Source organism: Anolis sagrei, chromosome 4, assembly GCF_037176765.1.
Source record: "Anolis sagrei isolate rAnoSag1 chromosome 4, rAnoSag1.mat, whole genome shotgun sequence".
NCBI lineage: Eukaryota > Metazoa > Chordata > Lepidosauria > Squamata > Dactyloidae > Anolis > Anolis sagrei.
In genome coordinates, this window is record NC_090024.1 from 11,836,145 (window position 1) to 11,908,233 (window position 72,089).

Here is a 72,089-nt window from a genome sequence, read left to right on the forward strand (position 1 = left end):
TCATGCTAACGTTTTTGGTTGTGTATCAGAACAAGTGTTTTTTGCAGCATGATTAAAATAATACCATTTGTTTACATAATCTCCACCCTTAGCCCACTTTGAACATATTAGATAATTATCAATCTATCAATCTAGTTAGTGTGATTTTATGGCTTTGAGTCACATTTCTGTTTCTTGCTAAATGGGAAGAAACAAAAGAATAAGATAAATCAATATACAGGTAAACATCTGACTTACAAAGGAGTCATAGTTGGAGGGGGGGGGGTTAGACAGTAGACCACCTCTTGACCCTTGGAGATACACCTACAGGCTTGGTGTGGATATTCAAAACAATGCCAAACTCTATTGAGTTAAAGGAAATCTGACCTACACAGAGCTTAAAGTCATATTGGAGAACCTGTAAAATGTCTAGAGTGAACATTTTTTGTCAGATATGGCAAGGCAAATTAAATAGCAGTATCATGGATAGTGGGGACATGCTGCATTTTATTAATTATCATTTGATACATTTACTTTATACTGGTGCTGCCCTTATGCATTACGGCCACTCATCTACTTTAGCAACTTTCTAGTGTTGCATGACCACAACCAAGAAGGAGTCATAGTAGTGCTAAAAGGAGACCTGTCAGAGATTATGGTAGATCACTCATCTTTCAATTACACAACTGATGATTACCAAACTCTCCAGAGACTCTGTGTTTTTGCAGACACACAGAGTCCTCTTTCAATGTAGGAGTAGATGTTTTAGTTTCTCTAAGGGTGGTGCCTCCTCTTCTCCTGGATCTGCCTCAGGTGTGTGTATTAGACTCAGCTAAAGCTCAAATTGAGCATTGAACTCGTTGCTTCTTAATATTTCAAACAGTTAAAACCAATGCAGCACTTAAAAACCTGGAAAGGTTTGATTTTAAGGGATGTCAATTTTGAAATGAATACAATACATTTTGTTTGGGAGAAGGATGAAAGCAAGTGGCTGTTGCATAGGGGTGTGAAGACAATAGGACACACACAGAATGTGAGAGTTTATGGAGAAGAAAAACTAGTTGGGGAAAATATGGATAGACTGACCTACCTTGTTTTTAGTTCAAATCCTCAAAATTACATTACAGCAGGCATCACAAAAATCCATTCAGATGCTTCATATCTTATTTCCATTTTTCCTTCCTGTTTTCCAAAGAATGGGTTCATCCAGCAGAGACACCTTGTTGTAGATGGAAAACAACACAGAGAAAGTCTTTCTTGGTTCAGGAATATCACAGCAAAATCATCATGGCCAGGCTCCTTTTACGCATGCCAAAAACCAATTACAAAAATAACAATAATGAAAAGTATATCAAAAACAGTGTGATTTTTGGGACACATTCTAGAACACCTTTTGTGCCTTTGTGTGCTCTCTATTGGATAGTATTATGCCATGGCACACTGGCAGTATATCCTCTTAAGGTACAGTTGAGTGGAAGTGTCTTCACTTTGTTCTGGGGCTCTTCTATGCAAGCTGCAAAATCCCTGACTAGTCTAAAGCACTGCTCCTTCAACTAGTCCTGGTTTCCAAGGAGGTATGCCCTGCCCCTGACCTGTGTACAATCAGGACAAACTGATTTTGCAACTGTTGAACAGTCACACCTTCCTGGCATCAGTAAAAGCACCCTTACCTGAAACCAGGAAAGGTGCTCATGTGACCCGTAGAAAGGATTGAAGCAATATCTCTCCTTATCACAGGTTGCACAGATGCCTTTACTGATGTCAGTATGACCCATGAGGGCAGCCACACACAACAAGTTGAATCCTGTGCAATTCCATGTTATTCACCATATAGGCCAGCCAGGTCAGCCCTGAATCGACCCCACTGTCTCGTCCTCTGTTTATAAAGCCACTGATACCACTTCCACACTAGCCTAAGAGCTCTGTGAGAAGCATGTGAGGTGTGACACCACTTCTGCTGATGTCAGAATAGGCCATGTGAACATGTTATCAACAAGGAGGGATTTCTGTCCTATTCTATGTTGATTGCATGGGAATAGGAAATGGTGCATCTTTTGCCATATGGATAACTGATTGGGAAAAATTGGATCCAATCCAGTTGTCACCATGACAGAAGAACCAAATTCTTACTGTCCTTTCCGTGACTTTTATTGGTGAGGCCTGCACAACTCACAACTTATTTTGTATATGCCCTGGAGCAACTTCTGCTCTACGTCTGGATTTTTGGACAGGGTAGGCATACCTCTGGTTTTTAGAGAGCATAGACATCAACATAAGTTGGATAATAGCCCAATATGATATAGAGCAGCCACCAAAATGGCCCCCTCCCTACTTCCCACCAAAAGAAGTTGAGAAGGTGGTAGGAGAGAGAGGAAACTCTCTCTCTTAGAATTCTAAAGAGAGATACGTATTTTCCTTTAAATAGCCTGGGCCCAACCTATATAGAGCTATATAGGTAATCACCCGAACTTTGATTTTTTAACCATATGTCTGGTTGGGATTTAGAAAACCAAGGAGGTCAAATTCAAAAGCTGATGCTCAATACTTCAATTTACCACTGTTGCCATTGAGTCTTGGTGTCCACAGAGTACTATTCACTCCCAATGCAAGGACAATGACACTTGGAGAAACATCATGTTAGAAACATCAGCTTTATTGAACAAGCATATCGACAACATTTTAAATTATATTGTTAGCTTAATAAAAAAAATATTTCTGGGTGCTTTTTTAGAACAATCCTTTAAGTAGTCTGTGGAAAGTTCAAAATGTTTTTGTTTACTAATATGAAGCTTATTTGATCTGGTTGTTTTATTGTACACGTTCACATTGTATATTTTGAATAAACAGGTAACATATAGATAAATATACAGATGAAATATTACTGGGTGTGTTTTGTATTTTATACCAATACAAAAGCAGAAATGCATATGATTATGTAACATATATAATTATATGGTAATTATATGGTATAATTACAATATTTTAATTACCAAGGTATCAAGTATTTAGACATACATGACACTGACAAAACAACCCAAAAGAAAATTATACATAAGTGTGTTACAACATGAAAAATTGTATTCCAAAATGAGCACAAAATTGCATTTTCTATCATTCTGTTATGAATCTGGTCCATTTTTAACTTGTACATAGTATTTGTTGCACTATTTTAATATCCACACATGCTATTTTAAAAATGCAGTTTGAATTTTTCAAAACACAAGCAATCATTTATTTTGTAGCAAAATAATAATAAACCGTCCAAAACAGCCAAAGCTAAAACCTTGAAATGGAATCCAGTGCCCTGCATTTTAACAGAAGAACAGTAGCTATCGCTTTGATAAAGCCGACAAGTTCTTTGAGAAATTGAAAGTACAAAATGAAAAAAACTGACATTTCAGAAAGATGATACTGGAAATGATAAACACCAGTTTAAATCCCAATTCAACACAGAAATAGTTTGTTTTTCTGATTCTGTGAATAAAAATTCAGCTTCCTGTGAAGAGGGTTGCATTAGCATTGCTCAATGACTACTTCTGTCATTAGAAATTATTAGGATTCCCAAGGGAATAGGAACCAAGTGTGGAAAAGTTCATATGGTATTGAGTCTAAAACAGAGTTGTTGATGGGTTCTGTGAGTTTTTCAGGCTTTATGTTCATGTTATGTTATGTTCATGTTCATGTTATGTTTATGTTCCATCTTCTACTAGAACATGACCATACAGCCCGAAAAACTCACAGTGACCCAGTGATTCTGGCCATGGAAGCATTTGACAACACAGAGATATTGATACTGTAATTGTTATTTGGAACTCAAGGATGATAGCACTGATTTGTGATTTATTACTGGCTGTGTTTTGTATTTTATGCCAAAAGTTTCATTCTTCATGTTATCCCTTATAGTCACATCTTTACATCTCTACTGTTGGACTGGTTTGTTTATCTTTCTCTACAAGCGGTAAGTTTGGGCCCTTCCACACAGCCATATAACCCAGAATATCAAGGCAGGAAATCCCACAATATCTGCTGCGAACTGGGTTATCTGAGTCCACACTACCAAAGATTCCAGTGGGATTTTATTCATCTGTATGGAAGGGTCCTTAGATAAAACACACAATCCCTTAAAAATGACTTTTAAGATCATGCCAATCTATATATTTTACTGCAATCATTAGCCTGCTCTCATTCCTTCTCTCTTTTTTATGGTCTAGGACAGGGGTCCTCAAACTAAGGCCTGGGGGCCGGATGCGGCCCTCCAAGGTCATTTACCCGGCCCTCGCTCAGGGTCAACTTAAGTCTGAAATGACTTGAAAGCACACAACAACAACAACAATCCTATCTCATCAACCAAAAGCAGGCCCATGCTTCCCATTGAAATATTTGTTAAAATTGTCCTTCATTTTAATTATTGTATTGTTTTTAAGTGTTTTTGCACTATAAGTAAGATATATGCAGTGTGCATAGGAATTCATTCATGTTTTTTCAAATTATAATCTGGCCCTCCAACAGTTTGAGGGACTGTGACCTGGCCCTCTGTTTAAAAGGTTTGTGGACCCCTGGTCTAGGATTTCAATTGTATTCTGGGAGTTTAATGAGGCAATGATGATAACAAAAATACTAAATATAGACACAGTATTAGCGTATATAGTGCCAATAAATACACCATATAATATGTTTGATGTCATACAATTATATTGTTTAAGTATTACATTTATGCTATTTATTTTAATTATTTCAATCATTTAGACATATATGGCACAAAGAACAGAATCCAACAGAAAGTCAGTTCTTTGAATTCCTATGGTTGCACTGCCCTCTCTCCTCCCCCTGTTTTTTATATTCCAGGATTTTGATGAGATCAATTACTCAAAATTGCATATAAAACTAGAATTTGCTTTGTCCAAAATAGTCTTCCCAAAGCTGTTGACACCATTGCCTTCTTTTCACTATTTTCTGTTTTTACATCCTAATATAATAATAATAATAATAATAATAATAATAATAATAATAATACACTTTTATTTGTATACTGCTCCATCTCCCTGAGGGGACTCAGGGTGGTTTCCACATAGGCAAAGCATTCAATTACTAACACAGAACATACAGAGTAGACATTTAAAACATTGACATAAAACTATTAGCACAATCGTATATACGTATTTAAAAAGCAGTACCAAAACTATTCCATCTTGCAAAATTAAACTACCAATGGTTCCAACAAGACTCACTATCCTAATAATTGATTTTTTTGATAATATGAATTCAAATTTCAGTTTCCTTGCTTCATTATTAGGTCATTAATATTCAACCTATCCGTTAAGCTCTGTTTCATCTTTAAAAACCCTTTGGAATACAACTTTCATTGATTCCCAGGATTGACAGGTGCACTGATTCCCAACAAAAAAGTAAATAACTGGGTTGAGGCTGCTATTCAGAACACCTAAAAGTATATAAGTTGGAACGGCAATAGAATTAAAATTATAATCAATGATGGAGAAGAAGAAAAAAATGCTAATTGGAACTGCAGTGATAATGAAGAAAAGGAGAATTATCAGCAGAATGTTGTGCAGCTTTCCTGGCTGGTATCTAAAGCACATCTTGATAAATAGGATTAGAGTTGAGATCACCATGACTGGTGTGAAGAGAAAGAGGTTTATACCAGTCACAATCCTGACAGATGTAAGCCAAAAGTCTAGTAAACAAAAATATTCAAGCAAGAATTCAGCTCCAGTAATCAGGGCAGACACTATCCAGAACAGCAGTGATACAATGGTGGAAAGGTGCTTTGGCCGGTGACAACGGACCCAGATGGGAAAGAGAATGGAAAGGCACCTTTCCACACTAATGGCTGTTAGAAGATATAAACCCACATTATATGTGAAGCTACTGAATTGCCCCAAAAGCAACGCTATTTTAATGACATCACATTTTTTTGATGTATGAGTGATCATTAATATACCTGAAGTATTTACACTCATAATCATAGCAAAATCAGTGATAGCTAAGTTCAAGACATAGATGGTGAAATTATTTTTCTTAACATGGAAGCCAAGCAGCCAAATCACACTTCCATTTCCTACCATCCCCACAATGCTAATAAGGATGGTTAGGGCAAAAATCACGAGCCAAGTTAAGTTGCCTGCGGATAAGAATGCTATACTGGAAAAATGGTCGTAAAACAATTCAGCTTTATTGAGAACATTTGTAAAGTTGCCACTGCAAGTTGAATAATTCCCATGACAGTTTTGTTGTTTGTCTGTACTGTTCAGAGAAAGAGTGCTTCCCATGGTCAAAACGAAGATGCTTTTCAGAGAAAGTGCAGATAGAAAGAAAGAGAGAGAGAGAAAGGTAGAGGTAGGGAGAGATTGTCCTGTTTGGAGAAAAAATACATGAGGAAATTATATTTTCTAGTATAGCCATATGACAGATTTGTTTAGCCTCATTATCATAGATATGTCTTCATTGGTCAATTAATCCAGAGCCTTTCCAGATCATTATGTTCCTGACAGATCCTGGATGACCTACTGGGGCATCCACATGCAAGATGTTGAATCCTATACAATACCATAACTTTTAGGGAAGCTGTTGGCTACTATTCAATGGAGTAGGGAATTCAAGTTTCAGTCCAAACCTTAAAGGAGGTAGCAATGGGCTGCACTCCATCCACAAAAAAATTCACTAGGTAGTTCCCTGGTTATCTTGGAATAGCTAGAGCAGATTCACTAACGTGCTGAAATCAAATCTACCCTTCCTCCTGGTGATCAATAAAGCTGAGTCATACCTTGCATATGTGGAGTAGAATATAAGACAGAACCACTGGTGGTCACACACAAGATCATTTATGACATTTCTATGTTTTTAGTCTACAAATTGCATAGTATTCATGCTAGCTTTCTTGTTTGTATACCAGAACAAGTGTGCTTTGCAGCATGATTATAATGATAGCATTTGTTAAGATAATCTCCACACTTAGCCCACTCTGAACATATTGGAAAACTATCAATCTATCAATCTAGTTAGTGTGATATTATGGTTTTGAGCACAACCAAGAATGAGTCATAGTAGTCCTAAAAGGAGACCTGTCAGAGGTTATGGCAGGTCGCTCATCTTTCAGTTACACAGCTGATGGTTATCTAACTCTCCAGAGAGTTAGTCCTCCTTCAATGTAGGAGTAGATGTTTTAGTTTCTCTAAGGGTGGTGCTCTCTCCATTTCTAGATCTGCTTTAGGTGTGTGCATTAGACTCAGTTAAAGCTCAAATTGAGCATTGAACTCTATTGATTCTTAATATTTCAAACAGTTAAAACCAAAGCAGGACTTTAAAACATGGATAAGTTCAATTTTAAGGGATGTCAAACTTGAAATGAATACAATACATTTTGTTTAGGAGAAGGATGATGCCAAGTGGCTGTTGCGTAGAAGTGTGAAGACAATAAGACACACAGAATGTGAGAGTCTATGGATAAGAAACATAACCAAAGAAAATATTGACAGACTGTCCTACCTTGTTTTCAGTTCAAATCCTCAAAATACATTAGAGCAGGCCTCACAAAAATCCATTCAGATGCTTCATATATTATTTCCATTTTTCCTCCCTGTTTTCCAAAGAATGGGTTCATTCAGCAGAGACACCTTGTTGTAAATGGAAAACAACACAGAAAAAAGTCTTTCTTGGTTCAGCAAGATTACAGCAAAATTATCATGACCAGGCTCCTTTTATGCATGCCAAAAATCAAACACAAAAATAACAAAAATGAAAGATATATCAACAGCAGTGTGATTTTTGGGACACATTCTAGAACACCTTTTCTGTCTTTGTGTGCTCTCTGTTTGATAGTATCATGCCTGTAGCATAAGATAGTATCATGCCTGTTGCATAAGATAGTATCATGCCTGTTGCATAAGATTATGTAACAGATATAATGATATGGTAATTATATGGTATAATTACAAAATTTTAAATTACCAAGATATCAAGTATTTAGACATACATGACACTGACAAAACAACCCAAAAGAAAATTCAGTTCTTGTGGGTTTTTTCGGGCTATATGGCCATGTTCTAGAGGCATTTCTCCTGACGTTTCGCCTGCATCTATGGCAAGCATCCTCAGAGGTGAGGTGAGGATGCTTGCCATAGATGCAGGCGAAATGTCAGGAGAAATGCCTCTAGAACATGGCCATATAGCCCGAAAAAACCCACAAGAACTGAGTGATTCCAGCCATGAAAGCCTTCGACAACACAAAAGAAAATTATACATAAGTATGTTACAACATGAAAAATTGTATTCCAAAATGAGCACACTGGCAGTATATCTTCTTAAGGTACAGTTGAGTGGAGGTGTCTATCAGTTTGTTCTGAGGCTCTTCTATACAAGCTGCAAAATCCCTGACTAGTCTAAAGCACTACTCCTTCAACTGGTCCTGGTTTCCAAGGAGGTATGCCCTGCCCCTGACCTGTGTACAATAGGGCCAAACTGATTTTGGAACTGTTGAAAGGTCACACCTTTCTGGCATCAGGAAAGGTGCTCATTTGACCTATGGAAAGGATTAAAGCAATATCTCTCCTTATCCCAGGTTGCACAGATGCCTTTGCTGATGTCAGTATGGCCCGTGATGGCAGCCACATGCAACAAGTTGAATCCTGTGCAATTCCATGTTATTCTCCATATAGGCCAGCCAGGTCAGCCCTGAATCGACCTCACTGTCTTGTCCTCTGTTTACAGTGCCACTGATGCCACTTCCTCACTAGCCTAGGAGCTCTGTGAGAAGCAGGTGAGGTGTGACACCACTTCTGCTGATGTCAGAATTGGCCATTTGGACATGTGATCAACAAGGAGGGATTCCTGTCCTCTTCTATGTTGATCACATGGGGATAAGAAATGGTTGTCATATGGATAACTGACTGGGAAAAAACTGGATCCAATACAACTGTCACCATGGCAGAAGAACCAGAATTCTTACTGTCCTTTTCCCTGACTTTTCTTTGTTTAAAGCAGGCCTGCACAACTCATAACTCATTGTGCGTATGTCCAGGAGAAACTTCTGCTCTACTTCTGGATTTTTAGACAGGGTAGGCACACGTTGGGTTTGTAGAGAGCATAGAGGTTTTCTAACAAGAGCAATATTTATTATTTATTATTATTTATTTACAGTATTTATATACCGACTTTCTGAACCCTGGGGGGAATCAAAGCGATTTAGACATCAACATAACTTGGATAGTGGATACTAGTCTAATACAATCTAGAGCAGCCACCAAGATGGCCCCCTCACTATTTCCCACCAAACGAAGTTGAGAAGATGATGGGAGAGAGAGGAAAGTCCCTCTCTTAGAATTCTAAAGGGGTTATAAGTGGAGATAGATACTTTCCTTTAAATAGCCTGGGCCCAACCTATATAGAGCTATATAGGTAATCACCTGAACTTTGATTTTTTTAACCATTTGTCTGGTTGGGATTTAGAAGCTCAAGGAAGACAAATTCAAAAGCTGATGCTCAGTACTTCCATTTATCACTGTTCCCATTGAGTCCTGGTGTCTCCAGAGTACTCTTCACTCCCAATGCAATGACAATGACACTTGGAGAAACATCATATTAGAAAATCAGCTTTATTGAACAAGAATATTGGCAACATTTTAAATTATATTGTTTGACTTAATGAAAAACAAATTATCTCTGGGTGCCTGTTTAGAACAATCCTCTACGTAGTCTGTGGAAAATTCAAAATATTTTTGTTACTAATGTCAAGCTTATCTGACCTGGTTGTTTTGTTGCACACATTCACGTTGTATATTTTGAATAAACAGGTAACATATAGATAAATACACAGATGAAATATTACTGGGTGTGTTTTGTATTTTATACCAATACAAAAGCAGAAATGCATATGATTATGTAACAGATATAATTATATGGTAATTATATGGTATAATTACAATATTTTAATTACCAAGGTATCAAGTATTTAGACATACATGACACTGACAAAACAACCCAAAAGAAAATTATACATAAGTGTGTTACAACATGAAAAATTGTATTCCAAAATGAGCACAAAATTGCATTTTCTATCATTCTGTTATGAATCTGGTCCATTTTTAACTTGTACGTAGTATTTGTTGCACTATTTTAATATCCACACATGCTATTTTAAAAAATGCAGTTTGATTTTTTCAAAACATAAGCAATCATTTATTTTGTAGCAAATTAATAAAGATATTGCTAATGCTAAACCGTCCAACACAGCCAAAGCTAAAACCTTGAAATGGAATCCAGTGCCCTGCATATTAACAGAAGAACAGTAGCTATGGCTTTGATAAGCCGACAAGTTCTTTGAGAAATGGAAAGTACAAAATGAAAAAACTGACATTTCAGAAAGATGATACTGGAAATGATAAACACCAGTTTAAATCCCAATTCAACACAGAAATAGTTTGTTTTCCTGATTCTGTGAATAAAAATTCAGCTTCCTGTGAAGAGGGTTGCATTAGCATTGCTCAATGACTACTTCTGAATGCTAGCCTTTAGGAATGATAAGGATTCCCATGGGAATAGGAATCAAGTGTGGAAAAGTGCATAAGGTACTGAATATAAAACAGAGATACTGATGGGTTGTTGTGAGTTTTTCGGACTGTATGGTCATGTTCTATGTTCCATCTTCTACTGGACCATGGCCATACAGGCCCAAAAACTCAGAGCAACCCAGTGATTCTGGCCATGAAAGCCTTCGACAACACAGAGATATTGATACTGTAATTGTTATTTGGAACTCAGGGATGATAGCACTGATTTGTGATTTATTACTGGGTGTGTTTTGTATTTTTTGCCAAAAGTTTCATTCTTCATGTTATCCCTTATAGTCACATCTTTACATCTCTATTGTTGGGTTGTTCTCTTTCTCTACAATTGGGAACTTTGATAAAACACATCATCCTTCAAATATGATTTTTAAGATCATGACAATCTATATATTTTACTGCAATATTTACCCTGTCCTCATTCCTTCTCTCATTTCAGGTTCTAGGATTTCAATTGTATTTTGGGAGTTTAATAAGATAATGATGAAATCAAAAATACTAATGATATATATCAACATATGTAGCAACAGTAAATACAGCCATTTAACACATTAAATGTCATGCAATTATATTTTTCAAGTATTACATTTTATACTATTTATTATAATTATTTCAATCATTTAGACCAGGCATGGGCAAACTTTTTTGCCTTGGGACTGCATTGTGGGTCCGATCGAGAGGGGCAGGCAGAGAGGCAGGGAAGTCAGGAACATTATGGGTGGGAAAGGTCCAAGTGGGAGAGGGCCCGTGAGAGGGTGGGCCTGGGAGGAAGTGGGGCAGGGCCCAGGACATCCTCAGGTTGTCCTCCTAGCATAAGAATGGGGTTGCTCACCCCATCCTTATGCCAAGAGGAAAACGAGAAATGGGGCGACTGCCCCGATCCTCTCTCTGGGCTGTCCTCTTAGCATTTTGCCAGAAGGGCGAGACAGGTGAAGTCTGAGAGTGCTCCAGAAGGCTCTCAGCCACTCTGTGCCTTTCTCGGTCTGTCCTCTTGGCATAAGGACAGGGCCACTCATCCCGTCCTTATCCCAGGAGAATGAAACATGAGGTGGCTGAAAGTATTATCTCATCCTCTCCACATAAGGATGTAGTGGGCCACCATGTCTTTATGCTCAGAGAACAGGGACAATGCGGAGGGCATGAGGTAAGTAACCAGGGGGCCACATCTGGCCCCCAGGCCTTAGTTTGCCCATGCCTGATTTAGACAAATATGGCACAAAGAACATAATCCAAAAGAAAGTCAGTTCTTTGAATTTATATGGTTGGGCTCTTCCCCCTGTTTTTTATATTCCAGGGTTTTGATGAGATCAATTAGTCAAATACTACATATCCTTATATCAGGAGAATGAGAGATGAGGTGGCAAAGAGTGCTTCACCTGTCCTTTCCACATAAGGATGAGGCGGGCCACCATGTCTTTATGCTCAGAGAACAGGGACACTGTGGAGAGCATGAGGTAAGTAACCAGGGGGGCCACATCTGGCCCCCAGGCCTTAGTTTGCCCATGCCTGATTTAGACAAATATGGCACAAAGAACATAACCAAAATTTCTATGGTTGGGCTCTTCCCCCTGTTTTTTTTTATTTCCAGAATTTTAATGAGATCAATTACTCAAACACTGCATATAATTGCATCTCAAACTAGAATTTGTTTTGTCCAAAATTGACTTCCCAAAGCTATTAACACCATTGGGTTGTTTTTGCTATTGTCTGTTTTTACATTCTATGATTTCAACAAGACTCACGGTCCTAATAATTAATTTTAAGATAATCTGAATTTAAATTTGAGTTCCCTTGTTTCATTATTAGGTCATTAATATTCAATCTACTTCTGTAAGCTCTGCTTCATCTTTAAAAACCCGTTGGAAGACAACTTTACTGGAGCCCCAGGTTGTACAGTTGCACTGATTCCCAACAAAAAAGTAAATAATTGGGTTGATGCTGCTGTTCAAAACAACTAAAATGTGAAAAATTGGAAGGGCAATAGCATGAAAATTATAATCAATGATGGAGATGAAGAAAAAAGTGCTAATTGGAACAGCAGTGATAATGAAGAAAAGGAGAACTATCAGCAGCATGTTGTGCAGCTTTCCTAGCTGATGTCTAAAGCACATCTTGATAAATAGGATCAGAGTTGAGACCACCATGACTGGTGTGAAGACACAGAGGTTTATACCAGACACAATTCTGACACATGTAAGCCAAAAGTCTAGTAAGCATAAATAATGAAGCAAGAATTGAGTTACAGTAATCAGGGCAGACACTATCCAGAACAGCAGTGATACAATGGTGGAAAGGTGCTTTGGCCGGTGACAACGGACCCAGATGGGAAAGAGAATGGAAAGGCACCTTTCCACACTAATGGCTGTTAGAAGATATAAACCCACATTATATGTGAAGCTACCGAATTGCCCCAAAACCCACACTATTGGAATGACTTCACATTCTTTTGGTGGATGAGTGATCATTACAACAGCTAAAGCATTTACACCCATAAGCATACAGAAATCAGTGATAGCTAAGTTTAAGACATAGATCGTGAAATTATTTCTCTTAACATGGAAGCCAAGCAGCCAAATCACACTTCCATTTCCCACCATCCCCACAATGCTAATAAGGATGGTTAGGACAAAAATCATGTGCCAAGTTGAGTTGCCTGTGGATAAGAATGTTATACTGAACAATTGCTCATAAAACATTTCAGATTTATTGAGAACATTCCTATAGCTGCCAAGGCAATATGAATAATTTCCATGATAGTTTTGTTGTTTGTCTGTATTGTTCAGAGAAAGAGTGCATCCCATGGTCAAAATGAAGGTGCTTCTCAGATGAAGTGCAGATAAAAAGAGAGATAGGGAGGGGTTGGGAGAGATGGTCCTGTTTGGAGAAAGAATACATTAGGTAATTATCTATTCTAGTATAGCCAAATGACAGGTTTGATCGACCTCATTATCACAGATATGTCTTCATTGGTCACTTAATCCAGAGCCATTCCAGATCATTATGCTCCTGACAGGTCCCACATGACTCATTGGGGCAGCCACATGCAACAAGTTGAGTCCTGTGCAGTGCCATAACTTTCAGGGGAAGTTGTTGGCTACTATTCAGTGGAGTAGGGAATCCAAGTTTCTGTCCAAATCTTAAAGGAGGTAGCCATGGGCTGCACTCTGTTCACAAAAATAATTGACTGGTTCTCTTGGAACAGCTAGAGCAGATTCACTACCGAGCTGACATCAAATCTACCCTTATTCCTGGTGATCCATAAAGTTGAGTCACATCTTTCATATGTGGAGTAGAATACAAGACAGAACAGCTGGTGGTCATACACAAGATCATTTATAACATTTCTATGTTTTTGACTACAAATTGTATATATCCATCTAGTTAGTGTGATATTCTGGCTTTGAGTCACATTTCTGTCTCCTGCTAAATCAATATGCAGGCAGTCCCAGAGTTACAAACATTCGACTTACAAACTACTCATAGTTAAGAAAGGGAGTGAGATAGCAGAGAGTGAAATAAAGCTATTCCTAGAAAGGGAAATTCATTCCTGAAAGAGTTATCATGGGAAAAGGTGTCTCCACTGAAGCTTTAACACCAAGCCTTGTTTTCCACAAGCCAAAATTTTCAAAGTCCAGTTATCATAGGTTCAGAAAGAGGTGCTCATACAGCAACCCCCCAACACTCCACCTCCCCAAAATAAACACTCTAGGGAGTTTTACCTTTTCCGTTGCAATCCAAAACCTCTGTTATGGAGTTGTTCATAATTTCGGGACTGCCTGTATGTATGTACATACAAACACAAACACACACACAGCTAGACTGTGCATTGTTGTAAAGAAATCAGGAATAAAAGCAGGGATGCAGGCTTCGCATTTTTGTTCATAGCATAAACCAAATGTAAAATGACTGCTGAATACAGTACCACCTCGTGTCCCTTGGAGATACGCCTACATACTATGAGTGGATATTCAAAACAGTACCAAACTCTATTGAGATAAAGAAATCTGACCTACAAAGAAAATAGAGTCATATTGGGGAACCTATAAAATCCCTAGAGTGAATATTTTTTGTCAGATATGGCTAAATGACAATTTGAATAGCAGTATCATGGATATTGGGGACATATCACATTTATTCATTTTCATTTGATATATTTACTTTATACTAGTGCTGCCCTTATGCGTTAAACCCACTCTAGTGTTGCATGAGCACAACCATGTCATAATAACCCTAAAAGGGGACCTGTCAAGGGTTATGACAGATCGATCATCTTCCAATTACCCAGCTGGTGGTTATCTAACTCTCCAGAGACTCTGTTTTTTTCTAGGCACACAGAGTTCTCCTTCAATGTAGGAGTAGATGTTTTAGTTTCTCCAAGGGTGATGCCCTCTTTACTCCTGGATCTGTTTCAGGGGTATTCATTAGACTCAGCTAAAGCTCAAATTGTGCATTGAATTATGTTGATTCCTAATATGTCAAACAGTTAAAACCAAAGCAGAACTTTAAAACATGGATAAGTTCGATTTTAAGGGATGTCAAACTTGAAATGAATACAATACATTTTGTTTAGGAGAAGGATGATGGTAAGTGGCTGTTGCATAGAAGTGTGAAGACAATAAGACACACAGAATGTGAGAGTCTATGGATAAGAAACATAACCAAAGAAAATATTGATAGACTGTCCTACCTTGTTTTCAGTTCAAATCTTCAAAAATACATTAGAGCAGGCCTCATTAAAATCAATTCAGATGTTTCATATTTCATTTCCATTTTCCTCCCTGTTTTCCAAAGAATGGGTTCATCCAGAAAGAACACCTTGTTGTAGACAGAAAACAGAAAAAAGGCTTTCTTGGTTCAGGAAGGTTACAGCAAAATAAGAGATTATTGAAATGAGAGGAAGGGAGTTTGTGTGTGATCAGACAGCATATTAGAGACAATTCAAACAAAAAGTTAATGTAAGGAAGAAAAAAAAACACACACTCAAGCTGCAAAATCCATGGCTAGTCTGAAGCACTGCTCCTTTAACTGGCCCTGGATTCCAAGGAGGAATGCTCTGCCCCTGACCTATGTGCAATTGGGCCAAACCAATTTTTGAACTGTTGAATAGTCACACCTTCCTGGCATCAGCAAAGGCACTCTTACCTGAAACAAAGAAAGGTGCTTGTGTGACCTGTGGAAAAGACTGAAGCAATATCTCTCCTTACCCCAGGTTGCACAGATGCCTTCACTGATGTCAGTAAAGGAACTACTGATAAGTCAGGAACTCGCTGGATTTCTGGATGAATAGAGATGCTGGGGAAAAGTCAAAGATACTACAGCCAAGTGTCAGATTACCTGAAGTGGAAAGCCATTCAACAGCCCACTGCAGAGAATTTGCACAGCACTTTTCAGATAAAGTCACTCTGAACTGTTCCAACTTGGATGCTGTCATTGATACCATTCAAATGGATGTAACTTTGGCTCCTCCTGTTTATCTAGTCTTGATAAATACCTTTCAGTTTGTGCAGCCTGAGGATGTGGACAGCACCCTTGGAGAGGTAACAGCTACCACATTTATTGTAGATCCCTGCCTTTCCTGGCTTATCAAACAAGACAGAAGTGGCCTTGTGGAGTGGGTGAAGATGGTTGTCAATGTTTCCTTGGGAAAATGCAAAATTCCAACTAGCCTAATGGAGGCAATTGTGAGACCTATATTTAAAAAGCCATTCCCAAACCTGGAGGCCAAGACATTGGTCGTGGCCAGGAGAGCTTTTGCACAATTAAAACTTGTGTACCAAAAGCACTCAGACCTGGCTACGGTGATACACGCTTTAGTTACATCCTGCCTGAATTACTGTAACATGCTTTATGTGGGGCTGCCTATGAAGAGTGGTTGGAAACTCCAGCTGGTCCAAAGAGCTACAGTCAGATTGCTCACTGGGGCTGACTACAGGGAGCAGACAACCCCTTGCTGCATCTCCACAGGCTGCCCACAATTCAAAGTGCCTGGAAACAAACAATTCAAAGTTCTGGTTATGACCTTTAAAGCCCTAGATGGATCAGGTCCATCCCATTTGGCTGATTGCATCTCCTTATGTAAACCTGCCCAGGCCCTGAGATCTTCAGGAGAGGCACTATTCTTGGACCCATCACCATCTCAAGCTTGGTTGCTGAGAACGAGAGAGAGGACCTTCTCAGTGGCTGCCCCTAAACTCTGAAACTCCCTTCCCAAGGAAGCCAGAATGGCCTCCTCCTTGCTATCCTTCCAGTGGCAGGCTAAAACCTTTTTATTCAGGCAGACTTTTAAAGAAAAAGTTTTTTAAGATGAGGTCAGGGGGTGCTGTGGCATTTAGCTTTGAATATGTTTTTATGGATTTTAATTGTGATTTTTAAAAATACCATTGATGTTTAATTCTGTTTTAATGTTTGTATATTTTAAATTGTATTGAAATGCTTTTAATGTAAGCCGCTTTGAGTCTCCTTGTGGAGAGATAAAGAGGGTTATAAACATAATGATAATGATAATAGTAGTAGCGGAACAACACCAGGAGTCCTTGAATATAAAACTGAGGAGTAGGGTCAGGTTCAATGACAAGAGAAACAGTCATTAAATTCAAGCCAGGCAATGGATAGCCAAGATCACACTCCAGGGTCAGAAATGCCATTTGTCAGGAACCAGAAGTCAGGAATCCATGATTATTAAACTGATGGGCACCAGATGAAGATTTCAAGACAAGAAAATAATGAAAGCCAAGATCACAGTCCAGAATCAGGAATGCCATTTGTCAGGGTCCAGAAGTCAAAAGCCAGGCGTCCTTGAATACAAACCAAAGGACATGAGGTTCCAAGACAAGAATCACAATGTTGTCTGTCACTCAGAGTCTGAAGCCCTTTTATCTTAGGATTTCAGCAGATACTTGTTTAATCATCCTTTTGCAGCTAATTCCTGAGACCTGTGATACCTTGCCCATTCTATGCTCCAGAGGTTAACCCCTTGTTAGCTTCCTCAGATGTGCTTCCTCAGCTTCCTCTAGAGCAGTGGTTCTCAACCTGTGGGTCCCCAGATGTTTTTGCCTTCATCTTCCAGAAATCCTAACAGCTGGTAAATTGGCTGGGATTTCTGGGAGTTGTAGGCCAAAACACCTGGGGACCCACAGGTTGAGAACCACTGCTCTAGAGGGGCCAGGGCTTAGAATGCCTGGAAGTATCTGCTGGAAGTGCTAGGAGCTGCTGGCCAAGACAACCAGTTCAAAATAGAAAAAAAAATATGTGGATCATTCCCTGATGTCTGCTAAAGTGAAGTAAAAACGTTATAAACTGGAAGTTGTTTGACACTGTGAGCATATCTATGAGCGACTTCTGGTCCACTTCTGGATTTTTGGACAGGGTAGATGTTCCTCTGGTTTGTAGAGAATATAGGCATTTCCACACTGTCCAGTGTGGACAGTAAGCATCAACTTAAGTTGGACACCAATTCAATTTGACCACAGCAGCCATCAAGAAGGCCCTTTCCATTGATCCCACCAAACAAAGCTGAGAAAATGGTGGGAGAGAGAGGAAGGCTTCTCTCTTAGAATTCTAATGGGCTTATAAAGAGAGATATTCTCCTTTAAATAGCCTGGGCCCAAGCTATATACACATAGGGCTGTTGTAGGTTTTTTCGGGCTATATGGCCATGGTCTAGAGGCATTCTCTCCTGACGTTTCGCCTGCATCTATGGCAAGCATCCTCAGAGGTAGTGAGGTCACTACCTCTGAGGATGCTTGCCATAGATGCAGGCACAACGTCAGGAGAGAATGCCTCTAGACCATGGCCATATAGCCCGAAAAAACCTACAACAACCCAGTGATTCTGGCCATGAAAGCCTTCGACAATATATACACATAGATAGGTCATTACCTGAACTTTGATTTTTTCCCCAACATGTGTCTTGTTGAGATTTAGAAACACTAAGTCACCTTACATATTTAGGAGCTGATGCTCAAAACTCTTCTTCATCACTGTGCCTTTTGCCCCTTGATATCCCCAGAGTTCTATTCACTCCCCATGTAAAGACAATGACACTTGTAGAAATATAATGCCAAAAACATCAACTTTACTGAATAGCATATGGACAACATTATACATTATATTGTTTGGCTTAATGAAAAAAACGTTATCTCTGGATGCATTTTGGAACAAGTAGTCTATAGAAAGTTCAAAATGTTTTTGTTTACTAATATGAAGATTACCTGATCTGGTTTTCCATTGTACATGGACACATTGTACATTTTAAATAAATAGATAATAGACATAGATGGTAAGACAGACAGATAGGTACAGATAAATACAGATACAAATATGTATGGATAAAAATAGCTGCATAGATATACTGATGTGGTTAAAGTATTATTAGTTACTATAGTATCAATAATTTACACATCCATGGCACTAAAAATAATAAAAAATAAAATTATACACAAATATTCTCCATCACATAAAACTGCATTCCAAAATGAGCACACCATCTAAATTTTCTACAATTCTGTTATGGGTCTGGTACATTTCAAACTTGTACATAGTATTTGTGGCACTATTTCAATTTCCATTCATGTTATTTTGAAAATGAAGGTTGAACTTTTCCAAATACAAGCAATAATTTCTTTTGTAGCAAACTGGTAAAGATGTTGCTAGTGCTAAAACACCCAACACAGCCAAGGTTAAAAGCTTTACATTTAAAATCAGTGTCCTCCATATTACTTTAACAGAAGAGCAACAGCTTTCATTTTGGTACAGCTGCCAATTGCGTTTGAGAATTGGAAAGTTCAAAATGGAGAGAAAGGAACTGGATACAGCTTCAAAAACATGTCATTTGCATCATTTTAGCCCAATTTTAAATCCCAATTCAAAAGACAAGGTTGTGTTGGCATTGCTTTCATGGTTTCTTCTGTTTGGTTGTCTTTAGCAAGAAGAGGGATTCACAAGAGAAAAGGAATGGAGTTTGGAAAACAGAGATGTTGATACTGGATATTTGGAACTTGATAAACATATCACTGATTTATTAACGGGTTTGTTTTTATGCCATTCTTCATTTTAGGTTTTTGCATATGGTTTCATTCTTCATTTTAGGTTTTTGCATATCAACTGTCAATCTGCTTTCAGATTTCCTTTCTCTTTCTCCTTTTCTTCAATCATGGACTACGATAAAATATACCATCCCTCAAAACTGACTTTCAGTATTACATTTTATAGTATTATTATTAATTAGAATTATTTCAAAATCTTAGACATAAGAACTGGTTAAAAGGAAGCCAATTCTTGATATTTCTATGGTTGGGCTGTCTTCTCTCTTCCCATCTCTCCCACTGTTTTTATATTCCAGGATTTTAATGAGATCAGTTACTCAAATACTAGGTTTTTTGGTCAAAAATTGACCTCTCAAAACTGTTAATACCATTGAGTTGCCTTCACTCCTTTTCGGTTTTTACATTCTATGATTTCAATAAGACTATTTATCCAAATATCTGATTTTTAGGATAATCTGAATTTGAATTTCTGTTCCCTTGTTTCCTTATTAGGTCATTAATATTCAACCTACTTCTGTAAACTCTGCTTCATCTTTAAAAACATTTTGAAACACAACTTTGATGGATTCCCAGGATTTACAGTTGCACCGATTCCCAACAAAAAAGTAAATGATTGGGTTAATGCTGCTGTTCAAAGTAACTAACAGGTTATAAATTGGAATTGCGATAACGTGAAAATCATAGTCAATGACGGACAAGAAGAAGAAAATGCCATACGGAATACTAGTGATAATGAAGAAGATGAGAATGATTAGCATAATGGTGTGGAGCTTTCCTGACTGATGTCGAAAGCACATCTTGATAAACAGGATCAGAGTGGAAACCACCATGACTGGTGTGAAGATAAAGAGATTTACACTGAAAACGATCCTTAAAAGTGTAATCCAAGGAACTAATAAGCAAAAATGATGAAGCAGGAATTCAGTTAGAGTAAACAGGGCAGATGCTATCCAGAACAGGACTGATACCATGATGGAAATATATTTTGGCCGGTGACAACGGACCCATATGGGGAAGAGAATGGAAAGACATCTCTCTACACCAATGGCTGTCAGAAGATATAAACCCACAGAATATGGGAAAATAATGAATTGCCAGAAAAACCAGTGTATTTTTTGGATCCCAGTCATTTTTAATACAGTAATTAAATTGAAAGCAGATATACCCATAAGTGTACCAAAATCAGCAATGGCTAGGTTCAAGACATAGATAGTGAAATTATTTTTCTTAATGCAGAAAACAAGCATCCAAATAACGCTTCCATTCCCCACCATCCCTACGAGGCTTATAAGGATGGTAAGAATAAAAATGACCTGGAGAGTTAAATCAGGTTTGGATACGAATACTATACTGAAGACTTGGTCATAGAACCAATGAGCTTTATTGTGGCTGTCACTACAAGTTGAGAAATTTCCACGATAGCTTTGTTGCTTGTCTGTATGGTTCTGAAAAAGTATGCTTCCCATGGTCAAAATGAAATTGCTTGTCTGATGAAGTCCACAGAAAGAGGTACAGAGAGGGAGAAAGATGATCCTGTTTGGAGACAGAATATATGAGGGAATTATCCATTATGGTACAGCTGCACCATATCTTTTACCCAACTCATCCCAGGACATGTTTACAGTAGACATTTAATCCAAGATTAGACAAGAGCATTATGCTACAATCTGGTCCAAGACCAAAGATGATAGAGGCCACTTGCATTGGGCTGCATCATTTTGCAAACAGGCCCGATGGATGGGCACTACATTGGCTCCACTTTCTGAACCTCTGTTTTGGGTATCACTGTCACAACTTCACTAGCCTAGGTACCCTGTGGAATGCCTACTTGCCATAAGAACCCTTCTGCTGAGGTTAGAAATGACCATCCAGATATATCACCAACAATGAGGGGTTCCTTTACTCCTTTGTTTTGTTCTGATGGGGAACAGGCAGGTTGCGATTTCTGCCAGGTGATGTTACTGATCGGGACAAATTGGACCCCATCCAGTTCTCCATTTGGTGAAAGCACCTGAGGTCACTCCAGATTTGTCCCTGACTTTACTTAGTTCTAATTAACCATTATGGCAGGTCTATACCCCAACTTTGACCTACCTCATCTCATGCCTTTTCATCACTACATACTTAGATCTTATCAAAGTTAGGTTAAGGCCATAAAAAGATGGATCCTTCTCAGAAGTAGCTGTGTGTCAAATGTAAGGCTTGAGGTGAGTTTGCCGGTGTACATGTGACCCCAGTGACAATTTTGGGATAGAGAAAAGATTACGTATTTCTAACAAATAAAACATCAAGGCATCCCACTTTGTTGGGAAAAATCCAGAAGATGTCACTAAACTTTAAACAAAGAAGATTTGCCTTGACCTCAGTCATGAAAGCTAAAGAGTTCTGAAATATATATATACAAAAAAAAAAAAACACTTTGGAAGATTTGACCTACTCTCAGGAGACAAAGGAAGGAAAGAATCAGATACGACAAGGCAAGATCACGGAAAAAAATGACAGAGAAAGAAGCAGACGTACTCAATGAAAAATGGCAACAAACTCTGATATATCTCTAAATTGAACATAACTTTCAAATGTATCTCTTGAAATGTTCACAGTTTGAATTTATCTCAAAAACACATAACAAGAACTTGGTTTTTTATTTTATTTCTCTGTTATTTCTTTATTTGAGTGTATATTACTATGCTTATGGATTAAATAGTTTATGTTAAAATAAAATAAAAATGATTTAAAGATGCTATCAAGAGATTTTATTCCCAGCTATCTAATTCTATAAATGAAAACCAAGGGGATAATTTGGCTCTGCTCAGTAAGAGGCGATGCCCAGAAGCAATTGTTTCCCCACCCCTGAGGAAGTATGAAATCCTAGTGAGTCTAGGCCTGACCAGGTAGTGATCAGTCCATGACAATAAAATTGTGGCAAGTTCCTCCACACCACCATCACCATCATCTCATCCTGCACAAAAGCCAAGGAGCAAAGTATGCCCAGAAGTGTGAGTAGAACAAGACTCTCCTGGAGAGAGAGAGACATGAGTGTCATGAGCACCATATATAATAACACGTTCCAACATTGTGCTCACCTTTCCAGCGTTAACTGAAGCTACCTTAATATCTTAGATTGTCTCTCAGAGCATGACTCAAAGTAAACTTTAAACTTTATGTTCACACCTTCTCCCATTATACATCTGTATTTGTATATCTATATTGTGAGCTCATTTAAATAAATAATTTTTATGTGGTCTTCCTGTATTTCATATGTTAACAGCAGTTTTAGCAATCATATGGTCTTTACCTGAGTACAGTAAGTTTTGGTTTCTAGTTCAACCGTTTCAAATGTGAACATGTTTTATCCATTTTAGTTTGTCTATGAGCAACCCATTGCATCTAGTAACTCTACATAATTAACTCATCTTTCATCTTCAACCATCAAGGACTTTAAAATCATCCGGGGAGGCCCTGCTCTCGGTCCTACTGCCATCGCAGTCACGTTTAGTGGGGACGAGAGACAGGGTATTCTCCATGGTAGCCCTCGGCTGTGGAACTCCCTGCTTAAGGAGGTTAGATCTGCTCTTTCCCTCTTGAACTTCTGGAAGAAACTTAAATCCTGGTTATGGGAGGAAGCGTTTGGAGATTAGATTGATTTTGTGCTCTTCTCACAAAGTTTTGTGCTCTTCTCACAAAGTTTTGTGCTCACAAGTTTTGTGCTCTTCTCACAAAGTTTTGTTCAGAAGAGAAATTTCTTTAGAAGGAAATTGACTGACTTATAAAGATTTCTAAACACTAGATAATGACCAACATAAGTTTATTTATTTATTTATTTGGAACATTTATACCCTGTCCTTTCTTGTCCTCCAAGGAGGGACTCAGGATGACTATCAACAGGCAACAATTCGATCCCGAAACAATAAAACACATCATTAAATAAAATCAAATGCATAAAAAATAAATATCGATATACATTAAAACATTTCACCAGGTTAAAATGTCATCCAAATCCATCCAAATTGTGGTCCAATAAAATCTTATAATTGCTAGTAAAATCATAGAATCATAGAATCATAGAATCAAAGAGTTGGAAGAGACCTCATGGGCCATCCAGTCCAACCCCCTGCCAAGAAGCAGGAATATTGCATTCAAATCTCCCCTGACAAATGGCCATCCAGCCTCTGCTTAAAAGCTTCCAAAGAAGGAGCCTCCACCACACTCCAGGGCAGAGAGTTCCACTGCTGAACGGCTCTCACAGTCAGGAAGTTCTTCCTAATGTTCAGATGGAATCTCCTCTCTTGTAGTTTGAAGTGATTGTTCCGCGTCCTAGTCTCCAAGGAAGCAGAAAACAAGCTTGCTCCCTCCTCCCTGTGGCTTCCTCTCATGTATAAATATGTGAGAGGAAGCCACAGGGAGGAGGGAGCAAGCTTGTTTTCTGCTTCCTTGGAGACTAGGACACGGAACAATGGATTCACACTACAAGAGAGGAGATTCCATCTGAACATTAGGAAGAACTTCCTGACTGTGAGAGCCGTTCAGCAGTGGAACTCTCTGCCCTGGAGTGTGGTGGAGGCTCCTTCTTTGGAAGCTTTTAAGCAGAGGCTGGATGGCCATTTGTCAGGGGAGATTTGAATGCAATATTCCTGCTTCTTGGCAGGGGGTTGGACTGGATGGCCCATGAGGTCTCTTCCAACTCTTTGATTCTATGATTCTATGATTCTATGATTTTACTAGCAATTATAAGATTTTATTGGACCACAATTTGGATGGATTTGGATGACATTTTAACCTGGTGAAATGTTTTAATGTATATCGATATTTATTTTTTATGCATTTGATTGTATTTAATGATGTGTTTTATTGTTTCGGGATCGAATTGTTGCCTGTTGATAGTCATCCTGAGTCCCTCCTTGGAGGACGAGAAAGGACAGGGTATAAATGTTCCAAATAAATAAATAAACTTATGTTGGTCATTATCTAGTGTTTAGAAATCTTTATAAGTTAGTCAATTTCCTTCTAAAGAAATTTCTCTTCTGAACAAAACTTTGTGAGAAGAGCACTACCAAAGGGGCATCTTAGAACCACTGCATACTAATATTTAGTCAATATCTGCAATAGTGATATTCTTATGAAGTGGTTATTAAAACCTGCGTCTGCTTTTAATTTTATCATCTCAAAGAAAGAGATAAATTTCAAATTTTAAAATATAACACAAGTACCTGTATTATAGTAATCATTACAAAAGATCATGCAACAAAAAAAGCAATTGAACAAACTGTAGCATTACAATGCACATAAATATTCAACAACAGAGAACATAGATCATAAGCATTATTATAGATTCATCCACAAAGGCCAAATTCATTACAATCAATATGCTATTTGTATGATCACAAAGAAGTAGAGAGTATAATAAACATATATTATGAATGATGAACTAATGGCACAACCAGCATATTACTGGTTTTAGCATGCCTAAAACAAGGAGAACAACAATGGAAAGTACAGCAGTAGCAACAACAGTCTGTTCTTGGGACATACTTTGGCCCTCATGGTTCATGTTCAGAAACAACAACAGTGTGATTAGGTCTATTTTATTCTCATTTCATGCTGCTATATGCTCTTCATTTCAGTAGATTAGATACAATACCATGTTAAGGCATGCAGTATGTATCATAATGCAAGTTATTGGTGGGGGGGGGGTATATATCAGCTTGTCCTGGGCCTCACCTAGACAAGCTGCAAGATCAAATTATTGTTGCTCCAAATGAGCCTGAGATTCTGAGGAACTATAAGCCTGCTTTGCCCCAGAACTGTATCACCAGCAGGAACAGAGTCCAACTGAATGGTCAAATGTACTCGGAACAAGTAAAGACATCCTTAACTGGCATCACCAAATGTGCCCCTGTGACCCAGGGAAAGTAGGAGTTGCTACCTGGGTTCTAACTCCAGATTGCATGGGTACCTTCACTGCTGCCAACAAAGGCATCTAGTGATGGCCAGGAGCTGTCTGGATCTTTGCCACTTGGCTAATGTGGTAGCAAGGTAAAGTCCAGGTAAGTGCCATCTCCTTTTTCCCTGTACTGCAGAACCAAGGAAAAAAGGATTTGGAGGCACTAACTGTGTGGACAGTTGACTGGTATGAAGTATCCCACATTACTTGATAGAGACACTGTCAGCAGAATCAGGAGAGATTTCTGGCCTGGTTCAGGATTTCTGGCCAGTACAGACAAGCCCCTGATTTGTAGAAGACATAGGAGTTAGCCGCACTTCTAGCATGGACAGTAAGAATCAGCAGTAGTTAGACACTAATCCATTATGGTCTAGGGCAGTGCTTCTCAACCTGTGGGTCCCCAGGTGTTCTGACTTACAGCTCCCAGAAATCCCAGCCAATTTAATAGCTGTTCGGATTTCTGGGAGTTGAAGGCCAAAACATCTGGGGACCCACAGGTTGAGAACCACTGGTCTAGGGAGAGAGTTCCTAGGAGCAGCCATCAAGAAGGCCCTCTCCCTAGTTCCCACCAAATGAGCCTGAGAAGACAGTAGGAGAAAGAAAAGGGCCTTTCCAGAGTATCTTAGGATTGTAATGGCTTTAAAAAGAGAGCTATACAAATTACCTGGAGCCAAGCAATATGGGTTTTATAAGTTGTAATCTCAGATTTGATAGTTTCCTGAGCCACATGGTCAGGTGAAAGTAAGAAGCACTAATTAACTTTGTCCAAGTAGGATGGACCTCTTCCAATGCTGTGATTGGTGCTAAACACTCCTATTAATTGCTGTGGCTGTTGGCTCCCAGTGTATCCAAAACAATGACACTTGGAGAAGTATCATGTGAGAAATAACTGATGTAATTAATACGATTATGAATACAGTCATTATAAATTCTAAAATTTGGCTAGGTGAAAAAAAAAGTAGTCAGTGGTTGCATTTTTTGAAAATATTTTAAGTAAAAGGTTCAAAATGTTGTTTTTTTTACTCATGTGAGGCTTATCTGACTTGGTTGTTTCATTACATGTGTGCACATTGATAAGTTTGATGGAACAATTACATATACAGATGGATAGAAAAACAGATAGAGATGAATGGTCTGTCTTCGTTGTGTTATTGTATTTAAAATCTAGAATTTCAGTAAGACTTAGTATCCAAATGAATGGCTTTTAGGAGCATGCGAATTTGAATATGTTACTAATATTCAACTGACTTCTGTAAGTTCTGTTTCATCTTTAAAAACTCTGTGGAACACAACTTTGGTGGAGTCCCAGGATCTACATTTGCACTGATTCCCAACAAAAAAGTAAATAATTGGATTAATGCTGCTGTTTACAATAGTTAAAAGGGTATAAATTGGAATTGCAATGATGTGAAAATTATAATCAATGACGGAAAAGAAGAAAAGAAAACCAAATGGAAGAGCGGTGATAATGAAGAAGAAGAGAATTATCACCATAATGGCGTGAAGCTTTCCTGGCTGATGTCGAAAGCACATCTTGAGAAATAGGATCAGAGTAGAGACAACCATGATTGGTGTGAAGATAAAGAGATTTAAACCAGAAATAATCCTGATGAACATAACCCAAAGATTTAGTAAACAAAAATAACGAAGCAAGAACTGAATTATAGTAAACAGGGCAGACACAATCCAGAACAGGACTGATACAATGGTGGAAAGGTGCTTTGGCCGGTGACAACGGACCCAGATGGGAAAGAGAATGGAAAGACACCTTTCCACACCAATGACTGTCAGAAGATATAAACCCACATTATATGTGAATATATTTAATTGCCCCAAAACTCCTTGTATTGCTATGACATAATTTTCCCTTGATACAGTAATCACCACAGAGGCACCTAATGCAGCACCACTCATAAGCATACCAAAATCAGCAATGGCTAAGTTCAAGATATAGGTGGTGAAATTATTTCTCTTAATGCAGAAACCAAGCAGCCAAATCACATACCCATTCCCCACCATCCCTACAATACTTATAAAGATTATAAGGATGAAAATGATCTGTGCAGTTGAATTGGGTTTGGATAAGAATGCTATAGTGAACAATTGGTCATAAAACCATTCAGCTTTAGTGTGAACCTTTTCATAGCTGCCACTGCAAGTTGAATAATTTCCAGGATAATTTTGCTCTTTGCCTGTATGGTTCAGAGAAAGTACACTTCTCATGGTCAAAATGGGAATCCTGTTTGGAGACAGAATACATGAAAGGATTATCCATTCTGGTATTGCTGACTTACTTAGGCAATTCCTCTTTATCTGAATATGATGACTAAGGGAGGTTGCATTTGTGGTAAATTGTGAAGATAATTGGGAGGGAGAGAAAAAAAAAGGCAGAATGTTAAAGTCTATGGAGAAGAAAAGATAGCCAAGAGAAATAAGGAAAGAATGTCTTACCTTGTTTCCAGTTCAAATGCTCTGAAATACACAATAGCAGGCTTGAAAAAATCCCATTCAGATATTTGAGATGCACTTCTGAGTTATTTTTCGTCGTTTTCAAAAGAATGAGTTTGTTCAACAGAGAAACCTAGTTATAGATGGGCAAAAAGAGAAAAAAATGAATCTTCCTTTGTTCAGCGAGACAAAACATAGTCATTGCTAGGCACTTCTTAGTCCTGGGGGTTTAAATGATAAAGGAAGGAAGTTGTTTCCCAAAGTTTAGATGCAATAAGAAATTTGAGCCTCCTCTTTTGATTACATCTTAGAGATGGGTTTCAAGTGTTTCTTTTGTGTAGCTTTATCATCTCTTGATTTGTAGCTTTCTCAGCGATTTCCTTGTCATTTTGATTACATCTAAACTAAGCCGTTGTATAAGGATGTTAATAATTTATGCTGGAAATGTGAAGTCCATCAATGAACTTTTCATCTCATGCAATGCACATGTTACAAAGTGAAAAACATCTGGTAAGTGATCAAGAATGTGGTATAAGAAATTTTGAAAACCAGAGTAGAACATGATCAAAGCTTATTTTATTGCAGCTACTGAATGAACCAGCTATTAACTGAGCTTTAAAATTCCACACTAGATGATTTCAGCAGCAATAATATCTTACACTGAATAATGGATGAATACAGATTTACTTTCAAGATAGCAGAAATTGACAAATTAATTTGTTTCATAACAAGGAGATCAACAGACACTTTTAAAAACAACATTTCTTTTTCTTTTTAATTTTTTTTCCATTTTAGCTTTAGAGAAGGAGGAAATGTTATATATGAATAATGACACTATGTACCATGAAGTATATTTCCCCTTAGTATTATAACAAAGGAAAGTGTACCTTAAATTGTATAATAAGCAGCATATATAATGGATGATGAGATAAAGGGTCTGGAGAACAAGCCCTATGAGGAGCGACTTAAAGAGCTGGCCATGTTTAGCCTAAAGAAGAGAAGGCTGAGAGGAGACATGATAGCCATGTATAAATATGTGAGAGGAAGTCATAGGGAGGAGGGAGCAAGCTTGTTTTCTGCTGCCCTGGAGACTAGGACGCAACGAAGCAGTGGCTTCAAACTACAAGAAAGGAGATTCCATCTGAACATTAGGAAGAATTCCTGACTGTGAGAGTCGTTCAGCAGTGGAACTCTCTGCCTCGGAGTGCGGTGGAGGCTCCTTTTTTGGAAGCTTTTAAACAGAGGCTGGATGTTGGGGGTGCTTTGAATGCAATTGTCCTGCTTCTTGGCAGGGGGTTGGACTGGATGGCCCAGGAGGTCTCTCCCAACTCTATGATTCTATGATTCTATGTGATGGGCAACCAAAGGTTTATCATGCAAAAATATGACAACAGCAACAACAGGGACAATTATAACAAGAGCAACAGTTCTCTGATCTTGAGGATTCGGCTGGTCTTCAGGCCTATTATAGAATCATAGAATTATAGAGTTGGAAGAGTCCTCATGGGCCATCCAGTCCAACCCCCTGCCTCTGTTTAAAAGCCTCCAAAGAAGGAGCCTCCACCACACTCTGGCGCAGAGATTTCCACTGCTGAACAGCTCTCACAGTCAGGAAGTTCTTCCTAATGTTCAGATGGAATCTCCTTTCTTGTAGTTTGAAGCCATTGTTCCGTGTCCTAGTCTCCAGGGAAGCAGAAAACAAGTTTGCTCCTTCATCCCTGTGACTTCCTCTCACATATTTATACATGGCTATCATATCTTCTTTCAGCCTTCTCTTCTTCAGTCTAAACATGCCTAGCTCTTTAAGCTACTCTTCATAGGGCTTGCTCTCTTGTTCCCTTGATCATATTCACATCTCATGTATTGCTGTGCTTTCAACTTCACTAGATACAATATAATGCCATGGCATACTAGCAGTGCATCCTCATAATCCACTATAGAGTGGAGGTCTCTATCGGCTTATCCTGGGACTCATCAAAAGCCACAAAAGTCAAGGTCCATCTGAAGCATTGCTGCTTTGAACCAGCTCCAGATTCTGAGAATCTTTTTATATGCTCCTCAGAATACATTCATCATGTTAGCAGCAAGAGCAGATTCAGGATTATCAAGTCAGCCTGAACCCATTTGGCCCAGTTGAATGGCCAAACTTAATCAGCATTATGGACTGGAAGTCCTTAGACATGAGGTGGACATCTAGGAATGACTTCCAGCCCAATTTATTTTTTTTCTAGTCAGTGTAGACAAGTGCCCAATTTGTAAAAAAATACGAGGGGTAGAATGTATGGGGGTTGACCACACTGATCCAAGGAGAGAGGTCCAAAGACTGGGAAGGCCCTCTGCATAGTTCCCACCAAACAAGTCTGGAGTGGGATCTACACTCCTATATAATGCAGTTCCATACTGTATTCTATGGTCAGTGTTGACCCCATGTAATGTTTACATTGATCCAAAACAACTTTGGAGCTTCTCTGAAGGGCCAGACTATTCTGCAACATTTCTTAATGTGGGACAAAGTTATGCCAAGAGGCCTTCTCCTCATGTATGATGAATGTACCAGTCATAGAGTCCGTTCACCCATTTACCCTCAATCGAACTCATATAACCTGCATAAATGAAGCTCCATATTACTTTTCCTAAGGAGGGCCAATCCAGAAATCTGCTCCTTTTAATAACTGTGATTTTTATCCCCAGAATGCTATATTTGAGTCATGAGGAGAGGGGTTAAGAAATTTATACATAATAATAATAATAATAATAATAATAATAATTTTATTTCTTACCCACCTCTCCTCATGGCTCTAGGTGTTACAAAACAGTTAAAATACATAAGCATAGCCAAAACACTACAAACACACACACTAAAATGTACCTCCACATTTGTAAAAGTGAAATTAAAAGTTACACACTAAATCATATCTCTACAAAATATACACTAAACACACACAAGAGATCAAACAAAGGACACTTAAAATTCATCTTTAAAGACTGTCTGGATAGGCCTGCCTAAAGAGATAGATCTTTACATGGTTTTAAAAGTCCGACAGCTCATTTAGCTATCAGAGTTCTTCCTGCAGGTCACTCCACATTTGGTTGGTGGCTGATGAAAAGGCCCTCTAGGTGGTGGTTGTCAGTCGGGTTCTGGTTGGTTGGAGCAGATGCCACCCAGAAGATCGAAGTGTGTGGAGTAGATTGTAAGGGAGAACGTAATTCTTTAGGCAACCTGGATCCAAGCTATGTAGTGCTTTAAAGCTCATAACCAACACCTTGTACTTTGCCCAGAAACTAACTCACCACTCTGAGTCTTCTTTGGAGTGAAAAGGGTGGGATATAAATGTTTCAAATAAATAAATAAACAAACAAACAAATGGCAGCCAGCGGAGTGACTTTATGATAGGTGTGGTATGCTCACTTCTAGATATTACTGTAACCAATCTGTCTTCCGTATTTTGAACCAGCTGGAGTTACCGAACTTGGTACAAGGGTAGCCCAATGCTAAGAACATTGCAGAAATCCAACCTTGAAGTCACCAGTGCATGCTCTACAGCATATTCAGGTCCTCCAAATTTAGGAAGGGGCTCAGCTTGTGTATCAGCTGGATCTAATAGTAAGCACTCCTGACCATTGCATCTATCTGGACTGACATTTGGAGAGAAAGGTCTAGGAATACTCCCAAGCACAGTCTTTCAGGGGGAGTGTAACCTCATCCAGGTTGACACACCTCTATCCCCAGATGAGGACCCTTGATAGCAAGCGCCTCTGTTTAGTCTGAATTTAGTTTCAATTTGTTTTTCCTTTTCCAGCCCATTACTTGCTCCAGGCATTCATTTAGAGGAGACATGCCATTCGTAGCTGAAGTTGTTTTTGAAGGTATGGAGAAATATATTTGGGCATCATCAGCATGTTGATAACACCCTGCCCCATGCTTATGGATGATCTCTCCCAGCTTTACATGGCTTCATGTAAATATTAAAGTGCATTGGAGATAGAATAACACCTTCTGGAGCACCACATAACAGCTCCTTTTTGGAGGAGCAGGTAACCCCAAGCAGCATCATCTGGAACCTGCCTGAGGGGTAGGACTAGAACCACTGCAGTACAGTGCCTCCAATTCCCAACCACTCCAGGCTTCCTAGAAGGATACCTTGGTCTATGCAAGGCCACTGAGAAATCTAGATGCACCAACAAGGACACCTCCTGTCCAGGCCCGTAGCCAGGATTTCGTTTCGGGGGGGGGGGCTGAATTTTTTTTCAGGGGGGGTTTCGGGGGGGGCTGAGTTTCGGGGGGGGGCTGAGTCTGAGTGAAAGAGGGTCTACCCTAGCAAACCTTTTGTATCATTACCCCAATACCCCCATGCATATGGGATATATTGAGTATGGTGATCAGATCATGATATGAATAAACATAATAGTTTAAATAATGCACCAATAAGGCCTTTTCGTGAACCACCATGAAAATTTCGGGGGGGGGGGCTGAAGCCCCCCGAGCCCCCCCCCCCCCCCCGGCTACATGCCTGCTCCTGTCAATGTTGAAATGAAGATCATCCACTAAGGCAGCCATTGCAGTCTCAACTCCGTATCCTTCTTTGAAGCCGGTTTGAAATGGGTCAAGGAAAAATGTGTCATCCAAGACTGCCTGGAGTTAGAGGGCAACTGCCTTCTCAATCACCTTGCCCAAAAAAGGAAGGTTAGACACTGGTCTGTAATTATTAAGGTTCAGGGCAGGGCTTTTTCAGCAGCAGTCTAACTACTGCTTCTTTTCAACAGGATGGAAAGTTTCCCTCCTTGAGAGATGCATTAATAATTTGTTGTATTTGAGAATGAACTGCATCTTCCCACTGGAAGATGAGCCAAAAATGGACAGAGATCAAAAAGGCAGGTTTTCCTCCTTACTTGCCCCAGCAGCTTGTCCACATCAACAGTAATCACCAATTGAAACTGATCCAGTGTAATCCCACTTACAGAGATGCTGGATACCTAATTATTGGGCTCTGCTCCAATGACCCCATCTAAGTCAGTTTATGCGAGAGATTATTGTTATTATTTTACCCTCCCATGTAATGAAAAGGACACTTGGAGAACTATCATGCCAGAAACATCAACTTTACTGAATAAGCATATAAACCACATTAGACATTATATTATTTGGCCTGGTGAAACAAAAAGACATCTCTGGACAAATATTTAGAAAAAAAAACTTTCAAAATATTTACTCATTGTATATATACAGATTATTAGATTCAGACATAAATAGACAGATACAGATAATACATCAGATACTACCCACAGGTGCAGGTGAAACGCAAGAAGAAAATGATGCTGGAACATGACCCTACAACCCAAAAAACTTACAGAAACTCAACAATATATGGGATTATGTGATTTAAGTAATTATATTGTTTTATTAAGTTATTATTGATTACCCATAGATATAATTTAGATATATATGGCACTGACAATTTTTTTGAATTATGACCTCAGTCACAAAAACTTGTATCCCAATAACTACACAAATGCATTTACTACAAATCTGTTATGGATATGGTACATGTTTACCTTGTGCAGCCAAGATAGCGAAGGTTAAAATTTTCAAAACTAAAATTTTAGACACATTTGAACATCAGCCTGTACCTTGGTGAAACAATTATCTTTGGACAACACAAAAGACAAATTGAATTTACAATGGATGAATTATAACATCACAAAAATACAATTGTCAATTATTTACACCATGCTTAATTCTCTAAAATTAATGGTATTTGTATTCGTAGTGTTTTATTTTGTACTGTATCCGGTATTTGAATATTTGAAATATGAGAATTTTAAAAAATCAGTTTAAATAATTGATTTTTAGGTACTGTACCATGGAACAAAAAGGAAAACTGTCTTGTTATCTGGGCAGTATTAGTTCTAATGATTCCTTTTGCATGTTTGCCTATAGCAATGATAGGATTCCCAAGATAATAATAATAATAATAATAATAATAATAATAATAACAACAACTGAATTATATTCCACCCTCTCTCCTCAAGGCGACTAAGGGCAGATTACAACAAAAGATGGCAAACATTCAATGCCAGATCCAGTACATAAATAAGGAACACTTAATCTACATCTAACATAAGAGATATTAAGCAGAAATCATATAAACAACATTCAACATTCATTTAAATAATTATTAAAATATAATGCAGCCAATGAAGCCAGCGAGGTTAATGGAATCAACTAAGCCAGAATTGAGTCAGAATATGGTGACAAGCTTTTTAAACGAGAAAAGACCTCTCTATCAATCTCTAGGTCCTCCAACAAAACTCTATATAGTCAAAATCCATCAGAAATTGATCATGGATCTAGAGATTTCTAAAAAGCTGTTCTTTCGAGGTATTCCTAGTTCCTGGCGCACAACAATATGGTCAACTTTTAGGAGACTTAAGCATCCACAGATGTTGGTCTCTATGTGGAGTCTTGGAACCAAGCTGGTTTTGACTCTGCCTCTGACTAGCCCTGCTTCCATTTCATTTTAACTTTTTCGCAGACAAGCATCGGCTTTTAATATTTCTACCTCGACGTAAGGCTGGATAAAGGATAAAAAGCATACTAGTCTTCATGAGATAATTATATTTAAAATAGAATCACTGGCACTGGATATTTAGGACATCGGTGATTTTATTCCTGGGCTTGTTTTGTAATTTTACTTACCCAAAGGTCATAGTAAAGTGTATCATTTTTTACTGAAAACCTTTGCTCTCCTACACAAGATCAGTTTATAAACAAGTATGTACAGTAAGTGGCTTTTAGGATGGCACCAATTTATATTGTGGCATTGCTGTTATTGAGCTGCTTTAATTGTTTTTGAATTCTAGGCTTTCAATAAGATTCACTACCCAAATAAAAAGCTGTTTGGATCGTTTGAATGGGAATGTCAATTTCTTGGCTTTATCACTATGTTATTAATATTCAGTTCATTTCTGCATGCTTTATTTCATCTTTGAAAATTCTTTGAAACACAACTTTGATGGAGTCCCAGGATTGACATTTACACTGATTCCCAACGAAGAAGTAAATGATTGGGTTAATGCTGTTGTTCAGAGCAATTAACATGTCATAAACTGGAATCGCAATAACATGAAATTTATAATCAATGATACATAACAAGAAAAAAGTACTATATGGAACTGTAGTGATAATGAAGAAGAGGATAATTATCAGCATAACAATATGTAGCTTTCCTGGCTGATGTCTAAAGGACATCTTGATAAATAGGATTAGAGTAGAGACCACCATGATTGGTGTGAAAATAAAGAGATTTACACCAAAAAGTATCCTGAGAAACATAATCCATGTTTCTATTAAACAAAAATAATGAAGCAAGAATTCAGTTACAGTCATCAGGGCAGACACTATCCAGGACAAGACTGAAACAGTGGTGGAAAGGTGATTTGGCCGCTGACAATGGACCCAGATGGGAAAGAGAATGGAAAGACATCTTTCCACACCAATGGCTGTCAAAAGATATAGACTCACACAATATGAAAAGTTAAAAAATTGCCCAAAAAACAACTGCATTGTTTGGATATCTGCCACATTGAATGTAGTAATGATCTCAAGGACATTGAAAATTGATAGACCCATAAGTGTGACAAAATCAGCAATGGCTAAGTTCAAGATATAGGTGGTGAATTTATTTCTCTTAATGCAGAAACCAAGCAGCCAAATCACACATCCATTCCCCACCATCCCTACAATACTTATAAAGATGATAAGGATGAAAATGACCTGCGAAGTTGAATCTGGTTTGGAAAAGAATACTACACTGAACAATTGGTAATAAAACTCTTCAGCTCTACTGAGAACCTTTTCATTGCTGCCAATGCAAGTTGAAAAATTTCCATGAGAGCTTTGATGTTTGCCTGTATGGTTCAGAGAAAGTACACTTCTCATGGTGAAAATGAAATTGCTTGTCCTACGAAGTCCAGAGAGAGGGAGGGTGGGAAAGAGGGGGGGGGGGAGGTTGAGAGAGAGAGAGAGATCCTGTTTAGAGACATAACACATGAGGGAATTATCCATTCTGGTAGAACTTCACCACAGGTTTGATTTAGTTTAGATCTACACTAGCCAATAATCCATGAAGTCACATGAATTCTTGTGAAATGCTATGTTGTTGTCAATACAGACCACTGTTTTGTTTTGTTCTCTGCTTTTGGTGTCATTGGTGTCACTTTATCTCCAGCTTAAGCACTCTGTGAAAAGCCTCCTTGGTAAGCTAGCACTTCTGCTGATGTCAATAAATGACCAACTGGACATTTGATCAATGAAGAGGGGCTTCAGGGTTTCAGCTGCCAATTTTAGCCGAATCAGCCAAATACAGAATTCTCACCAAGTTAATATTGTGCACACCCCTAGTTAAAAGTAAAACAGGACTCTAAAAACCTGAAGAGAGATGATCGTAAGAGTGTAGATTTTGAAAATAATGAGAGGAAGCCACAGGGAGGAGGGAGCAAGCTTGTTTTCTGCTTCCTTGGAGACTAGGACGCGGAACAATGGCTTCAAACTACAAGAGAGGAGATTCCATCTGAACATTAGGAAGAACTTCCTGACTGTGAGAGCCGTTCAGCAGTGGAACTCTCTGCCCCGGAGTGTGGTGGAGGCTCCTTCTTTGGAAGCTTTTAAGCAGAGGCTGGATGGCCATCTGTCAGGGGTGATTTGAATTCAAGATTCCTGCTTCTTGGCAGGGGGTTGGACTGGATGGCCCATGAGGTCTCTTCCAACTCTTTGATTCTATGATTCTATGATTCAATGTATTTTGTTAAGAAGGACTAAGGGAGTTTGCTGGTTTGGAGGAGTGGGATGGGAGAGGGAGAGGGAGTCAGAGAGACAGAGAGAAAAAGAGATAAAGAAGTCATGGAGAATAACATAACCGAGGAAAATATATGAAGGGAATGTCCTACCTTGTTTTCAGCTCAAATCTCATTAAAGCCGACTTGAAAAAAATCTATTCATATGATTCAGTTCTAATTCCATTTTCCTCCCTGTATTCAAAAGAAGGGCTTCATCCCACAGTGACACCTAGTCATAGATAGAAAATAACAGATTGCTTAGAAGTGAAAGTGGGAGTGCTTCTTGAAAACATTCTCTAAATTTTCAGTTTAAGCGGTAATGTCTAATATGAAGACAATCTTTCTTAAATCTCATTGTGTTTTACAATTTGAAATATGTTGTTAAAAGCAAGCATCTAGAAGATCAACAGTGTTTGTCAAATTAACATGTGTTCCAAAGGATAAACCAAATGAATATTTTCTGACAGTCTGGAAATCATTTATGGACTTTTCCTTCTATTTCTTTATACCTTGCTTTGTTTCTCCCAAATGAGACTTTTTATATAATAAGCAATCTAATGTGGTATGTTGTGATGTGACAACTGAGCAGTATAACCTAATCCTGAGAAACAGATCAAACAGGAGAAGGGAGTAGCATTATATGTCAAAGATGTTTACAATCAACTTCTCAGTCTGGCTGTTGCTTCTTTCCCCCAGTATTTTTGCCCCAATACTCTCAACCTGGATTCCAGGATTTAAATAATGGATTTCATCACAGATTGTGCAGTAGTGGAAATGCAGCAAAAAAAAACAAAAACAAAAACACACACACATACACACACAGCAAAACATGTAGTACATGAATATTAAAAGAACTGGCAGATTTAATTTCAGAACTACTGTCTTTTAAATTTCTGAAACATAGAATCCCTGAAAACTGGAGAAGAGAGGGTCGAGAGATTCTATCTAAACACAAGAGAGAACTTCCAAATGATAGAAGCTGTTTGCCTGTGTGACAGGCTGCTTCGGGGTGTTGTGAAGCCTCTATCAGGATGTGCATTGCTTTGTGAAGAATGGGGTTGAATGGAACTGACCTTGTGGTCTCTATGATTTTAACAAGTTCACCAAATAAATTGGCAAAGCCACCAATGGTTCTCTGATGCTTGAAGCTAAACTTGTGTTGCTCTGACATCGTGATTAGTAGGAGATGATATCCATCAGTTGAGCAGTATCACAATTCAGTCTGAACTTAGCAACAAGGAAGTGCTATTGGAATACTTATGGACACCGCAAATCAGATATGTGAATGAATAATTCAGTCCTAGATTGTGGAACAAACAGCAGTCAGATAGCAAGCTATACATACAAGATGTAGGGAAGTAGTTTGACTCCTGCATTAGAGGCAGGTCTACATGAAGAAGAAAAAGTGAATTGACCTCAAATTCTGTTCTGGATGTTTCCAGAAGTATACAACTTCTCGTGAGTATCCTGGGTTTTTGGGTCTTAATCTCACTTAGCCTAGTTTTAGGTAATATTGGGAGATAGTCCAAAATTTTACAGAAACCCCAGAGGATCTGTAGACTTTGTGTTGGTCTGGACTGCTTGATTGGGTGCAACTGGCAATAAGGAGGCACATTTAGCTCCTCCTTGCAGGTCATGTGTGTGCCCCATTATGTCACTAGCAGATGGGACAGGCACTGGCCAAGTGCTTATATGAAGCTCTGAGCTCAGCAAGGAGTAGCACTGACAGTCCAGTGGGGCTGAGGCAGCATAATGCTCCTGACTGACCCCAGTTTAATATAGATTTTCCCTAAGATCTCTCCACTCAGCATGGACACCCATTGAGTGACCTTGAGAAAAATCACACTTTCTCAGCCTTAAATGATGGCAATGTCAAATCTCTTTAGCAATATTTACACATTCTCATGGTTGACATTGAGAATTACAATGTCAACCTCAGGCCAAAGTAGAGACAACCAATGATGGAGGAAAAAACCCAAACATTCACAATGAACACAGTTCTGGCAAACCTCTCCAATTCTATCTGATAAACAAAATAAAAAGAAATCTGCATCCCAAACACAATGGCACATGGATCTTTCTCAACCAATAAAGTCAGTCTAGGAGAAAGGTGTCTTGGACAAGTATTGTGGTACCAGGTTGGGAAGAGGACAAACAGACCTCTTTCCATGCTGGTGATGGTAAGGAAAGAGAGACTAACAGTGCAGGTAAATGAAAAAGGATTTGCAGCACTATTTCTATGGTAAGAGCATGGTGCGATGAGCCCTGAATGGAAGCAGCCAACAAAAGAAAAACTTATCAAGACAAAAACAGCTACATTCCAAAATCAGCTGCAGGATACAGAAGGAGAAAGGATTTCTCTTAATGTGGAAGCCAAGCAGCCAATTAATAATGCCCAAGTCCCAACTGTGCATATCGGGAAGGTAATGTGAAGAATGATCAAGTGACCTATTTTGTACAATCCATATCCATAGAATTCATATCATATTCCACAGAATATATTGCTTCATACTCTGTAGGGAGTACTTCAGAGGTGCTGTAGGTTGATATAGTCAACAAAAATGGTCAGACCTTTAAAGTTCTGCATTAGCATTCACACTGAAGACAAGAGCTGGATTAAGTCTCAAGGGAGATTAATCCAGATGGTGTGTGATTGTAATGAAAATTTCAGGTCTGAATTTTGTTGACTAATATCAACTACAGGGACCTCTTAGATCAGTTGTTGAATGGTGAGTCAACTTGTAGGTATATTCTATTGATTCACTGGGTCTATTCAAGGACTAATATCATCTTGACCTAAGTCTTCCATTGTTGATGATTCACTGAGACTGCCAGAAATAACCAAGCAAATTATTATTGGTAATTTGAATTTCTTCATTTTTTTAAAAAAATCTGTTTTACAATCAAGCATAAAATGTCTATTCTCATAATAGAATCACAGGATTGAAAGGACCCATAAACACTGTCAAGTTCAGTGGTTTTCACTCTATGGGTCTTCAGATGTTTTGGTCTTCAACTCCCAATAATCCTAACAGCTAGTAAACTGGCTGGGATTTCTGGAAGTTGTAGGTCAAAACACCTGGGGACCCACAGATTGACAACCACTGGTCTAGTTCAACCCCTACTCTGTAAGAAAGCACAACTGAAGCACTCCTGAAAGATGCCCATCCAAGATGGAGTCTCCTAAATTGCTATATTGAATAGCTCTCACGGTTTAAAAGTTTGTCTTCTTCATCATTATAACAATATTGGTAATCCTTATAGTCACCAATAAGTATGGATCTAGAAACACAATTAGCTAGGATGCCAATACTAAAAATTATAGTGCCTTTTGGGTTTTTTTTTAAAAAAAGCGAGACAGAGAGAGAAAGAGGTGAGACAAAAAGTGGTGAGGACGGGGAATAATAATAATAATAATAATAATAATAATAATAATAATAATAATAATAATGTCAAAGGGGGGAGATTTAAAATGTCTTTCCTCCTACCTGGATGGTGGTGGTGAGTGGTATGAATCTTGCCTGTAATCATCATTTAAAATTGAGCAGAATTCTGGTGGAAAACAAATTGGAAAAGATACATTCTTTGGGACTACAATGTGCCTAGCTAACAAAGGTGCCGACACAGCCACTTGTGTGTAACTCAACCTAAAGCATATGTTGAGGGCAGGTTTGGGGGTGAAAATATGGTTTTTGCTTTGATCTGTGGCTAAGTTGAGGGTAACACTTTGATGCATGCAATGAACAAATCTTTTCCTCTCCTTTTAAAATATCATAGAGGGAACATACTTATATAAAATGAAAACATCGAGATTTGCTTTTGGAGTATTTTTTTTGCAAGGGGCGAGGGATATTTTCAAGCTGTGGATGGTTAAATTCTTAGATAAGGAATCTGTGGATCCAGAGGGCCATCTGTATCTAATCAACAGGCTACCCAGTTCTGACCCTTTGCTATTTGCTACATGCATTATTTTAAAAAATTTAAATTGATTTCAATTGTTAAATGTTTTATTTCTTAGGCTATACAGTGGCTGGGCCGTAAAACCTCTCTAAACCTTTTTTGTTTTGTTTTTCAAATATTAATCCACTTTAGTGAAGTGTATTGTGGCCATTACGCTGCTTTTAGCTATTAGTGTATTATCTCATAATTATTGGGAAAATCTGTTTTTACTAATTTTCCATTCCCAGTGCACCCTCCAAAAAAACAGCAACCCTGCTTCGTGCAATTAGTGGTCCCATCAGCAAGAGGAAGGAGAGTCATTGGAAATTGCTTCTCTAGCTTCCTCCAGCAAAAAATATTTAATGGATAATATTTCTGTTTTCTGAGAAGGAGCTCAAGATACAAACCAAAATTGCTCCTTAATTCAGTTTGCTAGTAGCCTTGGCACAGCATGCTGGGGTTGCTGGTGGAAGAGGCAAATATCTTTAGTCCAGAGGTCATAAGGACAATAAAAACGGCTGAACCTTATCCCTAAAATAGGCCACAGCATCTTAAATGACCTCTGCAAAGTTCAGATTAAAACATAGTGCAGGTTCACTGTACTACTAGCATTGATGTTCTACCAGAATCACAAAGGATCAGGAGAAAGGGAATAAAGCACAGTTCTACAGCCATTGGAGAAACATAACGCATCATGTGGTTTCCATGTGACATTATAAAGACATACCTTGGTTAACAGATGACAAGTCTACATGGGCAAGAAAATGTAAACTCGCCTCAAATTCTGTCTGTTCCCACAATGTTTGCCAACTTCTGGTGACTATCACAGGGTTTGCAGGGCTAAACCAATTCTATCCCACCAGAGATGGCCCTGGGTAATTTTCAATGGTAAGCAAACAGTATTTTGGCGCCCCCCCCCCCAACCAATCACTGATATATATTTTCTGTTCATCGTGGGAGTTCTGTGTGCCATATTTGGTTCAATTCCATCATTGGTGGAGTTCAGAATGCTCTTTGATTGTAGGTGAACTATACATCCCAGTAACTACAACTCGCATATGTCAAGGTCTATTTTCCCCCAAGAGGCCTCAAGAGCGCCCCTGGGCAAAAGCAACTGTACTGCGAATGCTTACTTTGCGTAATGGTTGAGCCGCCCCTGTATCCCACTTTGGTCAAAGGGAGGGGATACTTAGGAGTTCCCTGGTCACTCCAGAGTATCTTGAGCACCTGGGCAGTGTGGACAATGGGATTTGTACCAACTTGTTGTCCAGGTGGGACATTGGCACCATCCTTCTTTATCTTGGTTCATCAGCATATGGAAATGGGAGGGACTATGCCTGCGTCACTGCTATCAATAGCAACCCTGCTATCAGTAAGCCTTACCACGACATCTTTATGGCAGGGTCAATAGCAACTAATGCTTATGAAAATCATTACTTACTGCTACCAATCAATCACAGAGTTCCATGTAAGCTCCTAGCCATTGAGCCTATTTTGATATCAACAATGACTCCTTGAAGAGCAGGAGGAAGAAAGGGAGGTTACCCCTGTATTTCTTCTGGTCAAGTTGGTACCTCTGTTGGTGGTCAGGAGCTCACCAACAGTTGGCCAGTTGGGATATGAAGGGCAATGGGGCTAATGAAATCTCAGGGTGGCTGGGCATGGGGACACCAGCGGTAGTCCAACAGGTTTGGCTGTGTGTGTCTGGCTGGCTACCTCTGGGGCCAATTTTGAGCATTTATGCTTTGGACTGGCCCAGGATTTAGTCATCACTGTTGATTCACCTGCAATCTCTGAGCAAATAGCTCTTTTTTATACAGTCTTTCTAGGCTTGCCCAGTTTTGCCTCATTTCTTTGTCATCTCCTGTCTAGCTCTGTTTAGCACATTGAGATGATGTTGAAGAAGGAATGGAAAACATATATCAGTGATAGGTTGCAGCAGCATGCTTGCAGTAAACCAAGAAATTGGATTCTAGTCTAACTGAGTTTTAGCAGAAAGCAATAGCAAACCTGCTATCAGTAAACCTTACCATGACATCTTTATGGCAGGGTCAATAGCAAAAAATGATTATGAAAAGGTAAATATGATCACTGATTTTACTTGCTTTTTATTTTAACATTTGTATATTCAGGTTTTTAATTTTACAGGCTGAGCATCTGTTATATGAAATGCTTCAGACCAGAAGTGTTCTGCATTTTGAATTTTGGAATACTTGCTTATACATCATGAGATGGGACCCAAGTAGAAATACAAAATGCATTGTGTTGTCAAAAGCTTTCATGGCTGGAATCACTGGGTTGCTGTGAGTTTTCCAGGTTGTATGGCCATGTTCCAGAAGCATTCTCTCCTGATGTTTCACCCACATCTATGGCAGGTATCCTCAGAGTCTGCGAGGTCACAACCTCTGAGGATGCCTACCATAGATGTGGATGAAATGTCAGAAGAGAATGCTTCTGAAACATGGTCATATAGCCTAGAAAACTCACAGCAAAACAATTTTCATTCATGTTTCATATATACCTTAAACATATAGCCTGAAGGCAATTCTATTTACAATAGAATATTTGAAAACTTTCATGCATGAAACATGCAGTTTTCCCAGCATCTGCATTTGATTCACAAACCATTTCATTCTATCTATAGACCAAGTGGTCCTTTCTTCTAAGTTTGAGTCCTTATATCAGGAGAAAAGTGGGATAAAAATAAAGCAAATTAATAAGTAAACAAATAAATTTTGAATCATTAGGTCGTAAAAGTGTCACTTACTCAGTGACTTATATGGATGATTTTGGATTTCAGAGTGTTTTGGATTTTGGAGGTTCAGATAACCTGTACCTAGTTTTTTACTTGTTGCAAGCTATCTTGAGTTTTCTGTTGGAAGAAAGGCAGTACAATAAAGGCAATAAAGGATGTAGTACACTGCAAAATGTCTTTCCTGGCAAACCTGATATCAGTTGCTGATATTAGGTCTTCTTTCATTGAATCTAAGAGTTGTAAGAGACCCCAAGGGCCACCCAATCCAGCTCCATTCTGCCATGAAGGAATATACATTCAAAGCTTTCCTGAACGATGGTCATCCAGCCTCTATTTTAAAATCTTCAGAACAGGAGACTCCACTGGACAGAATATACTAATATACTTCTTACTATCAGGAATTATTTTCTAAATGTTTAAGAGGAATATTTTTCCACAGTTTGAATCCATTACTCCATGTTTCAGTCTCTGGAACAGCAGAAAGTCAATATGACTTTGCCATTTATGTCGTTAATATTGCTTTATTGGGGATCCCATGCCCTCTGCCATTACACAGATAAAAAACTAGAATGTGTGAGGCTAATAATATCATGTGTGTGACCATGACAGCAAAGCTTATTAATGAGATAAATCACACAAATTAGGAGAGGTGACAGCAATTTGCTTTTGATGCAGTCTACTGGGAAAGACAAAAGTCCTCCCTCCCTTCCTGCTGAGTTAACTGTGTGCAATCAGGAATGTGTCCTGGAATGTGTCCAGAGGAGAGTGACTAAAATGATAAAGGGTCTGGAGAACAAGCCCTATGAGGAGCGGCTTAAGGAGCTGGGCATGTTTAGCCTGAAGAAGAGAAGGCTGAGAGGGGATATGATAGCCATGTATAAATATGTGAGAGGAAGCCACAGGGAGGAGGGAGCAAGCTTGTTTTCTGCTTCCCTGGAGACTAGGACGCAGAACAATGGCTTCAAACTACAAGAAAGGAGATTCCATCTGAACATGAGGAAGAACTTCCTGACTGTGAGAGCCTTTCAGCAGTGGAACTCTCTGCCCCGGAGTGTGGTGGAGGCTCCTTCTTTGGAAGCTTTTAAACAGAGGCTGGATGGCCATCTGTCAGGTGTGATTTGAATGCAATATTCCTGATTCTTGGCAGAATGGGGTTGGACTGGATGGCCCATGAGGTCTCTTCCAGCTCTTTGATTCTATGATTCTATGATCTATGTTTGCATTTGGAACACAACTTTGCAGTAACCGAGGGAAGCTGAAGACAAAAGGGGGAAGTTGAAGGAGGAAAGAGAAACAGTAACATTTCAAAGTAAGCTGAAAAAATTAAAATATCACATCAGTAATTGCATTAATTACAAGTGTCACTGTCAAACTGAGATAGCTGGAAAGAATGGGACTGCCTTGGGTATGAGCATGAGTCCCTGGACTTTGACCTTAAGAAAGAGTCCTAGGAAGCAAGGATCAAGGCATTTCCTTCTTGTTCTTAGGGAAAGGGAAAAGAGACAGGAAGCATAGTGTAAAATATTAACAGAAACTCTCTATTTCTTCATTAGAAGAGAAAAACCAAAACTCACAGAAAGGTTTCTGCCTCTCGCATGTGACATTCTGTTCCTGTGGTTCCATTGAAATGTGAATTTCCAGCAAATAGCTCTTGCTTGGTGGTCTCTGGGGTTTTTCCTCAACAGGTAGCTAGTTTTCTCCTTTTACTCCTTGCATCCACTTTTCAGTCCTCACTTTGCTCTCTTCAGCAACTCCATCTGACTGCCTCTCCAAACTGGCTTTTAGCCTACACTTGCCGTCTCCCTCCTCTCTGATCCAAATCCACCATCCACCCACACCCTGACTTCTCAAATTGCTGTTGTCTGATATATTTACAGCCAATAGCGCTGCCTCCTTGGCTACAAATTGCTGTTTTAATTTGCTGTTTAAAATGATATAATCCAGGCCTGGCATTGCAAGACAGAGAGGGGCTTGAGCTGGTTTCCAAGGCTCACTTGGGTGATGGATCTGAGTGATCAGCATAAAGACAAATGCATGCCTGCTAGGGGTTCTTGGCCTTTTTAATAAAACTAATATGCAATTTTCAATCCTGGTTCCAAACAGAAAAAAAAGCTGTTTACAAAAGAACCTCCCTCTGGCCATGGGTGATGGAAAGTTCAACTAGAAATAACAGTGTTTCTACTGAATGTTTGAAAGTCTCCTTGGATCCAGAGAAACACAAAAGCTCTGAAAAGTCAGGGGATGCTTAGTGTTACAGAAAATGTAAATTGTATGTTTTCCCAGAATGGGGGTGGACCGATGAGCTGATTTAAACATAAATGGGAAGAAAGAAAGAAAAATGAAGGATTAGGTGGAGGAATAGGGGGCATTCTCTACAACAGTCATTGTCAACCTTTTTTCAGGGATCACTTGACTAGGTACCACTTGACTAGGGATCACTTTGACCAGGGGCCACTCTCCAACAGTAATACCAAAAGGGTTACAAATCAGTTTTTGGTCAAGTTTACATTTGGTTTGGTAGTTTGGGGTGCTGACTCAGAAAATTGTACTGGATAGACCACATCAGCTCTGATTTCTGATACAGAGCATATGCCATCCAGTAGTCGCTATCTGCTCACCCACAGAAATCCATATTTAATAATCTATTTATTATTTTTTATTTATTATTTTGTATACTTCTACCCCGCCCTTCTCAACCCCCGAGGGGGGACTCAGGGCGCCTTACAAAAAGGCACATCTTGGGGTTACAAATCAGTTTTTGGTCAACTTTACATTTGGCTTGGTAGTTTGGGGTGCTGACTCAGAAAATTGTATTGGATAGACCACATCAGCTCTGATTTCTGATACAGAGCATATGCCATCCAGTAGTCGCTATGTGCTCACCCACAGAAATCCATATTTAATAATCTATTTTTTATTTTTTATTTTTTATTTTGTATACTTCTACCCCGCCCTTCTCAACCCCCGAGGGGGGACTCAGGGTGCCTTACAAAAAGGCACATCTTGGTGCCTACACAAATACAATAACATATAAAACCAGCAATTAAATGGTCAACAATTAAAACAATTAAAACAACAATATATCTCTCAATAATCTAGAGCTGATGTGGTCTATCCAAGGGGGCGGGGCTGGTCAGCAAGAGGGAAGGAGTGGCAGGCAGTGTGAAAGGAGCAGAAATAAAATAAATAAAGAGGAAGGAAACCTCGCAGACCAGATTTTTGTCCTTGCAGCCCACTGGTGGTCCACAGCCCACAGGTTAAGAACCACTGCTCTACATCGATGAAAAGTGTGGCCATGCAATGCCAGAGTCTCCTTAAGATAGTGGTTGTCAACCTGTGGGTGCCCAGATGTTTTGTCCTACAACTCCCAGAAATCCCAGCCAGTTTGCCAGCGGTTGGGATTTCTGGGATTTGAAGGCCAAAACATCTGGGGGCCCACAAGTTGAGAACCATTGCCTTAAGATAAAGTTATTAAAAGGGGAGGTCAAGCTAGGAGATGGGGAAGGTTTGCTTTTACCTAAGTCTGCTGGGAAGGGAAAGATTCAATTCCCCATCTCTTCCCATCACTTACAGAGTTAACTAAGGATAAATATTGTTTGTAGTTTGCAAAAAAAATAAGTAAGGAGAGAGACATTTTAAAGCAGATAAATTGGTGAGATGATAAAAAAAATTACTGGAAAATGTATCTGGTAAATCAGAAGAGCTGGTGTATATGTATGTGCCAAGGAGAATATTTCTTTAATTAACATTTTATTCTGCAGTTCTCTTTGTGACATGCAGCAGTGTGCAGTGGAGTGTGTTTCCAGATTCATGGTTGTAGCTTTCAAAATAATTTTGGGGACTGTTGAAATACATTCAGTTTCTTATATAGTCTCTTGTATTGTTACTGCAATCAGAGGCGGCCCTAGGTAATTTTCAATGGTAAGCAAACAGTATTTTGGCACCCCCCCCCCCCAACCAATAACTGATATATATTCTCTGTTCATCGTGGGAGTTCTTTGTGCCATATTTGGTTCAATTCCATCATTGGTAGAGTTCGGCATGCTCTTTGATTGTAGGTGAACTATGCATTCCAGTAACTACAACTCGCATATGTCACGGTCTATTTTCCCCCAAGAGCACCTCAAGAGCACCCCTGGGCAAAATCAACTGTACTGTAAGTGCTTACTTTGTGTAATGGGTTGAGCCGCCCCTGACTGCAATATATATTGTGACTTAAATTAGGATTGGTTTTGCAATATTCCATTGTAATTGCTCCCAGAGATCTTAGAAGGTGGTCCACAGTGATCTGCCACCAATCTATGTCATATACTTTTGGAAGGTTGTATAGTAGAGATGATCAGAGAAGGTGCTGTTGGGAGTAGCTAGGTAAATGGAAAGTTGAAAGTGAGTAGTGACTACTGGAATGTTTAAAAGAATTTGAATAAAGTTGGTGGTTGGCTGTTGGTCTGTTATTGGGAGAAGGGTGTGGAATGTGGAGTGCATGAGTGTGAATTGGAGATATGTTAGTCAGTCAGGTCTGGGAAATAATTAGTGGAGTTTAAGGCCCCACCTATACAGCCATATAATGCAGATTAATTGCATTGAAGTGGATTATGTGCCATTGTAAATTTATATAATCCAGTTCAGTTCAGTTCAATCTGCATTATATTAATCTACACTGACTGTTATAATGCAGTTCAAACTGTATTATATGTCAATGTAGATGGGATCTAAGAGAAGAATGAGAAACACAGTGAATATAATTTAAATGTATAAAATGAGAGTGAAATGTATAAATTGTAAATGTATTAAACTGTTCATTTTTTTTGTTCTATATTTTTCACTACTGAAATTCCAAAGCCGTTTAGGGTCATGAATACCTTGAATTCAGACATGAAACCAGCGTAGTTCATTTTGAAATGGCAGGCCATCCCTTAAATGGCAGCCATGATACTAACAGGAGCGGGACGCAGGGAGCATACACCCTTGTTGTACCAGCTCCACTGGCTGCCGATTTGCTACCGGGCTCAATTCAAGGTGCTGGCATTGGCCTTTAAAGCCCTAAACGGTTCTGGCCCAAGTTACCTATCCGACTGCATCTCCACCTATGAACCCACCAGGACTTTGAGATCTTCCGGGGAGGCCCTGCTCTCGATCCCGCCTGCATCACAGGTGCGGCTGGTGGGGACGAGAGACAGGGCCTTCTCGGCAGTGGCCCCTCGGCTGTGGAACGCCCTTCCCACGGACATCAGATTGGCTCCCTCATTGATGGTATTCCGGAGAAGAGTGAAGACTTGGTTATTCGAACAGGCGTTTGAATAAAAAGTGCAATGAATTTCGGGAAATGGAACTACGACTGACGAGTTTGGATCATGATTCTAGTTATGAGACGCCAATTGATTGACTGTCTATTATTGTTAATTGCTTAACCTGTTCCTGTGTTAACTGTTTTTAAGTAACTGTTGCATTGAATTTTTGCTTGATTGTTCGCCTTGTTTTGCTTGATTGTTGTAAACCGCTATGAGTCGCCTTAGGGCTGAGAATGGCGGTATACAAGTGAAGTAAATAAATAAATAAATAAATATATCCCTGGCCTTGTTTCCCACTTAAGACCAGGAACGAGGAGATTACAGACATAGAAGCTTTATTTCTGCAGAAGCAAAACCCACAATGGGCTTCAGTAATGCCGGAATAATGTGACACCCATTTACAAAATAAAGCCTTTTGTATACAAGTTTCTCTTGGTCACACATTGCACACTAACATTGCTCACTCAACCCCTGGCTCCACCTTCTGCTCTTGTCCCTCCTTCAACTCCACCTCCCTTGGTCATTCTTGGTTTGATGAAGTAATTGTTTTCCAGTTACCACTATCTTTATTTTCTGGGTTGGTGTCTGGAGCTTTGAGGGTCTACATGTTTTCCATTCAGTGGAAACCCACCCTACTCTTCTTCAATCTCCCCCTCCTATCTCTGCTCTGTTAATGAATCAACATTTCAACAAAATGGTAATTTGCAGAATTCATTCTCTAACAATTAATGAAAATCATATTATTCTAAGACACAATATCTTTCATGAGCTAAATTCCTTAAAAACACCGGATCCTATGATAAGGAAGCTAAGCAGGGACAGCCTTTGTGGATACATAATAGGAGACTACCAATGAATACTTGGTGCTGTAAACTAGATAAAAGAGGAAGGGAAGGGCAGAATAACCTCCAGAGGCGGTCCTAGGTAATTTTCAACAGTAAGCAAACAGTATTTTGGTGCCCCCTCCCAACCAATTACTGATATATATTGTCTGTTCGTCATGGGAGTTCTGTGTGCCATATTTGGTTCAATTCCATCATTGGTGGAGATCAGAATGCTCTTTGATTGTAGGTGAACTATACATCTCAGTAACTACAACTCGCATATGTCAATGTCTATTTCCCTCCAAGAGCGACTCAAGAACGCCCCTGGGCAAAATCAACTATACTGCAAATGCTTACTTTGCGTAATGGGTTGAGCCGCCCCTGATCACCTCTGAGTATCCCATGCCTAAGAAAACCCAATAGAATTCATGGTGGTCACCACATGTGGATAAAGGCCTTGAAGGCACACACACATGGTATCTATATGATACTTCATTTAGTGATGAACCCTCTTTTCTAGAGTTGTAGACAATGGAGCAAGCTTGTTTTCTGCTGCCCTGGAAACTAGGATGTGGAGCAATGGCTTCAAACTACAGGAAAGGAGATTCCACCTAAACATTAGGAAGAACTTCCTAATTGTGAGAGCTGTTCAGCCGTGGAACTCTCTGCCCCAGAGTGTGGTGGAGGCTCCTTCTTTGGAGGCTTTTAAACAGAGGCTGGATGGCCATCTATTGGGGGGGATTTGAATGTGATTGTCCTGCTTCTTATCAGGGGGTTGGACTGGATGGCCAGCGAGATCTCTTCCAACTCAATGATTCTAATGCCCAAACAATGCTAGATCCTACCTCATCCTTTACATCAACATTGGCATCATTTGGTCATCTAGATGTTGGCCTGCAACTAACACCATTACCTATTGTACCCAAGGCTACTGGGATCTTTCATACTACAATATTCAGAGAAGCGCAAGACATTTTGGAACACAACCTGTAGTTCTCTTCCATCCCCAGCGCTTCCATTGGCCTCCAATGACATAATAAATTACAGGATTCATAGTGCTGTTGAATGAAGCAAGGAGAAAGCAAATCAACATTATCCTAGAAGGGGGACTATAGCCTAAGTATTCTATGAAGTAAAAGAGGCTAATTGGAATGGCAAAGAGGATGAAACAAATTAAGATGAGTGGAACTGTAACATAAATAAATTTTGGTGCATTTTGCTGTGAGCAGATCTTGATGAACCGGGTGACAGTAGAGACAGTCACAAGGAGAGTAACGACAAGAAAGTTTCCACTGCAGATGATCCTGATCATGTTGATAGAGCTTTCATATGACCAAAAATAATGAAGTAAAACAATTGTTCCAGACAACAAACCAGACACAGCCCAGATCATGCAGGACACGATAGCTGAAGTCTGTTTTGGCCGGTGACTATGGTACCAGATTGGAAAGTAGACTGTCAGAAGCCTTTCCATACTGACAACTGTTAGGAGATACAAGGCTGTTGTATATGCCAAGAGGAAGAGATGAAATGCTGCTGTCTTTAGCGGTAAGGGGCATGCAGGGATTTCCTGAAGATAGTCATGGACAGAATGAATAGCAAAAACAAGCAAAAAGGTCAGGATGCCGAAGTCTGCTACAGCCAAGTTCAAGAAGTAGGTGGTGACACTATTAACTTTCTGGATGCCGAGGCTAAGAAACCAGATGACAACTCCAGTTTCCACCAGTCCAACTGTGCAGATAAAAATGGTTATGCTCTGGAGGACTAGATCATTTAATCTTAAACAAGCATCCACATTATTGCAGATCATACTGTTGCATGTACCATTTCTAAGTTCGCCAAAGTTCTGGTTCTCCTTATCCATAAAGTAAAAGTTGTTTCTCTGCATTATATTCTTAATGAAATTGCCAATGTTGCTGTTTCACTGCACAATCCTGTTAGAAAAAGAGAAAGAGCACAAAGCAAATTATTGGTATATGGCTCATCATTATCTCATTCTTTTTCCATAAATGTCAAGATAGACACAAGTTGCACTCATGAAATCAGGACCATATTCACTCATAGAAGCCTGCCCAAGCTTTAAGATATGCAAGTGAGGCACGTCTCTCTGTCACACTGCAATTGTGTTTCATGCATATTCAAGGTGCTTCTGATCCTCGCTAACAGAGCTATATTTCAAAATATTTTCAGTATTTTAATAACAGTGCAGTAATCATTGGGAGCTAGTATAGGTTTGTAATGAACAAATTCTACCAAAATTAGTTGTGTATCATTTTTCGATTAGGTCACAAGTTTAGTAGATCATGGGAATGCTGTAGTAGACATCATTTATCTACCTTTCAGCAAAATGTTTTGTTAAGATCCTCATCATATTTTGCTAGGAAATGGATTAAGTGTGAATTAGATAGGAACACTGTCAGCTGGATCCATAACTAGTTGGAGAAATTACACTTAAGGAGTTTGATCAGCGACTGCTAGAAGGAGGTCTTGCATGGAGTGCTTCAGGGCTCTGTCCCAGGGCTGTTACTCTTCAACACTTAGATGACAGGGTAAAGGGAGTCCTTATCAATTTTGCAGGTGTCACAAAACTGGGAGGGGTGTCTAGCACATTGGCAGTTTAACTGGTATCAAACTGCTTCAAATCTACAGTAGAGATGCACTCATAGTGAGACTAGGGGCCTCTTCAGATGGGCTGCATTGCCCATCATATGCTGGTCCTACTTCATTTGTACCACGGAACCTGCTGGCTCCAAACTACTTCTGGCAGGGCTTTATGGCACAAATGAAGTAGGACCATTATACACCGCTGTTGTGACAACACAGGAGGCTTCCCATGTTGCATTAGGATCAATGGAGGGAAATCAAGTGGTGGACTGTTCCCCCCATGGGATGTGGTAAGGGGGAAGCCGGATGATGTGGGGTGTGAAGTGACAGGTTCCCCATGTCCCCTGATGGACCCTTACAGATTTACCATGATGCATGGTGAATCCCGTAAGTATTGTGATGAAGTCATAAGGTTGGTAGTTCAGGATTATTTCAATCCCTGAAGTTTCTATTTAAGCATGCACACAAATTTCCTCCTTGGAAATTAAGAGAAAAATCTTAGTCAACAAGGCCATTCCTGAATGAAGGTAAAAAAAGAAAATTATTCCTTCTCATATATTAAGAAAGATGAGATATCGGTCTTGATTTTACAGGTCCAGAAGCGGTGTAAGGTTTGATAATTCCTTTAATTGAAAGGCTGCACATCAAAGAAGACGTGCAATGAGATAAAGAGGTTTATGAATCTAGTCTATTTACTTATAGCCGGAAAGTGGAAGCAGAAATCATGGATGGTGAGTCCTGGCACCACTCTGACTGGGTACAAAATAGATACAGGCCCCACAAAAATCATTGCAAGTTGCAACAATGAATCAGTTTATCCTTACATAAGCTGCTGATCTACCATGTAAGATGGAAATTTAGACAGCATTTGCATTCACCTGGAATTAAACAGCCCGGAAGACGGAAAACTTGCACCTTCATCTCCTTCTTAAAAATGAGCCATGAAAACAGCAAACTCGGTACCAGGCTCTGAGTTCTGATACCACCCTTTCTGTGAATTGACCTGTCTAGCAACAACATTTCTGTAGTCCCCTTGCTCTAGAGATTATATTTTTTATTTTGAAAAGTAGAGTAACTGGTTAAAAAAATCAGCTCAGGGCATATTATAACATTTACCAAGATGAGCAGATGAACATGTAGAGAGATTGTGATGTGAGCTGCATTGAAGATCTGAGAATTTTTCAATTAAGTACTTAGAGGATGACATGAGAGGATAATTAATTCACATAAGACACAGTATTGCTCCATTTCAGAAATAGTCAATTAGTGGCCCTTCAGATGTTTTAAGTATAATTTGTATTGTATAGTCGAAGGCTTTCATGGCCGGAATCACTGGGTTGTTGTAGGTTTCTTCAGGCTATATGGCCATGGTCTAGAGGCATTCTCTCCTGATGTTTCGCCTGCATCTATGGCAAACATCCTCAGAGGTAGTGAGGATAGTAGTGAGACCTCACTACCTCTGAGGATGCTTGCCATAGATGCAGGGGAAATGTCAGGAGAGAATGCCTCTAGACCATGGCCATATAGCCCGAAAAAACCTACAACAACCCAATAATTTGTATTGATAAGACATAAGAAATAGGGAGGGGTACAGGAATAGTTATAGAATAGGGACATTTTTTAAAAATCTAATATTATCACCTTCTTCCATCATAATCTAATACAAAAAAAAGGTTACTATGGTGTAAAAAAGAAAAAAAATCTTATTTTGTGTAAAACAAGGGAATAGAAAAGTGGTTGTAGAGCATGTTGAAACACAGATGACAGGAAAGTTTAGAAATAAAAAAACAGAAAACCATATCTAACACTTCCTGCCTTCTTCATAATCAAAATATTTATCTTTTTTGGTCTTGCATCCCCCAGATGGTTTTGAACTACAAGTCATCCTTCAATAGTGCAATTAAATATTTAGAGAACCACTAGTTGCTCTTCCTGACGTCACAACGAAGCCACAATGGGAGCAGTTTATTCTCAAATCCTGATGAAAAAATTAGAGAAATTAGGAGTCAAAGAGCCACCAGCAAAAGTAACGATTTTCAAATAACCATCAAGAGACTGCTTTGAACAGCTGCTTGTTGGGATGGAGGGAAAGAAGAAGATAGGTATAGATCCAACCTGTCTAGGCCTAGAAGCAGATGGAAGGCTCTCTTCATCTATCACAACTTCCCTAGCTCAGAAGGAAAGAAGAGGCAGGCATAGCTTCATCATAACTAGACCTAGAAGCAGATGAAAGGACCTCCTTCAATCCCAACTGCCACTACCCTGACCTCAAAGGGAGAGAAGAAGAGGTAGGCACATTCCTAGGCCCAGAAACAGATGAAAGGCTAGGCATGGGTAATCCATGGTTCTAAATGGTTCTAAAGTACTTACAAAACTAAAGTTCTGGTGGTGAAAACTAGGGGGTGCTAGTGTTTTGCATCTGCAGTGTTGCTAAAATTCTGGTGGTGAGAATTTTAAAACTCTAACAAAACTTTCAAAATTTCATTATAATTTCATTATTGGTGACTTTTATGACAGAACCAATTAGGAACTGCCATTTATAACAAAATTTTGAAAGTTTTGTTAGGGTTCTGAAATTTTCACCACCAGAACTTTACCAACACTGTAGAAACAAAGCACCAGCGCCCCCTAGTTTTCAACACCAGAACTTTAGTTTTGTTAGTACTTTAGAACCATTTAGTACTTTAGAACCACTTTAGTTTTGTTAGTACTTTAGAATCATTTAGTACTTTAGAACCATTTAGTAGGATTGCCTATGCCTACCACCCATCCCAATTGCTGCTGCCCAGACCTTAGGGCAGACCCCCCCCCCCGAAATTTTCATGGTGGTTCGCGAAAAGGCCTTAATGGTGCATTATTTAAACTGTTATGTTTATTCATATCATGATCTGATCACCATACTCAATATATCCCATATGCATGGGGGTATTGGGGTAATGATACAAAAGGTTTGCTAGGCTAGACCCTCTTTCACTCAGACTCAGCCCCCCCCCATCAAACTCAGCCCCCCCCAATCAAACCCCCCCTGAAAAAAATTCAGCCCCCCCCCCCCCCAAAACGAAATCCTGGCTACAGGCCTGCTTAGGGTGAAACAATAAGAAGCAGAGACAGCCCCATCATACCTAGTCCAGGAAGAAGATAAAGTGTCCTCCCTCCATCCCAACTGCCATTGCCCTGGTCTCTGAGGAAACAAAGAATTGACAGGAAAACCGTCATCATGTCAGGGCCCAGAAACAGATGGAAAGCTCTCTGCTTTGGCCTTGAAGACATAGAGAAGCAAAAGAAGAGACAGCTAAAGCTCCAACATGGCTAGACCCAGAAGCAGAAGAATTGTACTTTCAGTGCCCTAACCTCAGAGGAAGAAAAGAAGGGGCTGGCACACACAGTTCCACCATGCTTAGGTTCATAAGCAGATGAAAGGTTGTCCTCCATCCCAGCTGCTATTGCTGTGGCATCTGAGGAGAGAAGCAGCAGAAAGTGGAGCTCTTTCACGTCTAGACTCAGAAGCAGATGAAGGATGCTCCCCTTCATCCCAGCTTCCACTGCCCTAACCTCAGAGGGAGAGAAAAAGAGGCACTTTCCGCTCAACTTATTCCTTTCCCTCCACTGACTTTCCTTTTCCCTTGTGTGTCATTTCTTATTTAAACAGTAAAATTGTAAATTGTAGCCATCTGAGAAAGTTTCTGGTAAAAAGTGGAGTATAAATACTCTAAATAAATAAAGAACAAGAGGAGTCCAGATATTGATATCAAGCATCAAACATTTTCAGCAACCTATCAGAACTTTCCCCAACTTATTTCTGAAAACAGAGTGGTATAAGAACAATTGCATACTGAGTTGTATTTTTTCTTTTCTTTTCTTTTTCCTGATCAGTTTGCAGACCAAGCCTGGAAGCTATAATAATGATCATAATAGTAACTGGTCTTAAAGAAGTTTAAGGTTTTTCAGTGCTGTGATGATTTCCCCACAGGCCTAATTTACTTTCTCTTGAAAATGAATCTGCAATCAACACTAACCTTTTTGTGGTCTTCTGGTAGTCTGAAGCAAATCCACCATACACCACATTCAGATGACTTTCTGGGCTAATAATCACATTTTGAAATTTTTCACATGCACTTTTTATGGTAAGTTGCATCTGGAGGTAGCAGAAAGAGAAAGGAATGGAGTTTCTGAGAATCCGGTGTCATCTTCCCTCCTTTTCCAGGAAAAAAGAAATGGAGTGGTTGGGTGAACTTTCAGAGCCTTTTAAGGAACTTATAATATTGGCAGTTTGCCCTTTTCTAAATTATTTCATCATTAGTTGCTTTCAGTAGCAATTTTCTTTCAGGCCTGAGATTTCTGACAATTCAGTATCTTGAGCTTGATATTTTAGAAATATAGTTTAAGACAGTTAAGAGCAACAGGGAGGGCAAAGTCATGCCAAAGTAATTCAGATAGTATCCACACTGCACAGTTATACACAGAGTTAAAGTGGTGAAAACTGTATTAATTCTATAGTGTAGATCAGTGGTTCTCAACCTGTGGGCTGTGGCCTAGCAGTGGGCCACGAGAACAAAAATCCGGTCTGCGAAACTCCTTCCTCTTTATTATTTTATTTTATTTTGTTTTGTTTTATTTTGTTTTATTTTTTCTTCTCCTTTCTGCAGAGCTACCTAGTCCATCCCCTTTTGGTACTAATGTTAGAGAATTGTCCCTGGTCAAAGTGCTTCCTGGTCAAAGTGGTCCCTGGTTAAGTGGTCTCCATTCAAGTGGTCCCTGGTCAAAGTGGGCCCTGGTCAAAAAAAGGGTTGGGAACCACTGGTGTAGACGCATCCTCAGTTTCTGTGTCAGATATTCTTATTATAATGTGGACATAACCACAAGTCACAAATAAATGGACATCAGTCCTATGAACTAAAATTCACAAGCAATCATTTCATAGTAGAATATCAGTGTATTGGAATGGGGGCTGAGTTTGATTCGGGGGGACGGGACCTGAGTCTGAGTGAAAGAGGGTCTACCCTAGCAAATCTTTTGTATTGTTACCCCAATACCCCCATGCATATGGGATATATTGAGTATGGTGATCAGATCATGATATAAAAAAACATAACAGTTTAAATAATGCGCCAGTAAGGCCTTCTCGCGGACCATCATGAGAATTTTGGGAGGGTGGGGGCTGAAACCCCTCAAGCCTCCCCCCCCCCCCAGCTACATGCCTGTATGAAGGGCTATTCCCCACTCCACTTGTTTGTCTCTCTACGTGAAACATGCTTAAGAGTTACTACATTTGGGAGAGTTGTTTTGGTGTATTCAGCCTGATCATTACACATGCTCATGAAATTCCTTAACCACTTCTTATTCAGTAGACTTTCTACTAGGTTTGTGTTACAACAAAGGAAATAGCAATATGAACTTATCTGAGAGCTAGACTTCTGTTTTATAAGTTGCACAACTTGGAAGCAACTTTGACATTTCTCTTTCCTACAAAAATTAAGGTGAAACCTAATACCACAGATGTGTTATGATGAGAAGTAACAAGAGAATGCTGTCATTTAGAAGTTTGAAAACTTTTACCCCTTTACATCTACATGCAGACATCATCCTACCTTTCTTCTCAGCTCAATGTAGTATGTGAATAAAAAATATTTTCTTGGTTTGATGTTGATAGCACATTTGCTAATTATGTTTGTTAAGACCAGTTGCTGGAGGGACATATGTATCTGGGGGTTACAAATGGCGCAGTTTCACCCACAAGGTTGGCACCAGGAGGTAGTAATCCCATCTCCTTAAATGGGAGTGTGGAGGTCAGGACAGCTTCCAGACTCTGGTTTGTGAGAGAGGAAAAGCAGGGCTGACAACTCCTCCACCGGCATGGATGGGATGTGCAAAGCAACACTGCGCTCTTCTCAGACACAACAGCCAAAACCACAAGTCCCGTCTTTCTTCTATTGTCTATTTGGTTCATGTATCTTAGGCATGGGCAAACTTTGGCTCTCCAAGTGTTTTGAACTTCAAGTCTCATAATTCCTAACAGTCGGTAGGCTGTTAGGAATTGTGGGAGTTGAAGTCCAAAACGCTTGAGGGAAGGCCAACGTTTGCCCATGCCTGGCTGTAAAGTAAAAGCAAGCCCATGCCTGGCTGTAAAGTCCAAAACACCTGGAGGGCTGACGTTTGTTCATGGTTGATGTATCAGGCTTGCCTGGGACATAGTTCCTCTGTACGAATTTAAGACAGCCCTATTATAATGGTGATAAAACTCGGGCCGCATCTAGACTGACCATTTAATGCAGTTCCAAACTGGATTTGAAGAAAGCGGTTTTTGTGTGCAGATAATTACATGGAAAATCCTGGAACCAGTTTGTAGCCAGATGATGATTATACAAACCACAGAGCACTGATACACATTAAGAGCTAATTGTGTGGGCTTTCTTGTGTACTGCATTAAATAGTTGGTTTAGATCAGTGGTTGCCAACCTTTTTTGGGCCAGGTGCCACTATGACTAGGGACCACTTGACTGGGGATCACTTTGACCAGGGACCACTCTCCAACATTAGCACCAAAAGGGTTACAAATAAATTTTTGGTCAACTTTAGATTCGGTTTGGTTATTTGGGGTGCTGATTCAGAAAATTGCATTGGGTAGACCACATCAGCTCTAGTTTCTGATACAGAACCTCAGACTGCTGCTTCTGCTGCCACAGGGGTCCTGAATCCTTCCATCCAGCTTGGCTGTTCCTTGGGCTACTTGTGAGTAGGAGAAGCCCAGGCCCCTTCCAACTGGGTGTGGATCGCGGGGATCACCTGAGCCGGGCCCTGGCGGTTTCAGCCTTGCTGCCCTCTCCATCGGGCCTCGTTTCTCCCCTCTGCGGAGTGTGGGGAGCGAGTTGGGGCCTACTGCTGGGGCCTACTGCTGCCGTGAACACTGCTCCAATTGGGCCTTTGCCACCTGGGCCTTACTGGGTGGGCCGCTGGGCCATAGCGTCGCAGACGCCCTCTCGGCTGGGCCTTCGCTGGGCGAGCCGCCGCGCCGTGGGTGGCTGGAGCTGGACTCTCTACCATCTGGCCAGCTCTGTCATCTGGGCCTTCTGCTCCCCGCCCCCCTGCTGGAGCTAATCCCCGGCGGCGCTGCGGTGGCCACGTGGGATTCATCCGCGCGACCTCAGTCGCGATCCTTCCGAGCTCGGCTGGGGCTGCCTCTGCGCCCGGCTCTTCCACTCCTTTCCCACTCCCGCTGGGGGCTCCGGGGGCGGCCTGGTTGGTCTCCACGTGCACCCGGCGGGGCGACTTCTCCTCCGCGCCTCTAAGGGGCGCTACCTCCGCGCTTCCACCCTCGGCGGAGGTCCCGGAAGTGACCAGCTGGGCTCCGCAGCACATCCTGGACGACGACACCTCTGGATGACGTCACCTCTGCGCCTCTAAGCAACACCACTCCCGCATTTTTACATCTGTCGGAGGCCCTAGAAGCGGCCTAGTTGGAGTCTTTGCTGCCTGAGAGAACCGACTGCCTGAGAGAACCGGCTGCCTGAGAGAACCGGCAGAGCCTGAACATCTTCCATTCCAGCTGCGATCTGTCATCAAAGAGCATCGACAGGGCTACTAGTCCATCTCCTGACTGGCTGGAATTTTTGACACAACTGCTGCTACAGGATTGTCATCAGCCGCCATCACTGAGTCACCATCTATTTATTACCGCCCCGTTGCTGGAAAGAGATGTCAACTAACTCAATATCAGATCTTGGAGCTTGTGGCAACCCTTAGTTTGCATGCCATTGATTCCCAAAGACCTGCCCCTGCACCTGGGTCCAACGTATTGGGGGAGGGGGGCCAATACGTCTGCCCGGGACCACCTCCGGAGGCCCATCCGCTAACTTACATCAAACGTCAGCTATTTACATCTGAATCATAGCACTTTACTAACTGCCAGTCTCCTGACCACTGTGTACATTTTGCGAACACTGCACGGTATAGTCCGTCCTACCTCTGCTGCTAATGTGGTAATAAGACCATAATATAGCGCTTAGTGGCGCCTGTTCCGTAGCCAACTGTTTGCACTTTACCAACTGTTGCACTTTACCCCTCCCAACTCCTCCTGCCGCACTTCAGTAGTATAGAGGGCCGAATATTTTTTCTGTTGAGGCTGTTGCACTTTAATATCTTGTTGCACTTTAAAAACCTTGCACCTTAAGAATTACTCGGTAGCCGCGGAACTTACTTTGCACTTTGCACTTTAAGACTCTAGTATTCAAGGACCATCCTATTTCGCGGCTAACGCTTGCCTCCGGTATCCTCATCTACCGAAGTGTTCATTTCCATCCATGTGGTCCTCCACCCTCCTATGCTTACTGTCTGTTACTATTATCTGGTGGAAGGGGCAGGGGAGGTAGTGGGCTGGAGCCTGTGGGAAACAATGAGGGGAGGAGGGGGGATGAAGAAGGCCAGCAAAATTGGCCAACATCCCAAACAGCTGGTGAAAATGTGATTAAGACCCTAGCCAGGAATAGCGGCATGGAGGAGGGGAGGTGTTCCACTAGCCGAGGGGCCCCCATAGAGGTCGTGGTGGGAAGGAGGAGATGCGGGAATAGGAGACCTCAAATTCGGCCAAATTTGGACCATTTATCTATAATCAAAATTCCAAATCGGTCTCCTAAGGTAAATTGGTGTAACCAGGTGAGCGGACCCTCCGGTCTGAAGGTGGTGCTGTTGAACGCCAGATCTGTCAACGGAAAAACGACCTGGATCCAGGACTTAATCCTGGACGAACGGGCAGATCTGGCGTGCATCACGGAGACCTGGTTGGATGAAGCTGGAGGAGTAAATCTGACCCAGCTTTGTCCTCCGGGTTTCTCCGTGCAACACCAACCTAGATCCGGAGGGCGGGGAGGCGGGGTCGCAGTGGTCTATAGGGATTCCATCCATCTGACCAGGTGCCCCATCCCGCAGACCGCAAATTTCGAAAGCGTCTACCTGAGGGTGGGTGACCGGGACAGTATAGGGATTCTAGTAGTGTACCGTCCACCTCGCTGCACTACAGTCTCCCTACCTGAGCTAGCGGGGGTGGTCTCGAGCCTGGCATTGAAGTCTCAACGGCTTCTTGTGCTGGGAGACTTCAACGTCCATGCCGAGACGACCCTCACAGGCGCGGCTCAGGACTTCATGTCTGCCATGGCAACCATGGGGCTGTCCCAACAAATATCTGGCCCCACCCACTGTGCTGGACACACATTGGATTTGGTTTTCTGCCAGGGATGGGAACAGGGTGGCGGTGTGGAGGAGTTGTCCATCTCTCCGTTGCCATGGACCGACCACTTCCTGATCAGATTTAGGCTCACTGCGCCCCCTAACCTCTGCAAAGGTGGAGGACCCATTAAGATGGTCCGCCCCAGGAGACTGATGGATCCGAATGGCTTCCTGACGGCTCTTGGGGATTTTCCCACCACCTCGGTAGGTGACCATGTCGAAGCCTTGGTGGCTCTCTGGAATGGGGAGATGACCAGGGCTATTGACATGATTGCTCCGGAACGTCCCCTCTCAAGTAGCCGAGCTAAACCAGCCCCTTGGTTTACTGAGGAGCTGGCAGCTATGAAGCGAAGGAAGAGGGAACTAGAGAGCGTGTGGCGTTCGGAACCGAGCGAGTCAAACCGAGCACGGTTTGTGTCCTTTCTTAGGGCATATGCCGCGGCAATAAAGACCACAAAGAAAACTTTCTTTGCGGCCACTATTGCGTCTGCAAAGAACCGTCCGGCGGAGCTGTTTCGGATTGTCAGAGGTCTTTTAACTCCCGCCTCTGCAGGTGGGAGCCCTGACAATTCGGTCACGCGCTGTGAAGCATTTGCTCGGTTCTTCGCAGACAAAGTCGCCTTGATCCGTTCTGGGCTGGACGCCGCGTTAGATGCAGACTCTGTGGATGTAACGAGAGCACCTGCTTGTCCTATTTTGTTGGATTCTTTTCAGTTTGTGAAACCCGAGGATGTGGACAAGATACTTGGAGGAATGAGGCCCACCACGTCCATCCTAGACCCCTGCCCATCCTGGCTTCTGAGAGAGGCCAGAGGGGGATTGGCCGAGTGGGTAACAGTGGTGGTGAATGCCTCCCTTCAGGAAGGCAAGATTCCAGCGAGCCTAAAACAGGCTATTATAAAGCCGCTGTTGAAGAAGCCATCACTGGACCCCACTAAATTGGACAACTTTCGGCCTGTTTCCAATCTCCCCTTTTTGGGCAAAGTCATGGAAAGCGTGGTGGCCTCACAACTCCAGGTATTCTTGAGAGACACGGATTATCTGGATCCGGCACAGTCTGGTTTCAGACCGGGGCATGGTACCGAGACGGTCTTGGTCGCCTTAGTGGATGATCTGCGCCGGGAGCTAGACAGGGGGAGTGTGTCCCTGTTGGTGCTCCTGGACCTCTCAGCGGCCTTCGATACCGTCGACCACGGTATCCTTCTGGGGCGCCTTGCGGAAATGGGTCTTGGGGGCATTGCTTTGCAGTGGCTCCGGTCATTTCTGGAGGGTCGCACCCAGAAGGTGTCATTGGGGGACTCCTGTTCCGCACCACAACCGTTGAGTTGTGGGGTGCCACAGGGTTCCATACTGTCCCCCATGCTGTTTAACATCTACATGAAGCCGCTGGGTGAGATCATCCGGAGTTTCGGGGTGCGGTGTCATCTGTACGCAGATGATGTCCAACTCTGTCACTCCTTCCCACCTGCTACTAAGGAGGCTGTCGAGGTCCTGAACCGGTGCCTGGCCGCTGTAACGGTCTGGATGAGGGCGAACAAACTGAAACTAAATCCAGACAAGACAGAGGTACTCCTGGTCAGTCGCAAGGCCGAACGGGATATAGGGTTACAGCCTGTGCTGGACGGGGTCGCACTCCCCTTGAAGGCGCAGGTTCGCAGCTTGGGTGTGACCCTGGACTCATCGTTGAGCCTGGACCCCCAGGTTTCAGCGGTGACCAGGGGAGCATTTGCACAGCTTAGGCTCGTGCGCCAGCTGCGCCCGTATCTCGGGAAGTCTGACTTGGCCACGGTGGTACACGCTCTTGTCACATCCCGCCTGGATTACTGCAACGCTCTCTACGTGGGGCTGCCCTTGAAGACGGCCCGGAAGCTTCAGCTGGTCCAGCGTGCGGCAGCCATGTTACTAACTGGAGCGGGTAGCAGGGAGCACACAACGCCCTTGTTGTCCCAGCTCCACTGGCTGCCGATTTGCTACCGGACCCAATTCAAGGTGCTGGTCTTGGCCTACAAAGCCCTAAACGGTTCCGGCCCAAAATACCTTTCTGACCGCATCTTGGCCTACGAGCCCACGAGGACCTTGAGATCGTCTGGGGAGGCCCTTCTCTCGATCCCGCCTGCATCACAGGCACGGCTGGCGGGGACGAGGGAGAGGGCCTTCTCGGTGGTGGCCCCCCGGCTGTGGAACACTCTCCCGGCACACATCAGACAGGCGCCCTCCCTCATGTCCTTTCGAAAAAGCCTTAAGACCTGGCTGTTCGAGAGGGCATTTAATTAAGTGCTAAGCAACAACATTACGGTAATGAGAACTGGAATGGTATAAGGAAGATGAGACTGGATATGATTCTACTAAGAGACGAAGCGGATTTTTATGTAGTTTGTATTTGTCGTATAGTTATATGTTGTTGATACTGGCCTTTGTAACTGTCTTTTTATGTGTACTGTACACCGCCATGAGTCGCCCGTAAGGGCTGAGAATGGCGGTTAATAAGTGCATCAAATAAATAAATAAATAAAAAAGAACATATGCCACCCAGTAGCCACCATCTGCTCACCCACAGAAAACCATATTTAGTAATCTACAGCTGATGTGGTCTATCCAATGCAATTTTCTGAATCAGCACCCCAAATAACTGCAGGATCAGGTTTAAAAGGAAGACACCTAGGTGGCCCTGCTTCCAAGTGCCACATGGAATGGCTCTGCTCAGGGTGATGACCTCTTCCCTCCCGACATCCCTGTTGTCTTGGCACTATAAGAGGGTTTCACAAGACTAGTTGCTCTTGTTGCAACGGTGTAGTAACGGTGAGGCCACAGACCATATTTTAGTTCTTGGGGACCACTTGTGATCCATGGACCACAGGTTGGGAACCACTGGTTTAGATGGTGACTCAATGGAGTTTAAAAAGAGTGGCCAGGCACTACACTGGCTCAAAAGATAAATCTGAAAGCTGGTAAGTTCTGTAACACTTGCAAGAAAAGACTGTGTGAAGAGGAATGGAAAATGGAAGGAAGCCCTTTATAATGCTATGAGACACAACACCACATTAATATGATTATTCGTCCCTCCCCCTCCCCCTGTCCCTGCCAACAACACACTCACTCACATACTCTGGGAAAGAGTCCTTAGTGATATTCAGTTTAGCTCAACATTTTACCGATGTTTCTTATTTGAGACAGGACAACCCGGTTCTTTCTGGCACCCTGGCCATTCCACAGGTATATAAACCTCACTTGCCTAATTTCCAAGAGACCCCCAAACCTCTGAGGATGTCTGCCATCATTGTGGGTGAAATGTCAGGAGAGAATGCTTTTGGAACATGGCCAGACAGCCTAGAAAACTCACAGCAACCCAGTGATTCCAGCCATGAAAGCCATTGACAACACAACGTGGTATAGTTTTCTGAGGCTTAGTTAGTGAAAATGTGAATTTTCTCCCAGTCATATGGCAGCTTCATTATCAATATTCATTATCATGAATCACATGAGTGTTTCATTATCAATACAAAGGGAAGTGGGTCCATGCTAATCTGGTCTCTTCTTGAACATTACATGCGAGATTAGAAAAAAAATGTGTATTATGCATTGAATATAGATGTTTGCAAAGTATGATGTCCTTATCAGTAATTCCAGACCTTTCTTAAAAAAAAAAACACCACTGATTACTGTACATCTCTCTCTCTCTCTCTCTCTCTCTCTCTATATATATATATATAATGCTCTGTGCGTAATGAATACCTTAAAAACAAAAGAACCAATGAACAAAATCACACCAAATTTGGCAACAAAATGTCTCACAACACAAGGAGTGACCATCACTCAAAAAATTATGCTTTTGTCATTTGGGAGTTGTAGTTGCGGGGATTTATAGTTCACCTACAATTAAAGAGCATTCTGAACTCCATCAACGATGGAATTGAACCAAACTTGACACACAGGACTCCCATGACCAACAGAAAATACTGGAAGGGTTTGGTGGGCATTGACCTTGAGTTTTGGAGTTGTAGTTCACCTACATACAGAGAGTACTGTGGACTCAAACAATGATGGATCTGGACCAAACTTGGCACAAGCACTAAATACGCCCAAATATGAACACAGATAGAGTTTGGGGGAAATAGACCTTGACATTTGGGAGTTGTAGTCAGTGGGATTTATAGTTCACCTACAATCAAAGAGTGTCCTGAACCCCACCAATGACAGAATTGGGCCAAACTTCCCACACAGAACCCCCATGACCAACAGAAAATACTGTGTTTTCTGGTGGTCTTTGGTGACCCTTCTGACACCCCCTGGTGATCCCCCCCTCCCCGGGTCTTGACTTCCCAGGTTGGGAAATGCTGCCTTAAGGCCATCCAGTCCAACTCCCTTCACCAGGGCACGAAAACATAATCAAAGCCCTCCTGACAAAGGTCCATCCAGCCAGTCACACACACACACACACACACATATGTATATGAGAGATGCAGTATCAAAGATTTGAAAGGGACCCCTAAAAAGGACAATTGTATGTTGCATGTTCCAGAGTAGACAAACCAGACAATCTCCACATCAACAGCAAGAAATACTGCTTACCCACAAGCATAAAGAAATTACATATATTACTAATCAACACTTTCTCATTACTTTATTTTCCAGATCAACAGACTGGGCCACAGCAACGCATGGCAGTGAACAGCTAGTACTTATATATAAGTCAACCTCATGTATAAGTTGAGGGAAGGTTTATGGATTTTGATATGGCTAATGAATATGTTGAGAGTCGTTCTGCAGAAAGGAGAAAGCACCAATGCCTGACAGGGGGTCATAATCATGATCTTCTGAAGATGCCAGCCATAGATGCAGAAGCCTTTGACCATAACTTGCACATCCCTTCTATTTATCTGTAATCTTTGCCTGCCAACAGTCAACACAGATAGCTGAGATGCTCTTTGGGGATTGGAGGGACCAAGGCGGGTGGCAGTTCACTCATATCTACTTGAAGGATTTGCTTCTATAGACATACATCTGTTTTCTCTTAACAATTTTTGCTCTTGAAGCTTCAAAAGGTGAGTGTTGCCATAAAGTTAATCCTATAACAAGTTAGTTATAAGCTGCAGTCCTGAATATGAAATAGGCAGTGCTTACTTCTATGGAGACCTAAATGTGATTTTACTATTGGGCTGATATTTTAAACATTTTTATTCTAGAAATCATGTAATTATGTTTGTATGAATCTTTAGAGAAAGAAAAAGGATGAAATATGATATATGAGCTTGAGCAGCAATTGCTACAAAGCAACAATTGGAATGACTATTGGTTTAACATCATCTTCACAGCCTTCTGATGTGCTTGAATGGGATACACATCTGTTTCAGAATGGTTCTCTTTAGTGTGTGCTTGCATAATTGTGCACTCACTCTCTGGATTACTCATTTTATTTCTTAATCCTCAGGAAAAAAAATCGGACTCTTAACATTCTTTTTGCTTAAAAGCAAATGCCAGCCTTGAACTGTAAATGTATTGGACTTTCACAAGATCATAGACTTAGAGCAGACCTCAAGGCCATCCAGTCTAACTTTCTTCTGCTATATAGGAATACATAATTGAAGCACTGCCAATTAGCCTCAAGAGAAGTAGACTCTCCCAAACTCCAACGCAGCCTATTTTACCATTCCAAGTCTGACTGGCATGAAGTTCTTCCTGGTATTTAGGAAGAAACTCTATTCCATTGCTCCATGTCTTAGTTTTTTTGGGTCAGTGGAAAAGAAGAAATGAGTGGAGTGCCCTAAGCAGGGTTCTGTCCTGGGCCCGGCCCTGTTCCACATCTTTATAATTGACTTAGATGAAGGCTTAGAAGGCATGATCATCAAGTCTGCAGATGGGACCAAATTGGGAGGGATAGCCAATACTCCAGAAGACAGAAGCAGAATTCAAAACTATCTTAACAAATTAGAGAGATGGGCTAAAACTAACAAAATGAAGTTCAACAGTGACAAATGCAAGATACTCCACTTAGGCAGAAAAAATGAAATGCAAAGATACAGAATGGGGGATGCATGGCTCGAGAGCTGTACATGTGAAAAAGATATTTGTGTCCTCATGGGGAACAAGTTAAACATGAGTCAAAAAATGTGATGCGGCGGCAAAAAAAGCGAATGGGATTTTGGCCTGCATCAATAGTGTCTAGATCCAGGGAAGTCTTGCTACCTATCTATTCTACTTTTGTCAGACCATTTGGAACAATGGCTTCAAACTACAGGAAAAGAGATTCCACCTGAACATGAGGAAGAACTTCTTAACTGTGAGAGCTGTTCAGCAGGGAAACTCTCTGCCCTGAAGTGTGGTGGAGGTTCCTTCTTTGGAGGCTTTTAAACAGAGGCTGGATGGCCATCTGTCAGGGGTGCTTTGAAAGTGATTTTCCTGCTTCTTGGCAGAATGGGGTTGGACTGGGTGGTTCACAAGGTCTCTTCCAACTCTATGATTCTTTGAAGTTGCCCTCTTCTTTCAAATATTTAAGCATGGATCTCACGTCACCTATAAACCTTTTCTTCTTCTGGACCCAGCTCCTTAATCCACTTCACATAGGGCATGGTTTCTGGCCTTTTACCATTTCAATCATCCTTCTTAGGACACATTTGAACTTGTTAAAATCTTGTTTGCACTTTGCTTTTATGTATCTGGGTGCTGAAATCCCTAGTTGAGTAACAGAACACACATTTCTGTTTGTTGAATTTACAGAATTTGGAAAGTTCTGTCATTAGAAAAAAATACAGTTACATTTCCACAAACCCCAGTTGCTCTTATAATTTAACTTTTAAAAAAACTAGAAAAGTAGACTTCTCTGTTTCCCAAAAGAACCTAAAATAGTTGCTTTTTAAAAAATATGCATCAAAATGCAACATAATGTGTTACAACATGAACCAGCACTTAAAATGTGAAGTTTCCTTCATTGCCATTTACTTATCTCACTGTACTTATAAAAATAACTTTTCAAGTTAGAGTCACACCTGGAAGGAGTAAGAGGATGTGATTTGGTTTTGGTGTTGTTATTGATTGTAAATAGTTTGTTATCACCAATCAACTTGCAAGCTTTGGATGATGATATATCTGAGCAAGAAAGATATTTTCCATTTTACTAATTTTAAGATATACCAGAAGATGGAGCAGACAAGCAGCTTAAGGAACTAACGATTCAGTAGAAACTTTACTTGTTGATATTAATGAATATCTACTGATCTCTCTCTTTCAAGCAACGCTAATTCTCTCATTTCCACTCTCCTTTCTTATATAATATTGATTGTATCCTTTTGTCAGCTAGTACTCCAGGATACGCTGATCCATCCCCAGTTGGTTCCTGTTGTTTCAGAACTTCCCAGTTACGATTCTGTCATTTATAATTGTCTACTGGATATACTTCTGAGCCCAAATATTAGACTTTGAGGTAAGAAGATAACATCTTCGCTCTTCTGTTATTGTCAGCAACTCCAATATTACGTTGCATTGGTTGTGCTAGTGAGAGCTCCTTAATAAATCCCAGAAGATTGTACTTTCTCTACTCTTCTAGGGTGGCTTTCACTACTCCAGTCCATTCCAGTTGTTTTGAACAAAAACATCCCATTGGGACAAACTCTTATCGCCAATATTTTGATTTTTTAGGAATTGCTGTCCAAATCTGAAGGGCAGTACACTGTGGAAAACTGGTGTGGAAAGACCAGAAGGATGTACTACCAACCATATCCAAGGGGTGGACTTAGTGAAACAAATAGGCAAGGAATGTTTGAGGCTATAGGAGTAAAGTCAATATTTGTATCATCTCATAGGATAATTCTGATTTGAGCCTTGGACTATGACTTTGGAGACCAGGCATTAAACCTATGTGTTGACCTGGGACAGTCAAACTCTCAGAAGAGGGCAATGGCAAACCTCTTCTGAGCAAAACCTTTTGATATATTTACCTTAGGTTGTTATACATTAGAAACTACTTAAAAGTACACAACAACAAAACTCTAAAGATAATTAAAGATTTGAGTCTTCCTGACTGGTTCAAAGAAGTATGAGTTCTTGTGATACATGCATACTCTTATCAAAGTCAACTGGAAGTATAAGTCAAGGATACATCTGGGAGTCAAAAGATTTTGATGTGACAGATGGATAACACTGCCTCCTCACAGGGACAACCAACCCTGGTTATCACCACTGCCATTTCCTTAGGTGTTCAATTTAAAAACTTCGCATTGTAAAAAAATAACTTGTTCCCAATTAGAATCATAGAGTTGGAAGAAACCACAAGGGTCATCCAGTCCAACCTTCGAACATGCAGGAACATACAATCAAAGTATCCCTGACAGATGGCCATCCAGACTCTCTTTAAAATTTCCTAATTGGGTAATTCAAAAAAGTCTAGAAGTGATACTGCATTGGTAGCAATAGAGGGAATCTGTGCGTCTTTTAAGTTCTCCCGGGTTGGATGTACTAAGTGAGTTTCATCACTCTGTACAGAGAAAGAGCTGCTTATATTTTAAAATAAGAGAGACGGTATAGTACTTACATTGACCCATGGACAACTCACCCCAATTTTTAGTGATATTTTTGGCTAAAATGTCTAATAAGGATATATAGTGGCTTTTGTTTTTATCTGGGTATTGCCAACTTTTGTCACTACCATGTCCATGGGTTTGAAAGACAATATTTCTTATTGTTTTTTTCCTTATCAAGTTAGAGGGAAAAGGTAAAGGTTTTCCCTTGACATAAAGTCGAGTCATGTCTGACTCTGGGGGGTGGTGCTCATTTCCATTTCTAAGCTGAAGAACTGGGGTTGTCCATAGGCTCCTCTAAGGTCAAGTGGCTGGTATGACTGCATGGAATGCTATTACCTTCCTGCCAAAGTGTTATCTATTGATCTACTCACATTTGCATGTTTTTGAATTGCTAGGTTGGCAGAAGCTGGGGCTAACAGCAGAAGCTCACCGGCTCCCTGGATTCGAACTGCCAACCTTTCAGTTAGTTAGAATACTGAAGTGTTAAAGTGTCATTTTGTTGATGCATTGATGTACTATCCTGGTTGTCCCCTTGGGGAGATAGGCAGGTTAGAAATAATAATAATAATAATAATAATAATAATAATAATAATAATAAGGTTCTTGTGGGTTTTTTCGGGCTATATGGCCATGTTCTAGAGGCATTGAACATGGCCATATAGCCCGAAAAAACCCACAAGAACCTAGTGATTCCAGCCATGAAAGCCTTCGACAATATAATAATAATAAGAATAATAAGAATAATAATTGTATGCTAAACATTGAAAAAGACAATTCCATATTTTAAAGAAACTCCTTTAAATATGAAAATAAAAGATTGCAATTGTTCAAGGAATTGTTGGGAAAAAGCTAAAACAACAGAAACATCCTTTGGATATACATAAAATACACACACATACACACCCCAACAAGAATGACAACAATCACAATCTCTGGCAGCAATAACCCCACCTGAAAGAATTGGTTACATTGAATCAATATATTATTGCTACTTCTGGTTTCGTATATCTTTTGTTTCAATTCAATAGATGTGATAACATCTCCCACCATGTTGCTTGGACGTGGTAGCTTTCTCTGTAGACTTGTACAATGCTCTGATATGTATCTCTGAATTTCTGTTAATGTGGATTCCTGATAAACAGTTTTTATGCCTGTTTATGCAATGGACATCAGAACAGAAACAGCTGAAAGGACAAAATACCAGGGGCAAGATTCACTGCTGTGGCTCATTCCTTCTGTAGCACACTTCACCAAAGTGTCTGTGGCAATGGCTTTTGCAGCATTCTCCCACGTTTTGTGCAAAAAAAGTATTTTGAGCAAAATCTAAGATCATAGCTCACTGTTCCCTGCACAGGAAATATCCTTTCCATGTCAAAAAAGCATTGCTTTGCAGAAAAATGTACACACATATATTAGTGCTTAAATGAAGTGCTTTAGGTCAACCCTGGTTCTACCTGATAGAGCACCACTGCATAATGTCACAATGTAATTTTTGTTAGATTGCGTTTTGTTTAATTTACTGATATTTGGTTCTAATGTTGTTTTCATATGTTTCTAATGTTGTTTTCAGGATTATTATGTCAGTACTTGTTTGCTCTACTGAGGCATTAGATGTTTGCCTTTTTATATACTGGAATCACCCGGTGTAATATAAATAAAGTATTATTATTATTAACTTTATTCTCTTTTCTACATTTTCTTTTATCTGAAGCATTATACATTATACTCTGAGTAATTTCTTAAATAGGCTGTCACTTGGCAGATAGCAGAGGAGATATAGTAAAAAATTCAGTGTATTTTTATTTACAGTATTTATATTAAGCCCCTTTCACTCTGAAAGGGACTCAGGGTGGAGCACAAAACACATATACTGCAAACATTCAATGCCAATTATACAATGACAAGACAGACAAGAGATAGAGGTATTATATAGGCTTTTCCCCACCTTTCGGCATCTTTGGAGGCTGTGCTCGTTTCCCGCCACAGGGAGTGCTGTTGCTCCATCTCCTTAGCAAAGAGCTTTCTTTGCTCATAAGCTTTCCTCCTTTTTCTGAGCAAAATGCTGTGGCTAAAATATATCCCCACTTAATGCGGTTCCTATTTATCTACTCATATTGCTG

At 40.4% G+C, this 72,089-nt stretch overlaps 7 protein-coding genes and 1 long non-coding RNA gene across 8 annotated transcripts in view; 1 reads left to right on the forward strand and 7 right to left on the reverse strand.

The window, feature by feature from the left end:
- Positions 1-5,261: 5,261 nt before the first annotated feature.
- On the reverse strand, positions 5,262-6,345 carry LOC137096790 (mas-related G-protein coupled receptor member H-like). The gene has a single exon (XM_067467023.1). The coding sequence runs from the start codon at positions 6,264-6,266 to the stop codon at positions 5,289-5,291; it is 978 nt and encodes a 325-aa protein (XP_067323124.1). The 5' UTR covers positions 6,267-6,345; the 3' UTR covers positions 5,262-5,288.
- Positions 6,346-12,373: 6,028 nt separating this feature from the next.
- Positions 12,374-13,422, reverse strand: LOC132772887 (mas-related G-protein coupled receptor member H-like). Its single transcript, XM_060771732.2, has one exon. The coding sequence runs from the start codon at positions 13,355-13,357 to the stop codon at positions 12,374-12,376; it is 984 nt and encodes a 327-aa protein (XP_060627715.2). The 5' UTR covers positions 13,358-13,422.
- A 1,825-nt stretch (positions 13,423-15,247) lies between these two features.
- Positions 15,248-39,369, reverse strand: LOC132772889 (uncharacterized). The gene is made up of 4 exons (XR_010909719.1): positions 39,337-39,369; positions 36,936-37,053; positions 27,993-28,122; positions 15,248-15,371 (listed from the first exon to the last, which is right to left on the reverse strand). It is a non-coding gene; the product is annotated as an uncharacterized lncRNA (long non-coding RNA).
- Positions 20,032-21,824, reverse strand: LOC132772886 (mas-related G-protein coupled receptor member H-like). Its single transcript, XM_060771731.2, has one exon. It carries the CDS (start codon positions 21,064-21,066, stop codon positions 20,104-20,106), a length of 963 nt encoding a protein of 320 aa, XP_060627714.2. The 5' UTR covers positions 21,067-21,824; the 3' UTR covers positions 20,032-20,103.
- On the reverse strand, positions 26,781-27,767 carry LOC132773533 (mas-related G-protein coupled receptor member H-like). Its single transcript, XM_060772777.2, has one exon. The coding sequence runs from the start codon at positions 27,762-27,764 to the stop codon at positions 26,781-26,783; it is 984 nt and encodes a 327-aa protein (XP_060628760.2). The 5' UTR covers positions 27,765-27,767.
- Positions 34,945-35,940, reverse strand: LOC132773532 (mas-related G-protein coupled receptor member H-like). Its single transcript, XM_060772776.2, has one exon. It carries the CDS (start codon positions 35,926-35,928, stop codon positions 34,945-34,947), a length of 984 nt encoding a protein of 327 aa, XP_060628759.2. The 5' UTR covers positions 35,929-35,940.
- Positions 39,370-50,472: 11,103 nt separating the features above from the next.
- Positions 50,473-56,425, reverse strand: LOC132773531 (proto-oncogene Mas-like). Its single transcript, XM_060772774.2, has 2 exons — positions 56,254-56,425; positions 50,473-51,567 (listed from the first exon to the last, which is right to left on the reverse strand). The coding sequence occupies exon 2, from the start codon at positions 51,519-51,521 to the stop codon at positions 50,589-50,591; it is 933 nt and encodes a 310-aa protein (XP_060628757.2). The 5' UTR covers positions 51,522-51,567; positions 56,254-56,425; the 3' UTR covers positions 50,473-50,588.
- A 9,987-nt stretch (positions 56,426-66,412) lies between these two features.
- Positions 66,413-72,089, forward strand: part of LOC132772884 (proto-oncogene Mas-like) — an 8,360-nt gene continuing 2,683 nt past the window's right edge. Inside the window, exons 1-2 of the mRNA XM_060771730.2 lie at positions 66,413-66,498; positions 68,747-68,873. The gene's annotated coding sequence lies outside the window, so the exon portion shown is untranslated. The remainder of the gene's footprint in view (positions 66,499-68,746; positions 68,874-72,089) is intronic.

What these genes read in the sequence shown, in the direction of transcription:
- LOC132773533 (XM_060772777.2), bottom strand. Translation starts at nt 27,764, where the DNA reads ATGAGAAGTGTACTTTCTCTGAACCATACAGGCAAAGAGCAAAATTAT.
- LOC132773531 (XM_060772774.2), bottom strand. Translation starts at nt 51,521, where the DNA reads ATGCAGAGAAACAACTTTTACTTTATGGATAAGGAGAACCAGAACTTT.
- LOC137096790 (XM_067467023.1), bottom strand. Translation starts at nt 6,266, where the DNA reads ATGGGAAGCACTCTTTCTCTGAACAGTACAGACAAACAACAAAACTGT.
- LOC132772886 (XM_060771731.2), bottom strand. Translation starts at nt 21,066, where the DNA reads ATGGGAAGCATACTTTTTCAGAACCATACAGACAAGCAACAAAGCTAT.
- LOC132773532 (XM_060772776.2), bottom strand. Translation starts at nt 35,928, where the DNA reads ATGAGAAGTGTACTTTCTCTGAACCATACAGGCAAACATCAAAGCTCT.
- LOC132772887 (XM_060771732.2), bottom strand. Translation starts at nt 13,357, where the DNA reads ATGGGATGCACTCTTTCTCTGAACAATACAGACAAACAACAAAACTAT.